The 72,089-nt window shown below is 36.6% G+C and overlaps 3 protein-coding genes and 1 non-coding gene across 5 annotated transcripts; 3 read left to right on the top strand and 1 right to left on the bottom strand.

Annotated features, from left to right (window-relative positions):
• Positions 1-17,866: 17,866 nt before the first annotated feature.
• LOC115722921 (uncharacterized) lies at positions 17,867-19,695 on the bottom strand. Its single transcript, XM_030652301.1, has 4 exons — positions 19,056-19,695; positions 18,356-18,938; positions 18,099-18,232; positions 17,867-18,021 (listed from the first exon to the last, which is right to left on the bottom strand). The coding sequence occupies exons 1-4, from the start codon at positions 19,693-19,695 to the stop codon at positions 17,867-17,869; spliced, it is 1,512 nt and encodes a 503-aa protein (XP_030508161.1).
• Positions 19,696-28,602: 8,907 nt separating this feature from the next.
• On the top strand, positions 28,603-29,126 carry LOC133032107 (uncharacterized). Its single transcript, XM_061105946.1, has 2 exons — positions 28,603-28,716; positions 28,793-29,126. Exons 1-2 carry the CDS (start codon positions 28,634-28,636, stop codon positions 29,124-29,126), a joined length of 417 nt encoding a protein of 138 aa, XP_060961929.1. The 5' UTR covers positions 28,603-28,633.
• Positions 29,127-30,399: 1,273 nt separating this feature from the next.
• LOC133031917 (uncharacterized) lies at positions 30,400-33,160 on the top strand. Of its 2 annotated transcripts, XM_061105692.1 has the most exons (7): positions 30,407-30,499; positions 30,583-31,519; positions 31,785-32,092; positions 32,173-32,361; positions 32,463-32,564; positions 32,644-32,818; positions 32,918-33,160. In XM_061105692.1, the coding sequence occupies exons 2-7, from the start codon at positions 30,977-30,979 to the stop codon at positions 33,014-33,016; spliced, it is 1,416 nt and encodes a 471-aa protein (XP_060961675.1). In that variant the 5' UTR covers positions 30,407-30,499; positions 30,583-30,976; the 3' UTR covers positions 33,017-33,160. The 2 variants fall into 2 exon arrangements, with proteins under 2 accessions (XP_060961674.1, XP_060961675.1); XM_061105691.1 differs by having other exon boundaries at positions 30,400-31,519.
• Positions 33,161-61,970: 28,810 nt separating this feature from the next.
• On the top strand, positions 61,971-62,077 carry LOC115703467 (small nucleolar RNA R71). The gene has a single exon (XR_004009229.1). It is a non-coding gene; the product is annotated as a small nucleolar RNA R71 (small nucleolar RNA).
• Positions 62,078-72,089: the final 10,012 nt, after the last annotated feature.

Raw genomic sequence — 72,089 nt, 5'->3', positions numbered from 1 at the left:
TCACTAAAGGGGTATTTTTGGGACATTCTAAATTCCCGGCCATTCCCGACATTCCCAATGTCTAAATCCCGCCCCCAAAATACTAACATACTAAGTTGTGATTTCTACTGAGCCAAACGCCGCGTTCTAAAATACCGGACACCGGAAATGCGAAACATAAAAGCTACTGATGACATAATTATGCATATCTGAATTCCATAAATAACAATGATAAATTATTTAAATAGCTATAAATAATTCCATGATTAAACATAAACAACTGCTAATTTCCAAATTAACTAAGCGGGCTTTACAAGTAGTTTCCTATAAATAGAAAGTGATGGCTCAGTCACATAACATGCTTTCACAAGTTTTCAATAACCTTTTCTGACAGAAATTTCTCTCTTCAGAAAAACTGAGCCTTCCCCACTTTCTATACCTGGCCGTAATCATCCCTCTCTTTTCCCTTCATTAATTTCGTGACCCTAGTGAAAGAGTGAGTGCCCACACACAACAAGCAGTAACTCAATCATAGATTGGAAGACTGTGAAGGATCAAACTTGAAGAAGAAGGACATTCGGGCTCAGATCTTGATTATACTCTGCTACAGAAAGGATACAAGGGTTAGAGATCTGATTGGAAGGAGACATTAATTCCGCTGCATCAATGTAAGGTTTTCTTAACTTTATATGTGTTTAATTTATCGTTTTAGAAAGTTCATATTTAGGGTGTTTAAACAACATACTTGTCAGTAGATCTAAGATCCTGGTAAAATAATTTCCAACACATTCTATGGTTGGACGAAAGATTCAAGGGAGAGTGTCTTTCACTTGAAGAAGGTCAGCTAGAACAGAGACGAGGATGGTCCTCGTGCAAGAGTTGGAGCGAGTCCTGGTCAATTCAATGTTTGCTCTCCCAAAACTCACTTGGGATCATCTACAAAAGACAACACACAACATGAGTGTTTGGTCGGAATATCGAACGTGAAAACTAGCAAATATGCCGACCAGGAGTACTCAACAGATTAAAGAATAAGAATGTGCAACAAAAAGTCAAAACTCAGGAAGTTTGAAATTTTCCAAATTACGGCAAAAAATTTCATGAAGCTTAGAATAAGCAAGATGAAATATAGGCATTATGCAGTTCAGAAAGCAAATATTAGGGACTGTGAAATCGCATGAACTCATGACAAAGGAAATCGCAGAGTTTCTAAACTTAGGGTTTCCTACATATCTTCTACAACAAAGTCGAAGGTGCATTCAAAAAGTAAACATGCAAAGTAAACATAAAAGAAATCGAGAACTTACTCAAGAATCAGATGTCTAGAGTCAGGTAACGTCAAACCAAACGAGCAGTTTCGATGAAGGCACTTCAGCAAACTTGAAGCCAAAAACCTCTCTTTTTGCTTTCAACTTAATTAGCAAAGAAGGATGGTGAAAATAAATTTGTGTACAAATGCTCGTTGGTATTTATAGGCAAGCAATGGAAAGGTGTAATCATTTCAAAAGAACCTCAGACTCCTCAATTCCCCCTTAAAAGCTAATATGGGAAATAAAAAATAATCCAGTTCAGCCGTCAACCGTGGTGAGAGAAAATCGGATTTCAAAATATTACTTGTCAGAGCATTTATTAGCAGAAAACCGAAGGGAAGCCCAGTCAGCCTCACATCGAGTCGCCAACAGATGCGCTTGACACGTGTCAACCATCCAAATACAAAAGCAGCTCGGATGAAGTCTACACGCCACTTTAGAAGTCCCGTACAGACTTGGGGGGGAAAATGTTATCCTAATTTTTGCACTCTGACGTGGCATCACATGATGGTGACACGTGGAATCGACTTCGAGTATCTGCTCGGAGAATACAGTCCAAACAGGAGGCTTCATTGCATGCTTGAAGCAAAGCGATCAGCAATCCGCGCAGAGCGACCAACACTTAGCGAATTCAGCTTTCACATCGTGAGTCATCAAAGGAATCCCTATAACTTGGGGATCAGATTGAAGAGATATGGCAAGCTGTCCAAATCCCACGATCAGTGTATTCTGTATTTATCATGCAATCTTTCTACTTATATCCAATGTCACGAGAGGGGAAATACTTCCTCTCCAAGTTCATAGCCCTATAAATAGTGATGCATGCTCACTGGGCAAAGGGTCGAGAGATTTTACTTATCTAAGAATTCATATTCAGAGATACTGTTGTAAGAGTTATAAGAAAAGGAATCTTTCTCCTTGTTCTTGAATTAATACAAATAACGAGGATTAGGCTATTACCGAACTGCTCGGGGTTGAACCTCTATAAAATTCCTATGTCTTTATATTATTTTACTATATATCAATCGTTATAAACTACTTGTCGCTTACTAAATAAGACTCACTATCGTTGGCTAAAAGCGAGGTCAACACAAAAGATTAAAGAATAAGAATGTTCAATGAAAAGTCAAAACTCAGAAAGTTTGAAATTTTCCCGAATTAGGGCAAAAACTTTCATGAAGCTTAGAATAAGCAAGATGAAAGAAAGGCATTATGCAGTTCAGAAAGCAAACATTATGGACTGTGAAATCGCACGAACCCATGACAAAGGAGAATCGTAGAGTTTCTAAACTTAGGGTTTCCTACATATCTTCTACAACAAAGTCGAAGGTTCATTCAAAAAGTAAACATGCAAAGTAAACATAAGGGAAATTGAGAACTTACTCAAGAATCAGATGTCTGGATTGAGGTAACCTCAAACCAAACGAGCAGTTTCGATGAAGGCACTTCAGCAAACTTGAAGCCAAAAACCTCTCTTTTCGCTCTGAACTTACTTAGTAAAGAAGGATGGTGAAAAAGAGTTTGTGTACAAATGCTCACTAGTATTTATAGGCAAGCAACGAAAAGGGGTAATCATTTCAAAAGAACCTCAGACGCCTCGGTTCCCACTTAAAATCGAATATGGGAAATCAAAAATAATTGAGTGCAGCCGTCAACCGTGGTGAGAGAAAATCGAATTTCGAAATATTAATTATCAGAGCATTTATTAGCTGAAAACTGAAGGGACGCCCAGTCAGCCTCACATCGAGTCTTGAACAGACGCACTTGAAATGTGTCACCCATCCAAATGCAGAAGCAGCTCAGATGAAGTCTACACGTGTAACACACTAACTAGCCGAGGCATGTTACGTGATTTTTAAACGTACTGTGCACCTCGTTACTAATCAATGAGGTTTATGGAAATCGTGATTAATTAAAAATTTTGCTTATTTAATTAAATACTTATACCATTTCATACAAAATACTTTGGGATCCCATTTACAAAATGCTTTACAAAAAGTGTACTGTTCATTACAAAATATTTGTTGCCCGACGACTTACTACAGAAGCCCTGATGTCTCGAGGATCATACTCTCCAGGCCTAATCGCCCCGACATGTACAATCTTCATCGGCTTGTCCTCACGGTTCCTCAGCTTTGGCCTTGCCCTTACCTACACATAAACATAGCACCGTGAGTCGACAGACTCAGTAAGAAAAGCGTAAATCATAAACATACATAAATCCCAGGTTATGATCAGACGGCCATACCCCTAACCACAACCCTAATCCCCGTGTCCCACACGGTACTGAGTCTCGAACGTTCGTACGATGGTACTTTTGACAGAGTAACAACCTATACTCGGTACACTAGTCATACTCCAGCTGCTAGTCATACTCTAGCCTTACCGATGTGTTACAGTATCAGCCTATACTCGGTACGCTAGTCATACTCTAGCTGCTAGTCATACTCTAGCCTTACCGATGTGATACAGCCAAACAGTACAGTACCATCGACCATAATATCAGCCGATACTCGGTACGCTAGTCTTACTCTAGCCGTACCGATGTGATACTATCGGATGATACGAAGCCAACATACATATCTAATGTAATCTAACAGGCTTCCTAACATGCACGCTAAACATGTAAATACATATGCATACTGTTATACTAATCTTACCTCGATTCCGAATTCAGGTGTGCCGGTCAACCTAAGTGGAACGAACTGCTCGGTGAATTACAGGCTCCTAAACCACAAAAATCACAACACTGATAAATGACACGCTAAATCACTTCCCGGGGACTTAAACTAGAAACTAAAAGTTTCCCTATCGATAAAAAGCATGGCAATACCCTAAACAACACAAAAATGGGAAGAACTAGGGTTCCCAATTTTTCCCTAACCGGTAGACCGGTTCTACAACCGGAATTTCAGTTCTCGGAGGAACCCAGAGCACCAACCGGAATTCTGGTTCCTACAGGCTATACTGAACCGAAATTCTGGTTCAGTGCAGGAAACTTTAAAAATTCATTTCTCAATTAAATTAACCCCAAACTTCATGCAACCTTCGAGACCTGTTCTAAATACCCCAAAGAACATTCTCAAAGCATCAAAACAACCCTACACCCTCAGAATCAAAAACCACCATTGATGAGTCAAGCTTGAGTTCAAAACTCAAAGCTTGCTCATCCAACTAATTAGGTAACAAAACCTGCTCAATTCACCATATATAACCATATTATAACACCAAAAAACAAACTCAAGCACAACTAACAATCACAGCAACCAATTCCTCAATTTACCATAGAAATCATAGTTTTTGAGTTAAAAAGATCCAAACTTGGTTAACCCATCTAACATGCATCACACCTATTCTAATCCACTCAATTAAACACATTTGTACTACAGAAAATAACACATAATTACAGCAGCAACAACAACCAAAAACAAAGCATGCAAACTATCATCTTTTTCTTAAAACTCAAGAAAACATCAAGAAGGTTACTAGAACTTATACCTTAGCTTGAATTACACATAGAATGGCTGAAAATACTTGAATTGCTAAGAAAAACTCCCAACCCTAGCAGCCCAAGCAAAGCCGAGAGAGAGAGAGAGAGAGAGAGAGAGAGAGAGAGCTTGAGAGGAAGAACTTCTTTAATTTCCAATTTTCTAACTTTTTGAATAAATGATAAAATATGAAAAAACCTTTCCTTTATTTTAGCTATGATAAATCAAATAAATCAAATAATTCCAACACACTAAATCCAATAAAGGACAAAAGCTTATTGGGCAAAATGGATATTATGCCCCTCCAACACTAAAAGGATTAAAAGGCACTTAAGGGTATTTTTGGGAAAACTCTTAAATTCCCGACTAATCCCGACATTCCCAATGTCTAAATAACTGACCCGCTATACTAAAATTCTAAATTGTGATTCTACTGAGCCATACACCGCGTTCAATGTTGCCGGGCACCGAAAATGCAAAATTATGAAATTTCACTATATGACATATAATGCATTCAAAATTCAAATAGAACAACATAAATAATTATTTAAATATCTATAACTAATTTTCATAATCAAATCTTAATTATTTGCTAATTTCCAAATTAAACTAAGCGGTCTTTACAACTATCCCCCCCTGAAAAAGGATTTCGTCCCCGAAATCTAACCTGAACAACTCTGGATATTGAGCTCTCATGTCTGATTCTATCTCCCAGGTGGCTTCCTCCACCTTGCTGTTTCTCCAGAGAACCTTGACCAACGGTATGGTCTTATTTCGAAGGACTTTATCCTTTCTATCCAGGATCTGAACTGGCTATTCCTCATATGTCATGTCTGGCTGCAGCTCAAGGTCCTCATAACTAAGTATACGAGTAGGGTCTGAAACGTATCTTCTCAACATAGAGACATGGAATACATTGTGAACTGCTGAAAGTGCTGGAGGCAACGCTAACCGATATGCCACTTGACCAACCTTCTCGAGAATCTTGAAAGGTCCTGTAAGCCTAGGGCATAACTTGCCTCTTTTCCCGAAACGTTTGATCCCCTTCATTGGAGATACTCGTAAAAACAAATGGTCCCCTACTTGGAACTCAACATCTCTGCGTTTCAGATCTGCATAACTCTTTTGTGTACTCTGAGAGGCAAGCATTCTAGCTTTAATTTTCTCAATTGCCTCGTTGATCCGCTGCACTGACTCTGGACCAAGGTATTTCTTTTCTCCTGTCTCATCCCAATGAATGGGAGACCTACACTTCCTACCGTATAACAACTCATAGGGAGCCATCCCTATCGTACTCTGATTAATGTTGTTGTATGAAAATTCTATCAACGATAAATATTTACTTTAAGAGACCTCAAAATCCATAACACAGGCTCGTAAAATGTCCTCTAATATCTGAATCGTCCTTTCGGACTGCCCATCTGTCTAAGGATGGAATGCTATACTGAATTTCAGTTTTGTACCCATTGCTCGTTGCAAACTCTGCCAAAACTTGGAGGTGAACTTTGGATCTCTATCCGAAACTATAGACTTTGGTACCCCGTGAAGTCTTACTATCTCTCTAACATACAATTCTGCCAACTGGTCCACTGAGTAGGTTGTTCTAACAGGCAGAAAATGAGCAGACTTCGTGAATCAATCCACCACAACCCAGATGGAGTCGAATAAACCTGTTGTTCTAGGTAACCCAGCCACAAAGTCCATCGTGATATCCTCTCACTTCCATTCAGGTAGGGTTAAAGGCTGCAACAACCCTGCTGGTCTCTGATGTTCAGCCTTAATCTGTTGACAGGTTAGGCATCTCGATACGAATTCTACCAAATTCTTCTTCATACTGCTCCACCAGAAGTAAGGTTTAAGATCCTGATACATCTTGGTGGTGCCGGGATGCAAGGAATATGGGGTAGTATAAGCCTCTTCAAAGATTTCATTCCTGAGTTCCACACTATCCGGAACACAAACCCTAGCTTTATACAATAGGATCCCGTTGTTTGACACTGAAAAATCCCTGGCTTGACCAGCTGAAACCTCTTCTCTGATTTTTACTAACTCTGGATCAGTCATCTGAGCGACTTTAATTCTTTCCAGCAGATCAGATTGCAGCGTCAAGTTGTGAAGCTTGCCTACCACAAACTCTATGCTAGATCTGACCATGTCCTCTGCTAATTGAGGTGAGATCTCAATCATGCTAGCCATCTGCGTGGGACCTTTGCTGCTCAAGGCATCGGCCACTACATTGGCCTTCTCGGGGTGATAAAGAATCTCACAATCATAATCCTTCACTAATTCCAACCATCGCCTCTGTCTCATATTAAAATCTTTCTGAGTAAACAAGTATTTAAGACTTTTGTGGTCGGTATAAATTTCACACCTTACTCCATAAAGGTAATGCCGCCAGATCTTCAACGCAAAAACTACCGCGGCCAATTCTAGGTCATGAGTCGGGTATCGTTGTTCATAATCCTTTAACTGTCAGGAGGCATAAGCGATAACCCGATCGGCTTGCATCAGTACACAACCCAGACCCTGTCTGGATGCATCGCAATAAACCACAAACTTTTCCTTGTCAAAAGGCAAAGCTAGCACTGGGGCTATAATCAACCTCTGCTTCAGCTCCTGAAAGCTAGCCTCACATTTGTCTGACCATACAAACCGCTGATTCTTTTTAGTAAGCTCGGTTAAGGGTGTTGAGATCTTAGAAAAGATCATCGATTCTAGGTAATTGATATTTATTCTTCACTGTTAGCTTGTTTAACTCTCGATAGTCAATGCACATTCTCATAGACCCATCCTTCTAATTGACGAATAATACCAGAGCTCCTCAGGGTGACACACTAGGCCGAATAAACCCTATGTCAAGTAACCCTTGAAGCTGAATCTTCAATTCCTTGAGCTCAGCTGGAGCCATTCTATATAAGGAGCCTTAGAAACCAGTTCCACTCCGGGTCCTAAATCTATCACAAAGTCAATCTCCAACTGAGGTGGTAAACACGAAAGTTCTCCGGGAAAAACATTTCAAAATTCCCAAACCACCTTGATGTCCTCTGGCCGAATGGTGTCTGACCGACTGGTGTCCACCACCATGGCCAAAAAACCCTAGACAACCACAAAACAATAATTCCCTAGCTGACATGGCCAAAATCACCGGGATCCGAGATCCCTGAACTGAACCGACAAAAACAAATGGTTCTTCTCTTTCCGGTTGGAAGATTACCATCTTCCTCTTGCAGTCAATACTGGCTGAGTATTTAGATAGGAAATCCATTCCCAGAATAATATCAAAATCTGCTAAGCTCATCTCTATTAGGTCAGCACTTAACTCCCTATCCTCTATTCTGATTGGCATAGACCTAATCCACCTTTTGGAGATAACTAACTCTCCGCCAGGTAATAGGGTTCGAAACCCTGATTCATAACTATCATGCGGTCTATTGAATTTACTAAAAGATTATGGCTGGCGCATAAGAATGTGTGGCCCCAGAATCAAACAATACGAAGTAAAAAGAATTGTTAACTGAGAACTGACCCGTCACCACTGAAGGGCTGGCTTCTGCATCAGCCTGAGTAATGGCAAACACCCTAGCTAGAGTGGGTCTCGCCGGAGCCCTTGGTGCTTCTGCTCTAAGTTGAGGGAAATCCCTCTTGTAGTATGCTGGCATGCCACACTGGATAGGTATATCGGGCCTCAGAACTACCCTGACGACTGCCTCAACTCTGGTTCCCTCGGAACCTTTTATTTTGACCCGAGCCACCGGTTGCAGTGGATGCTTTCCTTTTCTGGTCCATGGCCGAACCACTACCTCCCCTGTTAAAGCCTGATGCAGGAGGAGTAGGAGCCCCGCCACCCACTGGAGTCCTAGCTCACTCCGTCATACACCCAACTGTGCCCTCAGCTCGCAGTGCTTTTTCCACCATTTCCGTATAGGTGGTCTTGTCGTCGGTAGTAATCATCAAGTCATGTTTAATCTTCACATTTAAACCATCCAGATACTTTTCCTTTTTACTAAAATCGGTTGGCACAATTCTCGAGGCCAACCTCACCAACCGATCAAACTGCGTTGTATACTCAGTAACGCTCATGTTCTCTTTCTGGGTCAGGTGAGTAAATTGCTTCCTCTTGGCACTTCTCACGGCCTCATTATAGTACTTCGCATTGAAAAGTTCCTGGAACTTTTCCCAGGTCATTGTGGTGACATCGTGTATCATGGACACCATGTCCCACCACACCAATGCGTCCTCCTGAAACTGAAAAGTGGCCCACACCACTCTGTCATTCCTGGTGACACCCATAAAATTCAATATCTTGGTGATCACAGTTAGCCACTACTCGACTTTCATGACGTCCGGACCTCCCAAAAAAACCGAAGGTTCCTTGTTGCGGAACCTTTCATACAGAGGTTCCATTCTATTCACCGCTAACACTTGTTCGGCCTGGACAACAGGGGCAGGTGCCACTGGAACTTCTGGAACAGGCACTGCAGGAGCACCCTGCTGTCTTAATCGCTGAATTTCACTGTCTTGTTCCTCAATTCAGGCTTGCATTTCTGCAAACCTATTTTCCCAATTCTGGGCTTCCAAAGTAGCTTAGGCAGCCTGGGCAGCATGTGGCGGGTTAACATCACCCTGACCACGAGCCTTGCCCCTGGGACCTCTACCTCGGCCCCAAGCATTTGGGGGAAATTGAGCTCCCTGACCTTCATTTGACCCGACCGAGTTGCCCTGACTCCTGGTATTTCGCCTGGCGTCCATCTAGTCTGAACAGCTTGCGAAACCAAGAGTTGGCATATCAGGTCATGATCAACGAGAGCTTACTAATGCCGCTTAATATGAAAATTAAAAACATGCGCCTATTCTACTATCAGGCTACTAACATGCTTCCTAACAGGATTTTCTTAATTCAAAATAATTAAAATAAGCTACTAAAGCAATAAAAGCTTACTGAACCGTAGAACGAGCTAACTGCTGATGGCGATTGTACATGTCGCGACGATCTTCGGAAGACAACCTGGCAGCTCTGATACCAAATTGTAACACAGTATCTAGCCTAGGCGTGTTATGTGATTTTTAAATGTACTGTGCAGCTCGTTGCTAATAAACGAGATCTATGGAAATCGTGATTAATTAAAATTTTTGCTTATTTAATTAAATACTTATACCATTTCATACAAAATACTTTGGGATCCCATTTACAAAATGCTTTACAAAAATTTTACTGTTCATTACAAAATATTTGTCGCCCAGAGACTAACTACAGAAGCCCTGATCTCCCGAGGATCATACTCTCCAGGACTAATCGCCCCGACATGTACAATCTTTTGTTGGAATTAATTTTACCAGGATCTTAGATCTACTCACAAGTATGTTGATATAACAACCTAAATATGAACTTCTAAAACGATAAATAAAAACACATAAAAGTTAACAAACCTTACAGTGATGGCAGCGGAATTATATGTCTCCTTCCACTCAGATCTCTAACCCTTGATTCCTGTCTGTCGCAGAGTATAATCAAGATCTGAGCCCGAATGTCCTTCAGATGGATGTGATCCTTCACAGTCTTCCAATCTATGATTGAGGTAGTACTGTTTGCTGTGTGTGGGCACTTCTCTCTAACAAGGATTTCGAAATTTCTCTCTCTTTTCTCTCTTGATTTTGTGTGATACTGATGCATTCCAAGATAAGAGAGGGGGCGACAATATATAGGGAAAAGGGAGAGCTCAACTTTCCAAATAAACAGTTTCCTCTTTTACTGTGTAATTGATTAACTGCCTTATTTAGTGTGATCCACCACCTTCCTATTATTGCTAGGTTTAGGTTAGCAATTACTTGGCAATTAAAAAATTGAAAATAATAATTGGGAAACACACTATAGTGGTCGGCCATAGGTGTGACTTGGGCCTCACTAGGGTTTTGCAGTTTCTTCAATTTTATTTTTATTTTTTCAAAAATGCCATTTTCCCAATTCTAACCATTTAAATGCCAAAACTAATTATTTAATAACTAAAATAGATTATTAAATAATATTGTTATTTAAAATAATTATTAATTAGACATACAAAGTCTCTTAATTAATAATTAAACCTAGAAACCCTTTTCTTTACAATTTCACCCTTACTTAGTGAGAATTCTTAAATTAGACATAGTCTAACTTTTAGAATTATAATTGATTAATCATAAATCAATTATAGATTCTTACAAACAGTATGGTCTCAACTAGAATGGGGACCATGGATCTATATTGCTGAGATTCTAATAAGTTGAACTGAATTTACCAAGTAAATCCCTAACTTATTAATTCCTTGTTGAAACCACTCATAGAACTTAGAATTACACTCTCAGACTTATATAGAGCATACTATATGTTTCACGATATACATATGCTATCTCATTTAACCATTGTTATAATCTTAACGTGATTAAAGATCTTCTATATAGATGATTTATATCGAGATGGGGTAAATTTACCGTTTCCACCCCTCAATGTATTTTGCCCCTTAAAACACTTAGTTACATGTAAATGATGTTTTAGTGATCTAATATATAGCCACTGAAACAAGAGCTCATCCATTTACTTCTATTTAACTAAGCTCGAAGGGAATCATCACTTGACTTCTATACACCAGTAGAAGCTATAGATTCCATGTTTATGTTCAGCACTCCCACTCAGTTATGCTATCATGTTCCTAAAATATATGTATCAACCTGACCTAAAAGTAGGCTTAACTAATAAATCAAAGAACATGAATAGCACTCCTGAGATTGAGCCTAAGCATATCAGGATTTAGATTCTTTTAATCTAAGATCAACTTCTGATATTGACTTGGAAAGATACAACGGTAAGTTTATAATATCTTTGACCAAGTTCAATATCGGTCCAGTCCAATGTATACTCCATGCATTCGAAACTAGTATACTTTACCAATGTCCTAGAAAGAACATAACACTTACTCCAAGTGTAAGTATACTTCATCGTTGATTATCACATCAGTGTAAATCCGAAACACTGATGAACAGGGACTAAGTCTTTTGAATCATATAATCTCAATCACATTCCACTGTATTGACATTACTGTAATTGTGAATGAATATATGTTATGGATTTAACTGATTTTGTGCATATATTAAATATGTATATTAAACCATAAACATGTAAAATACATGTAAACATAAATCACTTCAAAATTCTAAATTGATAACTAATCAGATTGTAATGGGTTTTATTTAGGGCACAAAACCAAACATCTTCATCGGCTCGTCCTCACGGTTCCTCAGCTATGGCCTTGCCCTTACCTACACATAAACATAGCACCGTGAGTCGACAAACTGAGTAAGAAAAGCATAAATCATAAACATACATAAATCCCGGGTTATGATCAAACGCCCATACCCCTGACCACAACCCTAATCCCCGTGTTTCACACGGTACTGAGTCTCGAACGTTCGTACGACGGTACTTTTGACAGAGTAACAACCTATACTCGGTACACTGGTCATACTCCAGTTGCTAGTCATACTCTAGCCTTACCGATGTGTTACAGTATCAGCCTATACTCGGTACGCTAGTCATAACCTAGCCTTACCAATGTGATACAGCCAAACAGTACAGTACCATCGACCATAATATCAGCCTATACTCGATACGCTAGTCTTACTCTAGCCGTACTGATGTGATACTGTCGGATGATACGAAGCCAACATAGATATCTAAAGTAATCTAACAGGCTTCCTAACATGCACGCTAAACATGTAAATACATATGCATACTGTTATACTAATCTTACCTCGATTTCGAATTCAGGTGTGTTGGTCAACCTGAGTGGAACGAACTCCTCGGTGAATTACAGGCTCCTAAACCACAATAATCACAACACTGATAAGTGACACGCTAAATCACTTCCCAATACTTAAACTAGAAACTAAAAGTTTCCCTATTGATAAAAAGCATGGCAATACCCTAAACAACACAAAAATGGGAAGAACTAAGGTTCCCAATTTTTCCCCAACCGGTAGACCGGTTCTACAACTGAAATTCCGGTTCTTGGAGGAACCCAGAACACCAACCGGAATTCCGGTTCCTACAGGCCATACTGAACAAGAATTCCGGTTCAGTGCAGGAAACTTTAAAAATTCTTTTCTCAATCAAATCAACTCCAAACTTCATGCAACCTTCCAGGCCTGTTCTAAATACCCCAAAGAACATTCTCAAAGCATCAAAACAACCCTACACCCTCAGAATCAAAAACCACCATTGATGAGTCAAGCTTGAGTTCAAAACTCAAAGCTTGCTCATCCAACTAATTAGCTAACAAAACCTGCTCAATTCACCATATATAACCATATTATAACACTAGAAAACAAACTTGGTTAACCCATCTATCATGCATCACACCTATTTCAATCCACTCAATTAAACACATTTGAACTACAGAACACAACACATAATTACAGCAGCAACAACAACCAAAAACTAAGCATGCAAACTATCATCTTTTTCTTAAAACTCAAGAAAACATCAAGAAGGTTACTAGAACTTATACCTTAGCTTGAATTACACTTAGAATGGCTGAAAATACTTGAATTGCTAAGAAAAACTCCCAGCCCTAGCAACTCAAGCAAAGCCGAGAGAGAGAGAGAGACACAGCTTGAGAGGAAGAACTTCTTTAATTTCCAATTTTCTATCTTTTTAAATAAATGATAAAACATGCATAAACCTTTCCTTTATTTCAGCTATGATAAATCAAATAAATCAAATAATTCCAACACACTAAGTCCACTAAACGACAAAAGCTTATGGGGCAAAATGGCTATTCTGCCTCTCCAACACTAAAAGGATTAAAAGGCACTTAAGGGTATTTTTGGGAAAGCTCTAAATTCCCGACTACTCCCGACATTCCCAATGTCTAAATAACTGCCCCGCTATACTAAAATTCTAAATTGTGATTCTACTGAGCCATACACCGCGTTCCATGTTGCCGGGCACCGAAAATGCAAAATTATGAAATTTCACTATATGACATAAAATGTATTCAGAATTCAAATAGAACAACATAAATAATTATTTAAATATCTATAACTAATTTTCGAAATCAAATCTTAATTATTTGCTAATTTTGAAATTAAACTAAGCGTTCTTTACAACACGCAACTTCGAAAGTCCCGTACAGACTTGGGGACAAATGTTATCCCAATTTTGGCACTCTGACGTGGCATCACATGATGGTGACACGTGGAATCAACTTCGAGTATCTGCTCAGAGAATACAGTCTGAACAGGACGCCTCATATGCATGCCTAGAGCCAAGCGATCAGCAATCCGCGCAGAGCGACCAACACTTAGCGAATTCAGCTTTCTCATTGTGAGTCATCAAAGAAATCACTATAACTTGGGGATCAGATTGCAGAGATATGGCAAGCTGTCCAAGTCCCACAATCAGTGTATTTTGTATTTATCATGCAGTCTTTCTACTTATATCCATTGTAACGAGAAGGGAAATACTTCCTCTCCAAGCTCATAGCCCTATAAATAGTGATGCATGCTCACTCGGCAGAGGGTCGAGAGATTTTACTTAAAGAGATATTATCTAGGAATTCATATTCAGAGATATTATTGTAAGAGCCATAAGGAAAGGAACCTTTCTCCTTGTTCTTGAGTTAATACAAATAACGAGGATTAAACTATTATTGAACTGCTCAGGGCTGAACCTCTATAAAATTCATCTGTTTTTATATTGCTTTACTATATATCAATCGTTATAAACTACTTGTTGCTTGCTAAATAAGACTCACTGTCGTTGGCTAAAAGCGAGGTCAACATACATAAAATAAATCAAATAGTGCGTTAAACTATTCACTTTTATATATAAGTACTTAAGTTGCAATTTTTTCTTTATAAATTAAATATACCAAATAAAATCCATTAATTAATAATAAGAAAATAGAAAGAATTTTATCTAATTAACTTCTTAATTTTTAACCAAAACACATTTTTACTTCAAGAATGTTGAAGTCTAATCTTTTCGAGTTTCATCGATTTATTAATTTTTGTAGGAAATATACTCATTTAGTACCCTGTGTTTTCTCGAAAAATATATTTGGTACCCTATGTTTTCAATAATACTTATTTGGATAATTACTAAAAAAAAAGGTAAAAATTTATATATATATTTATATACTTAAACGTTAAAAATTTATTAAAAAAAATAAGAATATTAAAGATAAAATCAATAGATGTATTTTAAATAATTTTATCATAATGAAAAATTGAAAAGTGAGAGAATCAAAGAGAGAATAATTAGCAGTATTTGGAGTGATTTTAGAGTTGTAGGGAATATACTCATTTAGTACACTGTGTTTTCTCAAAAAATATATGTTGTATGATTAATTATTATTTTTTTGTGATCTAATTGAAAAATAGCAACATATATATAATTGACTATGCTAATATTTTATTTATTTTTGTAATTACGTAAATGTTAAATTTTAATTTTATTATGTAACATATATATTATTTAAAATTAAATATTTAAAAAATGACTTCTTCTACATTAAACAACTTTCACTAATGAATAAATCATAAATAATTTGAAGTTATCGATAACGGTTAAGTCGTCGATTATAAAAAAAAAAATTATATTTCTCCAAATTATCGAAAAATATTTTGATGAGTGAGAAAAAAATTGAGAATTTTGATGTTGACAATACTTTGTAATATATCAAGAAATATATTATAAAATGTAGAGAAAAGAAATACCAATAGAAAATCGATGTTTTGATGTTGCTCAAATTGATGTTACTGCTACTGCTCATTATCCGTCAATAATTAAAAGGTGGTTAAGCTCTTTAACACACACAAAAAAAAAAAAGTTGTAATATATCAAGAAATATATTATAAAATATAGAGAAAATAAATACCAATAGAAAATTGATATTTTGATGTTGTTCATTGATGTCACTGTTGTTGCTTATTATCTGTCAATAATTAATAGTTGGTTAAACTCTTTAACACACAAAAAAGAAAAAAGAAAGAAAAAATTAGAGAAAGATGGATAATTTGGCATTAAAAACAAAACTAAGGAAAAAAATGCATTGAAAGAAAAGAAATTTGTTTTAAGTTTAGAGTTATATAAAGAAAATAAAAAGAAAAATAAGAAAATACAGTAAAAAGAAAAGGGAAAAAAAAAAGATATGTTTTAGTTTTTTATTTTTAATGTATTTTTTGTTAGTTTTTTTTAACTAAAAATTTAAATTAAAAATTCCACGTAGGGGTTTTTTTAAAAAAAAAAAATAATTAAAAAAAAAAATAATATAGGGTAAAATATAAATTAGTTACTTAATTTTTTTTTTCTCTCAATAATTAATAGTTGGTTAAATTCTTTAACGCACACAAAAGAAAAAGAAAATAAATAAAATTAGAGAAAAATGGAGAATTGGCATTAAAAACAAAACTAAAGAAAAAAATAGATTGAAAGAAAGAAAAAACAAAGAGATATGAAATTAGTTTTAAGTTTAGGATTATATAAGGAAAAAAAATACGAAAATACATTAAAAAGAAAAGAAAAAAAAAAGATGTGTTTTATTTTTTTACTTTTAATGTATTTTTTGTTAGTTTTTTTTTAACTAAAAATTTAAATAAAAAATTCAACGTAGGGGTTTTTTTTTTAAAAAAAAAAATAATATAGGGTAAAATATAAATTAGTTACTTATTTTTTTTGGAGCTTTTTATTATTATTTTAGATGATTAATATTTACAAATCTATTAAAAAATTAAAAAGTGAGAGAATTTAGGAAAAAATAGATAGATGTTTTTGGATTAATTCTAAACACCATGTCACTGTTTTATACTTCTCCTTTATATATATATATATATATTGATCCTATTAATTAACATAATATTCTTTATTAATCTTATAATAAGTAAACAGGTCTCGCTTCACGTGCGGCAGTTAAATTATTATATGATTATTAATTGAATAATAAAATCGGTATCAAATAATTTTAAATTTTTTTTATGCATATCTTTTCAAAGAAAAATATATATTATTAAAAAATGATAAATCTATATCGAAAACTCTAAATGATTAAAAAAATTATCATACAATTTCTTATATAAATATTAAATCACGCAATTTTTTTAAATGTAAATATAAAATCACGTAATTTTTTTAAATGTACAATATTATAGTGAAGAAAATAAAAAACTCAACAATTCTTACACAAAATAGAGATCTAAAATATAAAGAAGACAATAAATCTATAGAAAACTCATCATATAATTTTAAAACAACTATCATCATCATATCTCATTTATAGTCACCACTGTATTTAAAGTTGATGTCATCACCGTATTTCACTTGTAATCATTATTAGTACCTAGATTTATTCTGTACATAAAATAAATTAAATAATGATCGATAAGTACTTATTTTTATTATGTGATGGGAGATGAGCTGATAGACATAATCATTAGAATTTTGATTTTTATGGTATATTAGTTAATAGTTTTTTTTGATAAATTATATTAGTTAATATTAACTATATCTTTCTGTGAAAAAAATTGTATGTACATTAATTTATTTAACATATATATTTATTTATTAGTTTTTATATAGAAATGTATAGTTATTTTTTTTTTAATTTTTAATTAATTAGTGATCTCTAATTAAATAAAGCAGAATAAAAAAATAGAAAAATAAGAGAATTAAGTAGAACAGAAAAATTAGAAAAATGAGAAAACTAAAGAGAGATTAGATATTTAGATTTTTTTTTTAATTCTAAACTGCATGTCACCGTCTTATACCTCTCCTTTATATATATATATTTATATTGATCCTATTAATTAACAGAATATTCTTTATTAATCTTATAATATTATTATATATATATATTTGGATGAATGAGAATGTTCATTGCACAAAACTCAATTTTACAACCTATAAGCACCAAACAAACTTTGTATTTACAAATTTTGAAACCAAGCTAGATCTTTTTGCTTTACTTTTTTGGTAAAACATACAAAGTTCTATTCTTAACTTCCCATTTCACTTGCTTAACTAAATCAGCTGCGTGGTGACTAGTTGCATTCCACAATAAGTCATTTCTTGCTCTCCAAATTGCATAAGCCAAGGCAGCCACAGCTGCCATCTTTACACCCTTGCAGAATTTGGAGATTTTGGACTTTCGGATACACTTCAGCAGCCCAAGCAAAGAATCGGCCTACACCCTCCAATTCAGCCAAACCTTCAACATCTTCAAGCAAACAAGAGAAAAGTCACACTTAAAAAATAAGTGTTTGACATTTTCAGGTGACCTGCTGCAGAGTATACAGTCGGGTGAGTCAATGATATTGAAATTATAAAGTCTTTCTTGAGTTTTCAACCGGTTTTGCACAGCCAACCACATCAAGAAGCTATGTTTACGAGAATTAAGTCTATTCCAGACCTCATTGCCCCAGACAAACCTGTCAAACACAGGAGCAAACCAGCAGTAACCAGCTGATATTTGATATTTTACAGCAGTAAATTGTTGCGGCTACTGCACTTGCTTGATTTTGTTCTTTATTTCCACCATTTTCCTCTAATACCAGCTGCTGGTTGTGGGAACATTATACTCCCACCAATCTTGTTGTTTGATGTACACACAATGCACCCACTTAACCCATAGATTGTGTTTTTTATTGGCTACAGCCCAAACATGCTTAGCCATGGCTACTATGTTCCATGAGGCAATATTCATTATGCCGAGACCTCCTTCTTTCTTAGGAGTGTAGATTTTCTCCCAAGAGATGCTTCCAGCCCCTGCCATCATGTCTTTCCCTGTCCACAAGAAACTTCTACATATGGCTTCTATCTCTTTTATTACTTTCTTTGGAAGTATCATCATTTGGCTCCAGTAAATATGAATTGAAATAAGGACTGAGTTTACAAGAACTAATCTGCTTGCAAAAGATAAGTTTCGGGTTCCCCATACCTTTATTCGGGCAGCCCTTTTCTGAGCTAGACAACTGCAATCGGCTGCATTGATCTTTCTTGCACATATGGGAACTCCAAGATATTTGAACGGGTCATTTTGTCTAGTACAACCAGACATATCCAATATTCTTTGGATCTCTCCATCTGTCATGCCCGAGCAATACATAGTTGATTTCTCCTTATTAACATTCAAGCCTGAAGTAAGAGAGAAGAGCAAAAGGCCATGCATTAAGAAATACACACTCTTGAAGTCACCCTTGCAAAATAAGAGGATATCATCCGCGAAGCTAAGGTGATTAAGCCTTAATTAACCACATCTTTCATGGAAGTTAAACTCCTCTTTCTTCCCCACCTTGATCAGGATTCTACTTAGGTACTCCATACCTAACACAAAAAGTAAGGGAGACATCAGGTCCCCTTGCCTCAAACTCCTTTTAGCTCCAAAAAAACCATGAAGAGATCCATTGAACATCAATGAGTATCTAGGAGTCTTCACACATGTCATAATCAAGCTTATAAAATTTGATGGGAACTTCAACTCTATCAACATTTCCTCAAGGAAATCCCAATCCAATCTAGAGCAAATCAACTTAGTGGCCACCTTATAAAGCACATTACAACAAGATATGGGCCTAAAATCACTCACCTTATTAGGGCATTTGATTTTAGGAATTAAAGTAATGACTATGGAGTTGATCTCCTTGAGAAGGTTACCTGAGTGCAGAAAAGAGGATACTGCTTCACAAATGTCTTTCCTAATAAGCTCCCAGTTGTCTTGAAAGAAATAACTCCCAAACCCATCAAGCCCAGGGCTTTTGATTCCAAGGATGCTGAAAACTGCATTCTTAACTTCAGAATCAAAAAACTCTTGTAAGAGAAACTCAGCTTGTGACTCTGATAAAACCGGCCCCTCTGCTATCACTGAATGTTTCACTTTCAATCTCCCCGGCATCTTAGTTCCCAAAAGGCATTGGTAATAAACCAAGAAATCTTGTGTCACCTGTTCAGGCTCCTCAACTTTCTCTCCATTACTCGCTTCAATAGACAAGATTCTGTTGGTAACTCTTCTATTTTTGATACTGGCATGAAAAACTGTTGTATTGGAGTCTCCATTCTTAATCCATTCCACCTTGGATTTCTGCTGTAAGAAAGAAATGTAAGCTTTCTACACATTAGTATAATTCTCTCTAAAAGCTTCCTCAGCTTGCTGAAGATCAATATTCAAAGGGTCCCCTTGAAGAGCCTTCTGAGACTCTTCCAAATTTATCTTGGCCTTCTTCTCAGCAACTTGAATGTCATGAAAACCCTGCTTATTGATCTCTTGTAAGACCAGTTTAAGAGCTTTCAGCTTCGCCACCATTTTATACATTTTAGTGCCCCTGATATTCCTTTTCCACACCGATTCCACCTGTTGCTGATAAAGACGCTGACTTGACCACATCCTGAAGTACTTAAACGGTTTCCTACCGCTAAGGATGGAAGGATAAACCGTAAGCAGTGCAGGAGTATGATCAAATAACCCCTCATTAAGAAAGAGTGCCTCAGCATTAGGAAAAGATTCCATCCAACTTTGGTTTGCCATTACTCTATCAATTTTAGAATATATCCGATCCTCACCTTTTTGTTTGTTGTTCCAAGTGAAAAAACTACCACCAAATTTGACATCTTCAAGGTTACAAACAACAATACAATCCTTAAAGGAAGAAGGATTGTACTTTACCCGAGCCCCTATCCTTTCATCTCTCTCAATGATGTCATTAAAATCCCCAAGAACTACCCATGGTACATCAGTTTTGTGGAGCGTCAATTCTTACCAAAGTTTAAATCTTCCCTCCTCATTATTGAAACCATAGACAAAAGTGACAAAGCATTGATGCCTCTTATCTGTGGAGACAACAAAAAGATGCATAGCTTGGCTAGAACAAGAGATAATATTTACTTCAAAGCTCAACGGATTCCAAGCAACTATTATTCTTCCCCCTTTATGCCAAGCTATGTTAGAAGTGAAACACCAATTACTAAACATTCTCAAGTGTAAGGCTCCAAGCTTTGGAGCCTTAACTCTCGTCTCAAGGAGACCAACAAGCCCAATATTATTCCTAACAATAAATTGCCGTACCTCGTTTTGCTTGTTTGGACTGTTGATTCCTCGGACGTTCCAACTAAGTATTCTATCCATTAAGAAGAGGAGGCTCTCTCCCCCTCCTTTGCTTGACCCCTCTTGATCCATCTTTTGTTGCCCTTCCATTCCTGCAGTATCATCATTCAGCTCAAGAGCTTTAAAAGTGTTAGACAAATGCGTATCAGGCAAAAACTCTTTATTTTTTGGTTTCCAACCTTTTATCACTGGTTGGAAATCACCAATATTCTTCTGCAATTCTACTCCCATGTCCTTTGTCTTACTCTTATCTTTCACTACCCCTTCTTGCTTCTTCCCCTCTTTCCTTCTGCAGTCGTCCGATGTATGCCCCATCCCTTGGCAATGCTTGCAAACGATGGGTTTCCATTCATATTTGACTGCCACCGAAACCTCATTACCATGCTCATTGTCAAAATAAATCAAATCAGGGAAATCCTGCTGCATTGAAACCTCTATTAGCACTCTAGGAAATGTAAGCTTATCCCTTTCTTTTGTAATTGCATCTTCCATAATTGGTTTTCCTAGCTGCCCCACTATCTTAAACAAAGATTTTCCCCCCAATATTTCAATTCTAGATCTTCTAGCGAAATCCAAATAGGCACTGTCCTAATATCTTCCTTTTTTTCGATTGAGATTTGGATCCCAAGCCTTCATAATGACAGGCCTTTTATTAAAGAAAATGTATCCCCCAACCAATATCTCATCTCTTTCAGCAATACTTGTAAATCGAATTATGAAAATGCCATGTGAAATCATACCTACTTTGTCCACCTTGCCTTTCCAAATTCGCCTAGCAAATCCATCCAGTACCTAGAGAGGTGGATTGGCACCAAGTACGTAACATACAATAGTTGAGCTCCAGTAGGAAATTTCATCTTCAATGTCATCCATTGTAATCTGGACTTTGTCCTTTTTCTTTGAATTGACAAAAGAAGAGTCTAAACTCCTCTTCACCGAGTCAGGTTTGAGAATCGGTGGTGTAATCGTAACACCCTTCGAGATTGAACTTTGGCATTCTTGGTTAGCCGCAAGAAAGAATCCAAAGTCTGCAACAATCTCATCTTGCCTCTGCAACAATCGCAAAGAAGAATCAGGGGATAGTGGTTGAAACAGCTCCTGGCTCATATCCTTCAATTGCTCGTCATCCTCTTCATCATCTGAGAATTCCAGGGGAGCGACCCCCAGAATTTCATCCATTGTCTTCGTCTTCTTCACTTCAGCCGATGAATTCGAACCCTTTCTCTTAGTTTTCTTGCCTGAAACCTTCATTTTCCCCACATTCTTAGCCCTAGTTTTCGCCATGGCACCAGCTCGCACGGGAGTCGAACAGAGTGAAGAGAGAGGGAAAAATCTTTGTAACGCCCGTATTTGAAATTATTATATATATTTAAAAATAAAAATTATGTAGATATTTCATATAATTTTAAATTTTAAATACTTAAAATATTCAACATATTTTTAATCATTTTTTAAATTTATTAGTTTAACTTTGAATTAAAATAAAAAAGAATTATGTAAATATTTTATATAAAAAAATTTAAATTTAAAATATTATAAATATTTTTAATTATATTTTAAACTTTATTATTATTTATTTTATATCTTGAATTAAAATAGTTGTAATAAAGAATTGATTACTTTCCATTTTAGTTATTGTAAATCGATTCACACATCATATTTTTCGTAAAGTTTGGGAATAAAAAATAATTATATCAAATTTACGAATCCAGTCTATGTATAGACACACTCAAATTTAATTATGTGAGTTTTGATTAAGAATATAGTTAATTACAATAAATGCATTATCAGATCAGATATGTTACCTAATTAAGAAAAGTTTAAAAAATTAAAAAATACGTTTACATATAATCATATCCAGATGACACACCAATGTGGCAATAGTTAAATTTTTTTTTCTTAAAGATCAAAATCTCAAACCTTATTTAAAATTTAAAAAAAAAAATGTATTACGTAATTAAAAAAAATTAAACATACATGTATTGTACTTAAATCACTTAATTGAAGCTAATTAAAAAAAAAAAAACTAATTATACGTGAATTAAACGTAATATGAATTTAATATATTATATATAGAGTATAATTTTTTAAAAATAATTGGGGATATAGTAATTGCTTGTACGTATTTTCCACACGACGGAAGAAAAAGCTATAGAGATGGACTTGGTTAGACTTTTAAATTTATTAAAGTACGTACTTATATGTATAAAGTTTATTTTTTATGGGCTTCTTTGGTATTTGATCATCATCATCAAAACTCTACAAGTGTTATATATATCCGAGTATGCATCCATTCGAAGTAAAATAATTATGAGCAAATGACAAATTTTACGATCGAGTACAAAGTGGATAGTACTAATTATTAGTAGTAAATTTTATGACACTAATGGATTATTATTTTCTGTGGATCAAGTAGGCCAACTACTAATTAACATCCTTTTCTATTTGTTGCATGTTCATATATATATATATATATATATAAAAGATTAATTAAAAACATGGGGCTCTAGTTATATCTCAAAGATTTGCTTGTACTAAAAAAATAATTATTTTTAGTGTTAATATTTTAATCATATAAATTTTTTGTAACTAAATATAATTTTTAATCACAACAAAAAAAATTACTTGTGACTAAAATATACTATTTAGCTATAAGTTGTAACTAATTAAGTTTTAGTCACAAGATGTATTATAAAAATATATTTAATCACAACAAATTGTAATTTTTGTGAATAAAAATACATTTAATCACAACATATTATAATTTTTGTGACTAATACTTTTAGCCACAGACATTTTAGTCACAATATAGAAATAACAATTTACAATTCGTCATAATTTTTTTATTTTTAGTCACAAATTTTGTTTTAACTAAAAGTAAAATTTTTTGTAGTGATGTTTTATATGTGTATAAGCCTATGAGTGCTTACTTAAATAAGTACTACTCGACTATTTATAATCCTAATTAATTTGGAATAGTTGTGATACAATATTTATAATAATTTAGATTTTCAATAATAAATAATAATTAAAAGAAAATCTTAAATACGTGGCAATGAATATAGAGTACTTCTCCTAACTTAATCTTTTTGAGCCATTGATCGTGTGTTGAATTTCTAGGATCCTGCATTTCTTGCTTTGTGTTAAAATAAAATAAAAAAATTAAACCTCATGCTCAATGAAGTTATATGTTTGGTTGAGAATAATAAAATTGGTCAAAGAAAATATGAAATTGTTGATTTTTTTGCCTTTTATTTTTCCTCACTACTACAATGTTAGCCTTTAGAGGCAGTTTTTTCAACCCCATTTATAAAAAGGGAAGCTAAAGGGTGTGAAAATACCCGCTATGTTCGAAATTGACATTTAGAGGCGGTTTTTTGATAAAAACCGTAGGTATAAAATTGCATTATACCATTTAGAGGCGGTTGGAAATTATTATTTTTTTTTTTTTCTGAATTACCCTATGCCGTCGGTTCCCTCATAGGAACCGACGGCATAGGGTACACGTAAATCTGACACGTGTACCCTATGCCGTCGGTTCCTATGAAGGAACCGACGGCATAGGGTCGATCAGACTATAACCCTTTGCTCGACCTTCCTTCTTCCTCCCCACTTCACTCAGCAACCCAGAAAAACCAGAGACCCATTTCTCAGCCAAAACCCTCGCCTCCACCACCTTCTCCCCACCCTATCTCCCTCATTTCTCAACCATTTCAGCCCATTTTTTTTTTAAAATCCTCCATTTTCGATACTTAATAACATACACCTAAAAAGTTCTGATTTTTTAGCCTCTAAAAGTGTCATCCGAACCCAAATAGTAAACTTTGGGTGTGAAATCCGGCCACCCATTTTTGTTGAGAAATTGTTCAATCTCAACCTCGTTTAAGGTATAAATATTGCTTCTATTCTTATTGTATTATGTATATTGTTTTATTTTATGTTTTTGTAAATTATTATTTGAGTTTTTTTATTTTATTAGTAATATTATTGTGTTTTATGTGTATAGTGTCGGGATTTTTTACGGTGGTCGTCGGATTGCGGTTATTAGGTAATAATTTATACCACAATGTATTTGTATATTTTATTGAATATTTGTATATAATGTGTGTATATATTGTGTGTGTATATAGTGTGTGTATATTTTTTATGAAAATAAATTTTGTAATTGTATTTTATATATTTTTTGCAATGTATATTTATTGTGAATAAAATGACATTGGAGGGATTTTATTAGATTCAAAAAAATTAGTTTAGAAATAAAAATTTTAAAATGGAATTAGTGTGTGATATAATTTTATTTTTTGAGATAATAGTGTGAGATATAATTGATTATATATATGTATGTATAATTTAGTAACTAAGTAACTTGTTACAATTTTTTATAACTAGTTATAAGTTATGAAATAATTAATTTTGTAATTTCGTTGTATTTCTTTATATTATAGGGGTTCGGCATAATTTTGTGTGTAGCGTATTTGGGCTTGCAATTATAGGTATATACTTTTACTAACTTTTTCTTAATATATAATTAATTATCAATGCATGTTAGTTGAGTTTGAATATCTTAAATATTCATCCGTAGTGAAGTAGGTTCTGCGAATACATGTACTGCGGTCGGATGGGTGGATTAATTTTGTATTGTTTATCTGTTTTGTTTGTTATTTTAGGCACTTGTAAAAATTTTGGGAACGTCCAATTACAGCCGTTATGCTGCCCAAATTTCGGTAGAATTAGGATAAATCTTACTAAAACCATTCATAATATAGTTAATTATAACATAGTAATAAGAAGTTAGGTCACATAAAAAATAATAATATTCACATTTATGAAAACTTTTTAATTTTACCAACATTATAATCAACTAAACAACCTAATAACATGAACTAATGTAAAACGAAAATTTGAGTAATTTTTAGATTAATATGAATAAATTGTGTGAGAGACTTAGTTAGTTACATTGTGTAATTAGTAACTAGATATAATTAGTTACTAAATAAATTAACAAAATAAACATATAAAATCCTTCTTTTTTTATTTTTTTTCTTTCATTTGAGAGGTTCAATGTGGATTTTTATTTTTCAAAGAAAATAAAGAGCAAAAGTTAATTAAAAGGGGAAAATATTAGTTAATACCTTTATTGCTTTACCAAAAATTTTTCCCCTCAATTTTATTTATTAGAAATATTTAACATTTTAATAACATTCTAATCAACAAAACAACCTAATAATATGAACTAATCTAAAACGAGAATTTAAGTAATTTATAAATTAATATGAATAAATTGTGAGAAACTTAGTTAGTTACATTGTGTAATTAGTAACTAGCTATAAGTAGTTACTAAATACTGAATTTTTTTGGATAGGATTTTTGTTATGGATAAATCATGGATGCGTGAGGAGAGAGACACCTTTGCGATTTCAAGTAGGGTTCGATGCATTTTTAGAGTTTGCCTTAAAGAATTCTACAAATCACGATCGTATTCATTGTCCGTGTGTAGATTGTTGTAATGTATCTAAAGGGAATATTACAATGATTAAGGACCATGTGTATTTACGAGGTTTCAATAGAAGTTATACTAATTGGTATTACCATGGCGAACATTTACCTAATGATCCATATCCATTAGGAAAGCAAGGGTAGATGATATCGAGGGTAATGAGTTCGATGATTATCCATTGGACTTGCTTAACGAAGCACAGGAGGAATTTCTTAATGATCCTGAGAAATTCGATAATTTTCTTAGTGATGCTGATAAACCTCGTTCGATGGTTGTAAAAAACTAAGATTACCAACAATGGTAAAGTTTTACAACATAAAAGCAGAAAATGGAGTGAGCGATAAATGTTTTACTCAATTTTTAGCTGCTTTTAAAGATATCTTACCATTTGCCAACTGCTTTCCGGAATCTACTTATGAAGTGAAAAAAACGTTAAATTCTATAGGATTGAAGTATGAAAAAATTCATGCATGTCCGAACGATTGCATTTTATATCGTAAGGAATATGCAGACATGAATTATTGCCCGACTTGCGGTTTATCCCGCCATAAAGTAAACAAGAGTAAGGAGAATAGGAAACTTATCCCCCAAAAAGTGATGTGGTACATGCCTTTGATTCCGCGACTGAAACGATTGTATCGTAGTGCGGTAACATTCGAAAATTTGATTTGGCATGAGACCAAGAGAGTGAAAGATGGAAAACTTAGACATCCCGCATTCCCAAGCTTGGAAAAAAGTGAACTACATAAACCCCGAATTCAAATGCGAACCAAGACACATTCGTCTCGGTCTGTCTGCGGATGGAGTAAATCCACATAGATCTCTAAGTAGTCGTCATAGTTCATGGCCTGTCTTCCTAGTTATGTACAATCTTCCTCCCTGGTTAGTGATGAAGAGGAAATTTAACATGCTTTCTTTAATGATATCAGGCCCGCAACAACCCGGACATAATATCGATGTGTATTTGGAACCATTGATTGACGATTTAATAGAATTGTATGAGAATGGTGTTCGTGTCTATGATGGTTTTAAAAAGAATTTTTTAATGCGAAAGCCGTGTTGTTGTGGGTGTCAGTGATTTCCCTGCTTATAGTAATTTATCAGGCTTAAGCACAAAAGGTTACGAAGGTTGTCCGATTTGTTGCACTAACACATCGGCTCGTCGCTTGGCAAATGGACACAAGATGTGTTATATGGGTCACAGACGGTACTTGCTTGCAAATCATCCTGATAGACGGAAGAAGAAAGCATTCGATGGTACTGAAGAGGGTGATATGGCTCCTTTGCCACGTACGGGGAACAAATTCTCCAACAAGTTGAACTTGTAGATTTTAAGTATGGAAAGACGCAAAAAAATAAAAAAACTAATGGTTGTTTTCAAAGAAAGTCAATCTTCTTTCGTCTTCCATATTGGAAAAGTCTACTAGTTCGACATTGTTTGGATGTCATGCATATTGAAAAAAATGTGTGTGAGAGTATTATTGGTACCTTACTTGATATTCCGGCAAAACTAAGGACGGTCTAAATAGTCGTTTAGATCTCGTTGAAATGGGTATACGACAATCTCTCGGCACCCGAGAAGAAAGGTGAACGTTTATATTTGCCTCCCGCTTGTTTCACTTTATCCAAAAAAGAGAAACAAACGGTTTGCAAATCACTTGCAAATATGAAAGTACCCGATGGTTACTCGTCTAACATCAAAAACTTGGTGAATGAGACTGAATTGAAACTAATGGGTCTGAAATCACATGATTGTCATGCGTTAATGCAACATCTACTTCCAATTGCCATTAGATCAGTCTTGCCAAAAAATGTTCGAGAGTGTTTGACACATGTTTGCATTTTCTTTAATAGGCTGTGCGGGAAGGAATTAGAATTGGATAAGTTAGATGCATTACATGAACATGTAGTCAAAACATTGTGCAACCGGAAAAGTTTTTTCCGCCATCTTTTTCGACATCATGATCCATTTAATGGTTCATCTAGTGAGAGAAGCAAGGCCGTGTGGGCCGGTGTGGGCGAGATGGATGTATCCATTTGAAAGAAATATGAAGGTACTTAAAAGTTATGTGCGTAACCACTATCGGCCGAAGCATGTATGGTTGAGTGCTACATATCCGAAGAGGTTTGTGGAATTTTGTTCGCAGTACATGGCCGGAGTTGAGGCAATAGGAATTAGCAAACCAAGAACCGACCCGAGATGATGTTGATAGAGGATTAAGGGGCAAAGGGACAATGGTGACAGTGTCCAAGCTTGAACTAGATCAAGCTCAATTAGTCGTGATGAACAATAACGCAGAGGTTCAACCATATATAACGTAAGTACCTTTTGTTTGATTAACATTACTTAAGTCACGATGAACAATAACTTGATTTATCTTACTTGTTTTACAGTGACCATATGGAGCTGTTACAATCAATGGTTCCAAGAAATCAAAAAAATAAACAAAAATGGGTTGCAGACCAACATCGTCAAACTTTCATTGGGTGGTTAAGGAATACCATTATAGCAAAGTTGAACGAACCGAATCATGGAGTATCTGATGTGTTGAGTCGTATTGCCCTTGGACCAACTTTTGCGGTTGCAAAGCATGAAGCGTACATTGTAAGGGGTAAACGTTTTCATACAAAGTCAAGAGATGATGCTCGAGAGGTTCAAAATAGTGGTATACGTATCGTCGCGAAACTATGCACTTTGCAAGTGCAAAAGATAGAAACCCTGTTTTAGGTACTATGACGTATTACGGGGTCATTGAAGAAATATGGGAGCTCAATTATTTTGCGTTCCGAATTCCACTTTTTAAGTGTTCTTGGGTTGACAACAACGTTGGAGTAAAAACTGACGAGCTTGGTTTTACTTTGGTTGATTTAAGTAAGAGAGGAAGCAAGAATGATCCATTCATCATGGCTAGCCAAGCAGCTCAAGTTTTTACATTTCGATCCGGCTAATGATAAATGGTCTATTGTTTTATCGACACCAGAGAGGAGGTTCTTAGAGACTGAAGAGGATGAGGAGAATGCTGACTTATGTTACGATGACTTCATTGTTGGACAACCAATTCATGAGCAACTCATGGGAATTGATCGTAACATTGAGGAAGACGACGCTGAATACATTAGAAACGATATCAATGAGGGAATATGGGTCAATTGTGATTCAGGCAAACATAAACAAAAAAGAAAAGAAAACGTGTCTAATTGGTAACTTGATATATAGCTTACTTTATATTGTGGTTGTGAATGGTCCTGAATACTTAACAATTTGTTTATGCTTTTAATATTTCATATACACTACTTGTTATATATGTAGCTAACTTTGAAGTTTGTTTGTTAATGGTGTAGACATGGCGAACTCAGAATCAGGATCTGATTCGGGAGCAGAAAATGAGTGTCCAACCACAATACCTACACGAGGGCCGACGCAAATGAATGAAATATCCAAACTAATGGATCAGGGCAAAAGAGTGGCCCTCGAAGTTAATGATAAAGGTCAATACTGTGGAAAAAGCTACGCGAAGCTCGTATCCACTGCGGGAGTCGGATGTCGGCGGACAATAGGGTTGGCTTATAAAAATTGGAAAGAAGTCAACCGTACTCGAAAAATAAAGTTTGGAAAGACATTCAGGTAAGCTATTATTTGTTAGAATTTTGATTTGTTTTTCTATTACTCCAAATGTTGACTCTAACCGTGTTTGTTTTCCTTCAAAATAGACGGGGTTCATTGTGCCGGACACCTTCAAACATGATTGTCTCATCCTAGCTGGGAAGTTAATGAAAGACTTCAAGAATAGGATGACAAAAGACATCATAATGCCCGCGTTGAAAGAGAATGATCTGGGACGACTGGCACAAGTCCCTGAAAAGCACCCGGAGATCGACGCTGGCGATTGGTGCAAATTTGTTGAAAGTAGACTAACTCACGAATTTACGGTACGCTAATTATATTAACACTAAGATAAACTCTTAAATACAAGTACATGTATCTAATGTATTTTTTTGGCATTGTAGGAATTGAGTAAGGTGCAACGTGAACGTTCCTCAAAAATTCAATCCAGACACCGAAGTGGTCGGAGTGGGATGGTGAACGTACGGGAAGCTGTGGTAAGTAATACTAAAAATTTAATGTGCTATAATGTGCTATACAATTTAATTGGTACTCATTTCATTGTTATAACGTTATGTAGAAAAAGGACCTCGAAGTTGCAGATCCTCCCCGCCACCGTGTTTGGATTAAATCTCGCACCAAGAGTAGAAAACTTGTCACTGATTACGACAAGGAAATTGCCGAGAAGATTGTAAGTATATATTAATTCATATACTAATTGCTTGAATATATAATTCAATTAGAGTTAGTGTATATAATTCATATACTAATTGCTTGAATATATGCGTGCATTAGGCTCAATTAGAGGAGAAGCTTAGTCAGGGACAAATTCAGGTCCAGGGCCAAAACGATATCCTCACGCAGGCGCTCGGGACACCAGAGCATCCTGGACGTGTCAGGGCTGCTGGGTATGCTATTACTTCAAATGTTATTTATTTAGTTACACAAATGAAATCGTTGCTAATTTGCATTTTATGATTTGTAGGTTCCTGACCAGGGCATCTCAACTGTTCGGCAGGAAGAAAAGGGAAGTGTCTGATGTTGTGGCTCGGCAAGCGAAGGAGATTGAACAATTAAAAGCCGATGTCCAATCCCTTAAGCAGCAGAGGAACGCTGCCGAACAAGAGGAAGAAGGAGAGGTGGCTGGTGAGGCGTATGTTCCACAACCATACGCTCCTCAGGATGAGGTACAACCAACAATTTATGCTGAGGAGTTCATTTCCCTCAACGACCAAGGTATCCTATACAATTTTGATGACCAAGCGGCCCTTACTCAGCAAGTACATCTCTGCTCTGACAACATCGACAATATTGTGGCCCGAGCGTATTTGTACGAGCATGTGGGTGTGATCAAAGTTCACTGCCAGGATTACGATGATTCACATGCTCGGATCATGGTTTCGGAAATCCTGCAAGAGGACGCTGAAATCCCAGTCCCACTTGAAGAGTTCAGATATGTTAGGGACGTGTACCAGATGTTCCTTCCTTGGCCTAAACACTTAATTTTAACAACCGAGGTAACTTCTCAACTGAAATTAATTATTAATGATTAGTGGAGTTTGAATATCTTCAATATTCATCCGTAGTGAAGTAGGTTACGCGAATATATGTCTTTGCGGTGGGATGGATGAACAAACTACTGTTATATATGTGTTATTTGTCGTTATACAGCCATGTTCAAAATTTTTGGGATCATTCAATTACAACCGTTATGCTGCCGAAATTTCGGTAGAAATTAGATAAAATTTGATATATATATATATTATGTTCTGTTTTGTTTAGGGTCCACTCGCTCAACCGCCCTCAAGACGTGATGCGTCAAAGGGGAAAGCTCCGATGCTTTCTCCACAAAGCCGTGGTGCACGGGAAGATGAGTTGTTCACGGAAGAGAAGATGGCGTTGATCCCTAATTCGCTGAAATGGATGATTCATGAATTCCTAAGGCTCAAAGATAAACGTGATATAATCACAATTCCTGTCCCCCGAGGATTCATTGCACCGCGTACCCAGATCACGTTATCTGGAGAGGATTTGCAGCAGGTTGCTACGTGTGACTACATCGGCAACCAGGGAATGCTGTTTGGAATGATGTATACTCTTCTTTAATCTAATTAACCTTATCTCAAATTATAGTTAAATTATTATAAGACACTAACACTTTTTTTGGCAGGCACATATGGGAGAGCATCAACGGTCTGAGAAAAATTTTCAAGTTTTACGACCCAGAGCTTCTCACAGTGCATGGGATCAGCGATGAAGAACAGAGTCAGTCTTTTGACGATGCGGCAAGACGATTGGCTAATTGGTTATCATTAATGAACAGCAACCACCAAATGTTCTTTATTCCTTGGAATATCGGGTAAACTTTATTAAATTCTTTAGTGCTAATTGTTCATTTCTATATTATGTCTTCAAATTATTTTTATACTATCTTACTTATATTCCAATATAATTTTCTAGGATGCATTGGACGCTAGTGGTGGTTGCGCCAAATAAAATTATCCATTTAAACCCTCTAAAAGGCCGCCCAATTCCCGAAGAAATAGAACAAATGATCGGAAGGTAATTATTTAATGACTTCTTATGTAACGAATTTAAATTAACTAACGAATTGAAATGCTAATATAATTTTTCCAAACAGGGCATTCATGTATATAGGGGACGCACATCAGTATCTTGGCCCGTGGCAAGGAATTGCACAAGCAAACTGTCCAAGACAACCTAAAAGCCAAGAATGCGGTTTTTATGTTTTGAAATATATGACTGACATCGTCGCACGTGCCAACCCCAACCGTTACATAGAAGATCAAAAAGCTGTAAGTTTTAATTATTGATCATAGTATATAAATTTTATAATAACAAATATATAATATACATATACATAAACTAATATAAATTTTTAATTTTTTTAACAGTTTGGGGGTAAGAAGCAATACGATCCAAAAACAGAAATTTTACCACTACAGCGAAAGTGGATCGAACAATTGATGGCGGTGATTCACGGTGACGATTGAGGTTCAAAGGTCGAAGAATTTTTCTTCATTATGTAATTTTTATAGATTAACTTGTAATTAGATTTATTAACTTATTAATATTTTTAACTAATTTTACATGTTTGTGTAATATTTAATTATTTTTATGAAATCAAATTATGTTTTTACCCAAATTTAATTACTATTTAATTTAAAATGTAATTAATATATAATTAAATTAAATAAATATGTAATTAAAATTAAATAAATATGTATATAAATTAATAAATATAAAATTAAAATAATATAATTAAATTAAAAAAAAATGAAAAAAACTGAAATCTGAGGAGTTTTGGCGTCGGTTCCTACGCCACATATGGCGTCGGTTATTGGCTAGGAACCGACGCCATATGTACCCCTATGGCGTCGGTTCCTAGCTAGGAACCGACGCCATAGGGGTACATATGGCGTCGGTTCAAATCAAACCCTTTAGCGTCGCCCTGATAGGCGTCGGTAGCGAATTTCGCGAAAACCGACGCCTAAAGGGCTTAAAAACCGCCTCTAAAGGGTGTTTTTGTAGTAGTGCCTTGAAAATGATTACATTTGATGAAATAAGAAATGAAAATCATGAGAATCTTATTTTCATTATTTAATACTTTATTACCAATTTTACGCAAGGTCGTCCTCAATCTCATCTAAAAATAAGAACTAAAAGTATATAATAATAGCAAGTTTACCCACAATACACAATTTGTTAAATAAAATCATAAAGTGTGGTGATCTTTAAGCTTCAAATAAGACAAGATTTGCATCTAGGTGTACATGGTTATATATACATCTTGTTTTTTCTTTTGTTGATTTCTTTTGGTTGTTTTGATTATGGTGTAAGCATTCGTTTAAATTAAGAACATTTTATATGTATTTTATTCTGGCTGGCTGCTGAATCTTGTATGGAAGGGAACATGCCCTTTTTATATAAAAATGTGGCAAACAATTGCTATCACATGCATCATTTAAAGGAATTAAACAGAATTAAATCATTTGTAAACCCAAGGTTAATTAGACAAAGTTGTTTACATAAAGGATGGAACCTGTAATTAGTACTCGAGACTGCCATTTGAAGTCTTCTTGTGAGATATTTCATGATTAAGACAAAGAGAAGAGGTGTTAACGGATCACCTTGTCTCAAGCCTTTTTTACTTTTGAAGGAACCTTGCACCCTCCCATTCATACATATGAAATAGTTAGTAGATCTTACACTTCCATTATCCTTTGAACAAATCGACTAGGTAGGTTGTAGGCAGAAAGCATGTCTTCTATCTTTTAGAAGAGCGATTTCTCACATAGCAAGGCAAAGCTTTTATAGGTGAACCGTAGAAGAGTGATTGTAACACCCTAACTAGCATAGGCGTGTTAGTGTAATTTTAAACGTACTGTACAGCTCGTTGCTAATCAACGAGGTTATAAAAATCGTGAATAATTAAATTTTGCTTATTTAATTAAAAACTTTAAGTATTACATATATAAAATCCCGGGATCCCGTTTAAAAAATATATTTATAAAAGTTTGCTATACACATGTACAAAAGTTTTGTCGCCTAGCAACTGTCAGCAAAAGCCTTGATGTCCCCTAAGATCGTACGCTCCAGGCCTAACCGCCCCGACATGTACAATCTTCACCTGCTCGTGGTCACGGCTCCTCAGCTTTAGCCTTGCCCTTACCTACACATATAAATAGCACTGTGAGTCGACAGACTCAGTAAGAAAAGCATAACATATAAAATACAAATAACTCGGGTTATAACCTTGCGCCCATACACCCGATCATAACCCTAATCCCCGTGTCCCACACGGTACTGAGTATAGAACGCTCATAAGACAATACTATCCACCATAATGTCACCCTATACTCAATATGCTAGTCATACTCTAGCCATATTGATGTGACAACATCGATTAGTATTTCAGCCAACATACATTTATCAGTAATCTGTACAACTCTATGTATACTATCAATGTAATCTAACAGGCATTAAGAACATGTACGCTAAACATGTAATAACATATGCATGACATTATACTAATCTTACCTCAATTCTGAATTTAGGTGTGCCGGTCAACCTGAGTGGAACAACTGCTCGGCGAATTATAGGCTCCTAAATCACATAGATAACAACACGAATAAGTGACTCGCTAAATCACAACCGCGACTTAGGTTTTAAACCAAAAACCTATCTACAACAACTTAATATGGAAATACCCTAAACTAGCAGGGAATCAACCAACCAGAAACCTGAAACTAGGACGAATCGACGAGGTGAAATTTTTGGGGAACCCTATTGCAAAGCCGGTTACCCGATTTTAAAGGTACTTGTAAAACTGGTTAGCCAATTTTCTGTAGGAAACCCAAAAAATTTCAAAGCTCAACCAAATCGATTCCAAACCAACTCAAACCTTCCAGACCTGCATATTTTACCCCAATAAACCATTTCCAAGCAACAAAACAGTTACCCAAGCTCAAACTCCAAAATCACCATTAAAGCTCCAAGTTTGAGTTCTAAAACTTAAAGCTTGGTTAAACTTACTAACAGCCCTTAATTCATGCTCAAAACAACATTTCTAAACATATTTTAACCTCAGAAAATAACATCAAATAACTACAGCAACAACAACAACAACTATCTCAAATTCATACAAAAATCTCTAACTTAAAATTCAAGAAACAAAAAGGCAAAGTGTTGGGAACTTACCTAGAGCTTGAAATCACTTAGAACTTCCTGAATTCTACTTGAAATGCTGAAGAAAATATCAACCCTAGCTGCTCTAGGAATTTTGGAGAGAGAGAGAGAGTTGAAGGAGAGAAAGTTGTGAAAATTTTGCCTTTTTTTTCTTATTTTTGTAAAATGAATAAAATAAATGATTTTATTTGAAATAAAATCAGCTAAGGATAATTATAAAAATCTGAATATAAGCTTAAATTAAAAACCATATAAGACAAAACATAAATGGGAAAAATGACCATTTTGCCCTCCCCACACTAAAACAACATAAAAGGGCACTTAGGGGTATTTTGGGAAATCCTAAAATCCTGACTATTCTCCACATTTCCAATGTCTAACTATATTGTCCCGCTATACTAAAAATACTAAGATGTGATTCTAATAGCCATACACCGCGTTCCAATATTGCCGAACACAAAACATGCAAAATTATGAAATTTCTATTAAAGACACATAAAATGCATTCGGAATTCATATAAATAATCATAAATAAATAATTTTTATTATTAAGCCCTAATTATCTGCTAATTCCCAAACTAAAGCTAAGCGGTCTTTACAGTAATAGCTTTATCCCCACGTCTTTATCGGAGGACAAAGTTCCAGCAAGGGTAGATTGACAAGACTCGTGGTTTACCGGTGAGATAAGTAGCATGGTCCAAGAGTTGAAGGCACCAATTGCTATAAAGATACGAGGAAGCGAGTCCACTATATCTGCTCAAGGGAGCTTCATTCATCCATGGGCTGCTCTAGATGTAGAGGTTAAAGAAATGGGGGAAGAATTTCAATTGCCCACCTGCAGAGATGAAGGACACGATGAGGAAGATGACGCAAACTCCATAGAAAATGCTCCTTTTGATTAGCCATTTTCCTGCAAGGACTTAGTCTCATGGGTTAGAAAGTCTGGTTTGACAAGGTTCCAAATATTAAAATTAGTTATTACTTGTTGTACAAAAACAATATCGTCCTCATCTTCCTTTTGCCAATCCTATGAATTATTCTGAATCAAGTCACGATGCTCTCGATTCCCATTATTCAATGTGGACTCGCAATTCTCTTCATGATATGATGTTTCTCCTTTCTAGATTACTCCTAATAGTTATAGGATTGTCCTTGGATTCTATGCGATGTATATAGAATATACGCAAGGGGAACCTACGATCGAGGATTTTTGCTACTCTACGACATAAAGAACATTGTTCATGACAATGATTTTTACTTCTTTAGTAAATGGGCCAATTCTGAAGTCAATGGAGTAGAAGGCACGGTTTCCAATATGGGAGATTGGAAGTCGAAATGGTTTTATGCGTTCACACTCCCTGGAGTTAGAATAGACTTTAATCGCTATCCTCGTGCAATGCATACTTTTATACTTAGTGGCTTTTTTTATTCATTTTATTTTATGAACACTAACATTCATTTACACTCGTAGGTAGACCAGCTTGTTCTAAGTTAACTCAAGATCGTGTGGAAATTATAGAGCTTCTGAGCAGTCTTCCAGCCAGAGATCAAGATTAGCATCTTCTTTGTACTTCTGCTAAACTGTGAGAATAAAAATTGATTTGAGCCTACACTAGACTTCAACGATAGCAAGTTTACAAAGAGCCTTCTGAGAAGTAGAATATTAAGATTGAAAAACATCTTTTCAAACAGACCTAAAGAAAATCGCAGGTATGATGCTTTTTATTTTAGCTAATAATATTCTGCAAATTCATACGATAACTTATAGTTAGTGCATATATTTTGTTCTTTTGTAGACATGACTTTTCTGAAGAGTGCTCCGGTCCTTAATTGCAAGTCGAAGACTAACAAAGAGCTCGTGAGTCCTTCTTCTGTGAATCCTCCCCAGAAGAGGAAAAATGATTCTGTCAATCCTTCGGTCATTGACTTATCTAAGAGACATTAGAAAGTTTCACAATAGAAGGGGAAGAAACAAATGATGGAGCCGGTGACTAAGGCTCGCGACCTGATTACTTTGCAAGAACTACGTAAGTGATGACTTTATACCACCTGTCGAAGACATTTGTTCCCGTTCCTCTAAATTCATGATCTAGGGGATGACTATATATTCTTGGGCTATTACTACGAATAAACAGGCTCTCAAAGAACTTAAGATTTTGAAGAAACAAAACTCTCCCCTTCAAGAAGGTCTAAAAAAATGCTAAGCTTGATCTAGCTAGTAAGGATAATGAAATCGAGGATCTCGGCAATGCCAAAAGTCAAGCAGGTGAGATGGTCAAAAAGTTGGAGGAACAAATCGTCACTTTATTTCGTCACTTGAACATTGAAAGAGAGGAGAAGTAGAAGGCTTAAGACCTGACTATCAGAGATTACATCTACACCACCCTAACCATACTGCTTGAGTTTTATTTCACCATTTTTGGTCCAGAAGGGATCAAGATGGCTTACAATTTTCGCACCATGTCTCCAAATGAGACTTAAGTCCTGGCCAACAATCATTTTCCTGAAGATGGCCCTGCAGCAGCTAAAGTTGTTGATGCCATCGAGAAGGTCAGAGAGAACGTTAATGCCCCTTCTCCTTAGAATATTTTTTATAGCAGTAGATGGGTACTCGCATTTTATAATCAGTTTTGAGACTATTGTACTTTGCACCTTTTGCATTTTTTTGCAATATTTGAACAATATATCCTTTGGGGATAATTATCTAAAATATTTTCTAAGTATTTTATATTCGGTTGATGCTTTTCATGCTATTATAAATGCAACTTGCTGCATTTATAACTGAGCATTTTTCACAATTATTATTGTAGCCTTGTGTGATCTTTATTTATGCGATTTATTATTGCAGCTTGGTACAACTAATTATAGTTGCAATTTACGATGCGATTTATGAACATCTCAGAGTTCATAATTTAAATAGAATTTCTAAGTAAATAAATGAAATGTTGCCTCTACATTTAAAATTTATGCAATAATCATGAGCAATTAGTAGTACAATTTATTAATGATAATAATAATACATGTATCCCCCATACTTAGATAATTGAAAACTGAAATTGACAAAGTATGCACATGCGATCAGAGAGTCGGTATGTTGCATTCCTAATTTTTTTAGTGATGAGGTAGGGTCCCTCCCAGTTATCGCCAAAAACTCTTTGAGTCGAATTGCGGTATTAGGCATGACTTTGTGTCATACTAAATCTCCTACTTGTAGGCTTCTTTCTTTAACCTTTGAATTAAAGTAGCGCGTTGTATGCTATTGATAGGCTGCATTTTTTACCTGATCTTGGTTGCGCCATCCTTCCAATAAATCTGAATGGAGAAGTTGTCCTTGCTCATTGTCCTCAATGTTAAAAATATTGCGATGAAGGGAACCTGCTCCTACCTCAACTGGGAACATGGCTTCGCACCCATAAGAGAGCGAGAAAGGGATATCGCTAGTAGTTCATCACGGTGTAGTATTGTATGACCATTATTCCTCTGGCCAAATGCCTTTTTTCTCTTCAAGCCTCCCTTTGATGGTGTGCTTGGTGATTTTGTTGACTACATCGGTCTGCCAATTACTCTAGGGATATGCGACTGCAGAAAAGGCTTTTGTATCCAAAAGTCATCTAATAATGACCAGATCTCCTTACAATCTACCTGCTTACCATTGTCTAAAATTATTTTTTATGGTATACCAAACCTGCATATGATAGCCCGATACACTAACTCGTGGAGTTTGAAGCTGTGATGGTAGCAAGTGCCTCAGCCTCTACCCATTTAGTAAAATAGTCCACGACGACTATTGCATACTTCACTCCTCTATCCTTTGGTAGTTCACCAATTAAATCTATGCCATAGACTACCAATAGCCATGAGCTGGTGATGGAACTCATATTGTTTGGCGGACTATTAACATATGTAGTAGTGCACTGACATTTATCGCAGCTTTTTACAAAACTACTTGCGTCTACATGCAGAGTTTGCAAATAATACACTTGTTGCATGAACTTTAGGGCTAAAGAGTTTCCACCAGTATTGTTACCGCATACACCCCCATACATCTTTGGGAGGATATAGTTACATTCATTAACATCGATGCACTTCGAAAGTTGTTGATTAAAACTTCTGTGGTATAATTTGTCATCATAGATAACGCATCAAGCAACTTTATATCGTTATCTTTTGGCCTCAAGCTTATTTTTAGGAAGTTTGTCAGTTTTTAGATAACTGATGATTGGAGTGATCCATGTGGTTTGTTCAACAACATCTATCTACATAACTTCTTCTCGATTGATGGTGGGTTGGTCGAGTATGTCTACAAGAATTACATCGAGTAATTCTACTTCTCTAGTTGAGGACTTTTGGGCCAAAACATCTACATGGGAGTTATAAGCACGAGGTATTATACTAACAATAATTTTCTTAAATTTAGATAGTAACTCACAAGTATAAGTGAGGTATTTGGCTATTCGCCTTCCTCGAGCCAAGTATTCTCGATTAACCTGACAAACCATGATCTATGAGTCACTAAAAGCTTCTAAGTATTTGACTTTCATTTCAAGTGCAAGTTTTAATTTTGCAATTAAAGCTTCATACTCGACTTCATTACTAGAGGCATTGAACCTGAATCTTAAGGATGCATGAACTTTGAACTTATTAGTACTGATAAGCATTATTCCTCGACCTGACCCTTTATTGTTTGAGGCCCCATTGCATACAAGGTCCAACCATCACCTTCTAGTACATCTGGATCAACTCGCTCTTTAGTTATGGCAGCTACCTGTTCATGTGGAAATTTAAGGTTAATGTCAGCAAGGGCTTGGGCTTGAATTACTGATCCTAGTTTGTACCGTATATCGAATTGACTTAGTTTGATTGACCACTAAAGAAGGTATCTAGATGTATTGGACTTGGGCAATACTTGTCGCAGGGGATAATTAGTTAGTACCTCAATTTTGTGGGCCTGAAAACAAGGTCACAACTTTCGTGAAGCTATGACTAAGGCGAATGCCAAACGTTCCACCTGCGAGTTATGTGATTTTGCATCTAGTAAGTACTTACTTACATAATATATGGGGTGTTACCTGCCCTGGTCTTTGCAAATAAGCACTGAACTAATTACATTATTAGACACTGTGAGGTAGATTGATTGTATTTCTCTAGGCAGCGGCTTGGAAAGTATTGGGGGTTGCCCCAAGTGCTTTTTTAGAGCTTGAAAAGCTTCTTCACATATGTCACTCCATTGAAATTTTTCATTACCTTTTAGAATCTGAAAGAATTCTCTAAATTTGTCAAAGGAACGCAAAACAAAATGATTTAAGGCAGGGACCTTGCCAGTGAGGCTCTGCACTTCTTTGGGATTAGTAGGAGATCACATCTCTACTAAGGCTTTGATTTTTCTGGGGTTAGCTTCAATTCCTTGCTAGTTCACCATGAAGCTGTGAAATTTTCCTGTTCCTACGCTAAAGACGCATTTTAGCGGGTTGAGCCACATCTTGTATTAGCGCAAGAATTTGAACATCGAGCTTAGACGGGTGATATGGTCAGTCACATGTTGATATTTTTGGAGCATATTGTCAACATTTACTTCCATTGTTTTTCCTAGCAATTCTGCAAACATTATATTAACTAATCTTTGATATGTTGCACTTGCATTTATGAGCCCAAAAGTCATTACTTTATAACGATACAAACCTTAATATGTAATGAAGGAGGTATGCTCCTTGTCTGGGCTGTACATTGAGATTTGATTATACCCCATCTACATATTCATGAAGCTGAGAAGCTAATGACATGTGGTTACATCGACAAGCTGGTCAATGCTAGGTGAGGGAAAGTTGTCTTTTGGACAATCTTTATTTAAATCTATAAAATCAATGCAAGTGCACCATGAACCATTAGGCTTTGAAACTAAGATAGGATTGGCTAACCAGTTTAGGTAGAACGACTCTTTTACGAAGCTGCATGCAAGCAAACAATCTACTTCTTGTTTAAGTGCTTATTACCTCGCGAGTTCCATTTTGTAGTGCTTCTATCGTACTCCTCGCACATCTGGATCTATGTTCAAGAGATTACACATGACCTCAGGTATAATTCCAATCATATCTAAATGCTTCCACGCGAAGACATCTAGATTTTATTTGAGAAAGGTCACCAACCTTTCTTGCTGTTGTAAAGTTAGTTTAGAAACAATTTTTAGAACTTTGGAATTATAAAGAGAATTGATTGGTATCTCAATTGTTTCTTCAGTAGCTTGTGCAGTGTTTGTATAATCGAGGTCCCTAGGGTCCAGATCGTGCTTTTCCTCATGTGGTATTTCTTCTATGGCTAATTAAGATTCTTACCCCCTAAACTTTGACATGTACCAAATCATGCCCCCTAAACTTTTAAAGTCGTTAAAAATGCCCCCTGAACTATTTAGATTGTTAGATTTAAGGACTTTTTTCTAATTTTAGTAAGAAAGACTAACATTGATAAAAGTTCAGGGGCCATAATTTAGTACATGTCAAAGTTCGAGTGGTATGATTTCATAGATATGAAAGTCTAGGGAGCATGGTTTAGTACATAAACAATCACTGAAATAGTAAAATTAAATGAAATTAGACAAAAGTCCTTAAATCAAACGATCTCAATAGTTTAGGGGGCATTTTTTACAACCTTAAAAGTTTATGGGGCATGATTTAGTACATGTCAAAGTTCAGGGAGCAAAAATTCTAATTAGCCTTCTTCAATTATGAAATATTCATGTCGAGGTAGTGGTGCCTCGAGCATGTTTATCACATTCATTGACTTTTTCTCTACGATCTTCACCGTAGTACTGTAACACTCTCTTGAGTCTGGTTGGACTCTTTTATTTGATCCTACACCTACGGGTGAAGGAAATTTCATCGTGAGATGGTAGATTTATGTTGGTATCTTTATCTCCTTCTAGATGGGGCGACCTATGACTGCGTTACATGAAGACTGTAGGTCGATTATTATGAAATCTATCATAGACTTAGCGGTAACAGGTGTTGTACCAAGAGTTATCGGTAGTTTGATCATTCCTTTCTGTTTGATTGTATCTTCGGTAAATCCGTAGATACTCGAAGTCACCAATTTCAAATCCTTTTCATGTTGTAACCCAATTTGTTTGAAAGTATGTAAATTTAAGAGGTTAACAGAACTACTATTATCAACGAGTATGTAGTGGACATTGTCGCCTTCAATGTTTAAGACTAAAACTAAAGCATTAGCATTGGGATGATGTACCCATCTTGCGTCACTTTCCATGAAGTGATGTTGTTGCACTCTTTCTTGAAAAGCTTTGTTGGCCTTTCACTCAAATTGTTCACATTTGTGAGTAGTTTCTCCTTAGCTTTTTTTGTGTACTACCCTTTGCTTTCTTTGAATCCCCACCAATGTGCGGTCCATCGATGATGGTTAGAATATTTTGAGGAGCTCTAGAGCCACTCACATCTTTAGTTTCTCTGCCCTATCTATCTGGGTAGTGGCTTCTCCATTCTTCTAATATTGGCCAAAATGTCCTTGTCGAATTAGTTCTTCAATTTCATCTTGTAAAAACCAACATTCGAGCGTTGTATGACTAATATCATTATGATACTTACAATATTTTTTTTGGGTACCTCTTATTGAAATTTCCTCTAATTGGGGGTAGCTTCCTAAAAATGCCTTTTTTTTCTCTTTTATAGCATAGATGTGACCACGTGAGAGACAAAGCTCCATATAGTTGACAAATTGCGGACCTCCTTTATGCTTTAGGAAGGTTTCTTTCCTAGTTAGGGACTTAGTAAGGTTTAGGCTTTGTTGCCTTTTGGGACTGCATATTTTTGGGATGCGCCGAGGATTGCATCCCTTAGAACTTCTAGATTGGGACTTCGAGACCGTGTTCTTGGTACTGGAGACTTCTGTTTTTCTTTACTTTTCTCTAGTTCTGCTAGCGATTTCTCAATCCTCTTGTGAGGTTTTGCTATGGCAAAGAACTCAACTAGGGTTCCTGGTCGTCGTGCCTGCAATTCTTTCCAAAAGTGAGTTATCAACAACACACCTGTAATAAGCATATAAACAAGCAAAGGCTCTGGGGCCTTCTCCATTTTGGTTACTTCGGTGTTAAAATGCTTAAAGTAATTTTGTAGTGACTCACCTACATCCTGCTTAATATTTTCAAGGGTTGTGTATGGCAGTTTGTATGTCATGGTTGCATGAAAATTGATTAGAAATATATCCACGAATGTCTCCCACGTTGAAATGAATGCTTTAGGTAATTGGCTAAACCAATCATGTGCGTTGTCTTCCAAAGTTGCAGCGAGTATATGACACTTAGCAAGTTGGGGTACCTGATCAACTTCCATAATTGTATTAAACTTATCAAGATAATTGACAGGATTAGTGGTACCTTTATGTTGGGTTTTGTGCCCTAAATAAAACCCTTTACAATCTGATTAGTTATCAATATAAGAAATTTGAAGTGATTTACGTTTGCATGAATTTTACATGCTTATGGTTTAATATGTTTATTATATTTATACACAAAATCAGTTAAGTCCAGATCATATGTTTATTCACAATTACAGTATTGTCAACACAGTGGAATGTGATTGTGATTATATAAATCAAAAGACTAAGTCCCTGTTTCATCAGTGTTTTGGATTTACACTAATGTGATAATCAGCGATGATGTGTACTTACACTTGGAGTAAGTGTTATGTTCTTTCCAGGACATTGGTAAAGTATACTAGTTTCGAATGTATGGAGTATACATTGGACTGGACCGATATTGAACTTAGTTAAGATATTATAAACTTACCGTTATATCTTTCCAAGTCAATGTCAGTAGTTGATCTTAAGATTAAAAGAATCTAAATCCTGATATGCTTAGGCTCAACTCAGGAGTGCTATTCATGTTCTTTGATTTATTAGTTAAGCCTACTTTTGGGTCAGGGTGATACGTATATTTTGGGAACATGATAGTATGATTGAGTGGGAGTGTTGAACATAAATATGGAATCTATAGCTTATACTGGTGTATAGAAGTCAAGTGATGATTCCCTTCGAGCTTAGCTAAATAGAAGTAAATGGATGAGCTCTTGTTTAAGTGACTAATTCTTAGATCACTAAACATCATTTACAGGTAGCTAAGTGTTTTAAGGGGAAAAATACGTTGAGGGGTGTAAACGGTAAAATTATCCCATCTCGATGTAAATCATCTATATAGAGGATCTTTGATCACAATAAGATTATAACAATGGTTAAATGAGAGCATATCTATATTGTGGAACATATAATTGTTGGGTTTTATGCCCTAAATAAAACTCATTTCAATATAATTAGATTTACTTATTAATATAGATCAGAAATAACATTTAATGTTCGATGGTTCACATGATTTATTTCATGATTATATGTACATAATGTATAAATTCATCCGAAACCCTTTTCACATACTTGATCCTGTTTATTGTGCCGTCAACACATTGGAAAGTAAACATGACTATGTGAATAAAGTTTCCTAGATTTATCAGACCTAGGATTTTACTGATATGATAATCTACAACAGAGTTTACTTGCATTTGGAGAAGTGCTATGCTCTTTCCAGAGCATTGGTTAAAGTAAAGCTCAGGTTGGATGCATGGAGTATGCATCGGAAGGGACCGATATTGAACTATAACTTAGATTTATTAAACTTACCATAATATCTATTCAAGTCAATATCGCCTAGTTGATCCTAGATCAAATGATCTTAATCCTGTTATGATTAGGCTCAATCTCAGGAGGCTATTCGTGTTCTTTGATTTGTTAGTTAAGCCTACTTTTAGGTCAGGGTGATACGTACATTTTGGGAACACGGTAGTGCAATTGAGTGGGAGCGCTATCATAAACATGGAATCTATAGCTTCTATCTGGTGAATAGTAAGTAAAGGATGATCTCCTTCGAGCTTGACCAAACGAAAATAAATGGTGGAGATCTCATTTCACATAAGCTGAAATATCATTTATACGGGGTTCAGTGTTTTATGGATTAAATACATTGTAGGGTGTAACGGTAATCTAATCCTTTTACAGTGTAGATCATTCATATAGAGGATCATTGATCAAATTAGGATTATAACAATGGATAACTAATGATGTGTCTATATGGTGGAACATATAGAGCATTCTATATACTGAGAGTACAATTTTGATTTCTATGCGTGGATTCAACGACGAATTAATAAGTTAGTGAATTTTAGTAATAAATTCTTGATCTACTTATTGGAAGCTCGGTTATATAGACCCATGGTCCCCGCACTAGTTGAGATAATATTGCTTGTAAGACTCATGTAATTGGTTTTGATTAATCAATTATAATTCTCAAATTAGACTATGTCTATTTGTGAAATTTTCACTAAGTAAGGGTGAAATTGTAAAGAAAGAGTTTTTAGGGGCATATTTGTTAATTATGATACTTTGGATGGTTCAATTAATAAATATGATAAATGACAATATTATTTAATAATTATTTATAGTTATTAGATAGTTAGAATTGGCATTTAAATGATTGAATTAGAAACTTGGCATTTTTGAGAAAATCAGATGCAGAAAAGATAAAACTGCAAAATTGCAAAAAGTGAGGCCCAAATCCACTATGCATGGCCGGCCACTTTTGTAGGGAATTTAAACTGATATTTTCATTATTTTAATGCCAAATAATTCAAACCTAACCCTAGTGGAATGCTATAAATAGATAGTGAAGGCTTCAGGAAAATTACACTTCTGATTCAGAAAAAACTGAGCCTCTCTCTCTCCCTATCTTTAGCCGCCACTTCTTCTCTCTCTTCTTCCTTGAATTTCGAAATTCTTATTGTGAGAGTAGTGCCCACACACAGCAAGTGATACCTCAATCATAGTGAGGAAGATCGTGAAGAAAGACTTTCAGCAAGAAGGAGTTTCAACACCAAGGAATCAGAGAAAGAGATCTAGGTTCAGATATTGATAAGGCTCTGCTACAGAAAGGATTCAAGGGCTAGATATCTGAACGGAAGGAGTCATATTATTCCGCTGCACCCAATGTAAGGTTTACTAAACTTTATATGTGTTTATTTCATCGTTTTAGAAAGTTCATATTTAGGGTGTTAATCAACATAATTGTGAGTAGATCTAAGATCCTGGTAAAATAATATCCAACAACTTGCCTCAGAGCCATGGTAATTGATTTGCTTGCAAGAAATTTGACTTTAAAACGATTGTTTGATGTTTTGGATGGTATCATGTTGTATTGAGTGTTATTTGATGATTGATTGATGTTTGTAAATTTTCGTAAAAAATAAATAGAGATTTTGAAGGGTATATTTATTAATTAGGAAACTTTAATTAGTTTTATTATTAATAAAATAAATGACAATATATTATTTGATAATTAATTTTAATTATTAAATAATTAGATTTGACATTTATGTGGTTGAACAAAGGAATTGGCAGTTTTTGACAAAACAGGAAACTATCAATGTAGGAAAAGGAAAGTTGGAAAAGTGGCAAGCCTTGTTTCCACAATGCCTAGGCCGGCCACTTAAGCTTCCATTTTCTCATTGATTTTTCAATTTTAAATGTCAATTAATTCAATCATAGCCCTGGGTGGTCTTCTATAAATAGAAGACAAAGGCTTCAGTTTTGAACACACATTATTCTGACAGAATTTTCTCACTCAAAACTCTCTCTGAGCCGCCACCCTCTCTCTCTCTCTCTCTATTCCTTCATTGTTTCGAAATCTATAAGTGTTAGAGTAGTGCCCACACACATCAAGTAATACCTCAATCATAGTGAGGAAGGCTGTGTAGAATTCAGAAACAATAAAGAAGGACTATCGGGCTCAGATCTTGATTATACTCTGCGACAGAAAGGAATGAAGGGTTAGAGATCTGAGTGGGAGGAGACATATATTCCGCTGCACCCAATGTAAGATTTCTGATACTTTTATGTGTTTAATTTTCCATCGTTTTAGAAGTTCATATTTAGGTTGTTAAATCAATATACTTGTGAGTAGATCTAAGTTCCTGGTAAAATAACTTCCAACAACTGGCACCAGAGCCATGGTAATTGATTTGCTTGCAAGAATTTGGACTTAAAAGATTTGTTTGTGTTTTGGATGGTATCATGTTGCTTTGTGTGTCATATTGATGTTTGATTGTTGTTTGTGAATTCTGGGAAAAATAGTTACTTTTCTGTCTCTGTAATTATTTTTATTGGATAGCTTGGAAAATTCTAAGCAATTTACTTTTTCACAGAACTCGATTTCGATTTAATTTGAATTAGTTATGAATTTTTGAAAATTGGAAAAATCGGGATGATGAACACCTCATCACGCGCGCGGAATGGCTGCAAGCAGCCTTCCTGCGCCGTGAATCCTCGGCATGCAATCCGTACAGTTTATCTAATTTTTCAATTTTTTCGATTTTTCATGCTATTTCATGGAATTAAATTCCGATTTTTTGTGTAGTTTTGTATATTGATTTTTGTGTTTCAAATTTCAAATCTAATTATCAGAAATAAATTAATTTGATTTTTCAAAATTAATTTTAGATATTAGTGTAATTTGATTTTTGAAAAAAGGGAAAAATCAAGTTTTGCTTACCTCTTTTCTTATTTCCTTTAAAATTTGATTATTTTATTTTTTTTAGGGTCAGATATTAATTTTTTTTTGGTAACTTGACCTTAATTAGAATAAGATCAAAATAATCATGATATTTAAAAAAAAAAAAAGGAAATAAGGTATTTTTGTTAATTTTTTAAATTTTCTTATTCTTACTTAAATTAAATTGTAAAACAAAAAAAGGGTATGTAAAGACCGCTTAGTTTAATTTGGAAATTAGCAGTTAATCACGTTTAATTATGAAATTATTTATAGTTATTTAAATAATTTATTATACTGTTATTATTGAATTCAGAGATGCATCTTTATGTCATGTAGTAGTTTGCATAATTTTGCATTCCGGTGCCCGGTATTTTGGAACTCGGTGTTTGGCTCAGTAGAAATCACAAGTTAGTATGTTAGTAGTTTGGGACGGTTTATTTGACATTGGGAATGTCGGGAATGGCCGGGAATTTAGAATTTCCCAAAAATACCCCTTTAGTGTTAGTTATGTGATTTTAGTGTGGAGGGGCAAAATGGTCTTTTTGCCCCAATGATATTTTGTCTTTTGGTGATTTTATTAATTGAAAATAAATGGTTATTTTATTTGTTTGTTGGCTGAAATGTGTTGATATATGCTATGTCAGCTAGAGAATTGTTGCATGGCCGTTGTTTAGGGTTTCTGGCCGTGGTGGTGGACACCACTCGCCCAGATACCACTCGGCCTGAGGACATCAAGGTGGTTCGGGAATTTTTGGATGTTTTTCCCGAAGAACTTCCAGGGTTACCACCTCAGCGGGAGATTTACTTTGTGATAGACTTGGCACCAGGGGTGGAACCAGTTTCCAAAGCCCCGTATAGAATGGCTCCAGCTGAACTTAAGGATTTAAAGATTCAGCTCCAAGGGTTGCTTGACATAGGGTTTATTCGGCCCAGTGTGTCACCCTCAGGAGCCCCGGTTTTATTCGTCAAGAAGAAAGATGGATCTATGAGGATGTGCATCGACTACAGGGAATTGAACAAACTGACGGTGAAGAATAAATATCCATTACCTAGGATCGATGATTTGTTCGATCAGCTTCAGGGGAAGACGGTCTTTTCTAAGATTGATCTCTGTTCGGGTTATCATCAGCTGAGAATCCGAGAGGAGGACATTCCGAAGACGGCTTTCCGCACTAGGTATGGACATTACGAATTTCTGGTTATGTCGTTCGGACTAACCAATGCTCCTGCAGCATTCATGGAGTTGATGAATAGAGTATTCAAGGATTTCCTCGATATCTGTCTGATTGTGTTTATCGACGACATCCTCGTGTACTCTCAATCAGAAGAGGAGCATGAGTTACATCTTCAGATGGTACTGCAACGACCTCGAGAACATAAGCTTTATCCTAAGTTCAAGAAATGTGAGTTCTGGCTATCTCAGGTGTCCTTCCTAGGGCACATTGTGAGCAAAGATGGGATCAAGGTGGATCCCGGGAAGATCAAATCCGTCAGGGATTGGCCGAGACCGAAGACAGTGACAGAGATCAGAAGCTTCTTGGGTTTAGCTGGGTACTACCGTAGGTTTGTGGAAGGGTTTTCAAAAATTTCAATGCCCCTAACCGAGCTTAGAAAGAAGAATCAGCGATTTATTTGGTCAGACAAGTGCGAAGCTAGTTTTCAGGAGCTAAAGCGGAGGTTGATTACCACTCCAGTGCTAGCTTTGCCTTCAGACAAGGAGAAGTTCGTAGTTTATTGTGACGCATCTAAACAGGGTTTGGGATGTGTATTGATGCAAGTCGATCGGGTCATCGCTTATGCCTCCCGACAGTTAAAGGATTATGAACAGCAATACCCGACTCATGACCTAGAGTTGGCCGCGGTGGTTTTCGCATTGAAGATTTGGCGGCATTACCTCTACAGGGAAAAGTGTGAGATCTATACCGACCATAAAAGTCTTAAGTATTTCTTTACTCAGAAGGATTTGAATATGAGACAAAGGCGTTGGTTGGAATTAGTGAAAGGTTACGACTGTGAGATCCTCTATCATCCCGGAAAAGCCAATGTAGTGGCCGATGCCCTGAGCAGAAAGGGTCCCGGGCAAGTAGCTAGTATGGTTCAGATCTCACCTCAGCTAGCAGAGGATATGGTTAGATCCAGCATTGAGTTTGTGGTAGGTCAGCTTCACAACTTAACACTGCAATCTGATCTGTTGGAAAGAATAAAAGTCGCTCAGATGACGGATCCAGAGTTAGTGAAGATCAGAGATGAGGTGTTGGCTGGTCAAGCCAAGGACTTTTCAGTGTCTGATAACGGGATGCTTTTGTATAAAGCTAGGGTTTGTGTTCCGAGTAGTGTGGAACTCAGGAACGAAATCTTTGAGGAGGCTCATTCTACCCCGTATTCTCTGCATCCCTGCACCACTAAGCTGTACCAAGATTTGAAACCGTACTTCTGGTGGAGCGGTATGAAGAAAAATTTGGTAGAATTCGTATCGAGATGCCTCACTTGTCAGCAGATTAAGGCTGAACATCAGAGACCAGCAGGGTTGTTGCAGCCTCTAACCCTACCAGAATGGAAGTGGGAGGATATCACGATGGATTTTGTGGTCGGGTTACCTAGGACCACGGGTTTGTATGATTCCATCTGGGTAGTGGTGGATCGATTTACGAAATCTGCTCATTTTCTGCCAGTTAGAACAACATTTACAGTGGATCAGTTGGCAGAGTTGTATGTCAGAGAGATAGTAAGACTTCACTGGGTACCGAAGTCTATAGTTTCGGACAGGGATGTGAAGTTCACCTCCAAATTTTGGCAAAGTTTGCAACGAGCAATGGGTACAAAGCTGAAATTCAGTACAACATTCCATCCTCAGACAGATGGTCAGTCCGAAAGGACAATTCAGATATTGGAGGACATGTTGCGAGCCTGTGTTATGGATTTCGAAGGCTCATGGAATAAGTATCTACCATTGATAGAATTTTCTTACAACAACAGTTATCAGAGTACGATAGGGATGGCTCCCTATCAACTGTTATACGGTAGGAAGTGTAGATCTCCCATTCACTGGGATGAGACAGGGGAGAGGAAATACTTAGGTCCAGAGTCAGTGCAGCGGACCAATGAGGCAATAGAGAAGATAAAAGCTAGAATGCTTGCCTCACAGAGTAGACAGAAGAGTTACGCAGATCCGAAACGTAGAGATATTGAGTTCCAAGTAGGGGACATGTGTTTTTACGGTTATCTTCGATGAAGGGGATCAAACGTTTCGGTAAAAGAGGCAAGTTATGCCCTAGATTTACAGGACCTTTCGAGATTCTCGAGAAGATAGGTCAAGTGGCATACCGATTAGCGTTGCCTCCAGCCTTATCAGCAGTTCACAACGTATTCCATGTCTCGATGATGAGAAAATACGTTTCAGATCCCTCTCATATACTCAGTTATGAGAGTCTAGAACTGCAGCCAGACATGACTTATGAAGAACAGCCAGTGCAGATCCTGGATAGAAAGGATAAAGTCCTTCGGAATAAGACCATAGCATTGGTCAAGGTTCTCTAGAGAAACAGCAAGGTGGAGGAAGCCACCTGGGAGCTAGAGTCAGATATGAGAGCTCAATATCCAGAGTTATTCAGGTTAGATTTCGGGGACGAAAAACTTTTAAGGGGGGATAGTTGTAAAGACCGCTTAGTTTAATTTGGAAATTAGCAGTTAATCACGTTTAATTATGAAATTATTTATAGCTATTTAAATAATTTATTATACTGTTATTATTGAATTCAGAGATGCATCTTTATGTCATGTAGTAGTTTGCATAATTTTGCATTCCGGTGCCTGGTATTTTGGAACTCGGTGTTTGGCTCAGTAGAAGTCACAACTTAGTATGTTAGTAGTTTGGGACGGTTTATTTGACATTGGGAATGTCGGGAATGGCTTGGAATTTAGAATTTCCCAAAAATACCCCTTTAGTGTTAGTTATGTGATTTTAGTGTGGAGGGGCAAAATGGTCTTTTTGCCCCAATGATATTTTGTCTTTTAGTTTTTTTATTAATTGAAAATAAAAGGTTATTTTATTTGTTTGTTGGCTGAAATGTGTTGATATATGCTATGTAGCTTTTATTTCATTTACAAAAAAATTCAACACTTAGAAAAAGTTAGAAAATTTCAAAACACTCTCTCTTTTCCTCTCTCTTTTTCGGCCCCCTTGAGCAGCAAGCTAGGTGGTGTTTTCTCTCCATTTTCAAGTGATTTTTCAGCAAGATTAAGTGATTCTAGTAGAGGTATTTCTTTGTTCAATTTCTTACTTTGTTTTCTTGGAATTTTTGATGAAAAAGATGAGTAAATGCATGATGATTTGGAGTTTGTTGCTGCTGTAGTTTTAGGTTGTTTTCTATGATTTTCTATGCTTGAATTGAATGGATTTAAGTAGGTTTCATGCATGCTAGTTGCTTGGTTTAAGTTTGTGAAATTTTGTACAAAAACTATGATTTTTGAAGAAATATGTGAATCTGTAATTTGCTTGCTGTAGTTAGTAGATTTCATTTTCAGAGGGTTATTTATGCTTGATTAAGTGGATTTAAGCTAGTTTGATTGCATGTTGTTTAGATTTGCTCAAGTTTGAGTTTAGAACTCAAAGCTTGAGCTTCAATGGTGTTTTGTGAATATGTGAGTTCTGGGTAGTCTTGTTGCCTTTGAATGGTTATTTGGGTCATATAGAGCAGGTCTGGAAGATCTTGTGTGATTTGGGTTGGAATTGATCGAGTTATGAATTTTTGAAAATTTTCTGCGAGGAACCGGAATTCTGGTTGTGCAACTGGAATTCTGGATGAGGTTCCAGGAATTCTCAAAACCGGAATTCCGGTTGCAGAACCGGTCTACCGGTTGGGGAATTTTCAGAAACCCTAGATTTTCTCGATTTTATGTTTTAAGGGGTAATGCCATGCTTTTTATCGATAGGGAAACTTTTAGTTCCTAGTTTAAGTCCCCGGGAAGTGATTTAGCGTATCACTTATAGTGTTGTGATTTTTATGGTTTAGGAGCCTGTAATCCGCCGTGCAGTTAAAGTTCCAGTCAGGTTGACCGGCACACCTGAATTCGGAATCCAGGTAAGATTAGTATAACAGTATGCATATGTAGATTACATGTTTAGCGTGCATGTAGGAAGCCTGTTAGATTACATTAGTTATGTATGTTGGCTTCGAACCATCCAACCCTGTCACGTCGGTACAGGCTGGACTATGACCAGCAGCTGGAGTATGACCGGTTCGACCGATCAGCCGACACTTAGGTTGGTGGTTCCGTACTATTGACGTATCCCGTCGGTACAGCCGGAGTATGACCAGCGGCGGAGTATGACCAGTTCGACCGATCAGGTGGATATAGTAACACGTCGGTACAGGCTGGAGTATGACCAGCAGCCGGAGTATGACCGGTTCGACCGATCAGGCTGTTACGTGTCAATAGTACTGTCCCTATGAACGTTCAGAACTCAGTACCGTGTTGGACACGGCAGTAGTGACTCAGTACCGTGTTGGACACGACAGTAGTGGGACTCAGTATCGTGTTGGACACGGCAGTTAGGGTTATGATCAGGGGTATGGGCGTCTGATCATGACCGGGATTTATGTATGAGTATTATTATGCTTTTCTTACTGAGTCTGTCGACTCACAGTTCTACGTTTATGTGTAAGTAAAGGCAAGGCTAAAGCTGATGGACCGTGAGCGAGCTTATGAAGGTTGTACATGTCGGGGCGGTTAGGCCTGGAGCGTACGATCCTCGGGACAGCAAGGCTGATTTTTGTAACTAGTCGCTAGGCGACAATTATTTTGTATGAACAGTAAACTTTTGTAAATGATTTTATAATCGGGATCCTGAGTCTTTTGTAATATTATTTTATAAGTTTAATTAAAAAAAGCAAAAATTTTAATTAATCACGTTTTCCATAAACCTCGTTGATTAGCAACGAGCTGCACAGCATGTTTAAAAATCACGTAATACGCCTATGTTAGTTAGGTTGTTACAGGGTATGTATTTACCATTTTCTATTTTATTATTTAATTTATTAAATAACATGAAATTTAAAAAGGAAAGTTAGCAATTTTATTTTGAAATGACATTTAGGTTACCCAATACCTAAAATTTCAAAATGGTAGGTTTAATTTTTAAATATTTTTTTTTCGAAATATATGTTTAAAAATTAAATAAATCCTACATCCAACTATCTAAATCTAACTTGTTGCAGGAGTATGTGTTTTAGATTGTTTGTAAGTTTTCTAAAACCTATTATTGCTTGATCTAAATTTCCATGGTTAACTTGTTGATAGATCCAATGATCTGACTTTAACCAATGGTTCAATTGATGATAGATCAAGTAAATAATTTGTAACAGGTAATTTTTACAATCTTCTTTCATCTGTGTATGACCTAGTAACATGATAGGATCCATCCAAATGTGTGTGCTTGTTTGAGCCTATATGTTTAATTTTTGTTATAGATACATATAGGTAGTTGTTGCTAAATAAAATATCATACCTTATAGATTTTATTTAGGCTCATTTAGTAGTGAGCCTATTCAATTAATAACAGTTGTTCATTTTAAGGTTATATTCCTCTCTTTTGGGCCTTGTGTGAGAGTTGGGAGCCTTTGAAGTGGGTACGACATACTGGACCCAGCCCCCCCTCACATGAACAACCCCAATTGTGAAGGCCCATTTGCCTGATTTGGATAACTGTGCTAGGTTAATTATATTAGTTTGACCTAATAAAATTGATTAGCAACATAATTAATTTCATTCTTCCTTGAAATTAATTTAAGAGAAACATAGTTTGAATAATTATATTCTAGAGAACTATATGTATTTTTCTTGTGTTTAATTAAATATGGAATTATAACCATGTAAATTCTTTCTGAATCTTAATTTTATAATTTCATTAAATATTCCTATTTAAGATGACATTTAGTTAAATCTATCAAATCAACTTAGATTTGAATATCTTTTGAATTTCCTATTATAAATTAAGTTGAGGAATTTTAGGAATTGGTTATTAAGATTCTTTAGATATTTTTTAAGTTGATATTTTATAAATATGGGAACTTATAATGGAATATCTTCTAAATTAAGTGGTTACTACTTAATTGGTAATATTTAATTAAGTCATTGATTGAAGAATATTTAAGTTGGATATTTAGATTTTTCTAAACAACTTAAATAAGATATTTTTCAAAATTATTCCATTTTTTGAAATTTAATTAAAGTTTTTACTTTAATTTGTAATATTTCATAATTGAGATATGGAATATAAATGATTAAACAAAATACATATTTTTTAAATAATGAGCTTTAATCAAGAGAAATTCGATCTCCATTGTTGGTTTTACATAGCTATTGTTTTAGTGAGTAATCCTCCCTAATGGAGGAACGGTCATTAGCAAGTTAGCGTCGTTTAATCTCGAAAGATAAGTATTCTTATAAGTTTTTTATATGGTTTATGTCCACCCTAATGGTGGCGACTGTATAAGATTTACAAGAGTATGAAACAATGGTAGAAGCTCAGAAGATAGAATTGCCTTGACTCTCGCCTAAACGGGACAACGCTGAAGTCCAATCTTGATCGAATAAAAGGTTGCTAGAATGTTTGACATTTTAGATGAATTGACAACTCTATTCAATGGATGATGCTTTGACTCTCGCCTAAACGGGACACCGTATCAGTTTGTTGGAAACCTTGGAAAATAAACTATGTTAGATTTAGTATTTTTATAACATATGTGATTATTTATTTTCTGAACTTGTGTATGAATTTATAGAACCAAAACCTTACTTCTGTTTATTGATATGTTGTAGTGCCAATATGAATAACCCTCATCCCGATCCACTCCTAGTTAGTATCTTTGCAAAAGAACTCAATAGTGTGAAAATGCATCCTGGTAGTTGCATTGACTCGCACCTATTATTGATGAATCTGAAATTCCAAAAGGCAAATCTACTAGGAATTGATTTATCAAAGGAACAATGGGTACGACTCATACTTAATAGTCTTCCTCAGGAGTATGATAGTTTTGTTCTATATTACTCATTGAACAATCCTCACTCCTCCGACGTGGACAAACTCGAGACTGAGTTGCGGGCCCATGAGCGGAATCTGATTGCAATGGGACCTCCTGGTATTGCAAACTTTAATCAGAGGAAGAAGATTAAGCATGAGGGCTCTAACAAAGCTGCTTCTTCAAGTACAATTATTAGACATCATGTTCTATGTGTGAATTGTAATCGAAAGGGACATAAAGAAGAACAATGTCTCAGGCTTCTAGACAATTCAAACGAAGGTGATGCTTTTGTCTTTGAATCATGTGTTTTAGAGAATGAAAAATCCTCCTGGATTGTTGATTCTGGATCTACTAACCATGTATGTTCTTCATTGCAGCTGCTTGAAACTTGGGAGAATCTTCACCCAGATGAGTTAAAGCTTAAAGTTGGAAATGGCGAGTTGGTATCAGTTAAAGCAAGAGGAACAACCCGAATCAAGTTTCATTCAAAGAAGTTTTTACTTTTAGAGAATGTTTTATATATTCCCAATTTTAGTAGAAACTTGATTAGTGTTTCGTGTTTACAAAAACAGTTTTATATATTGAATTTTTCGAGTTCAAATTGTTCAATTTCTCGTAATGGATTTCATATATGTGTTGCTAACATGGAACAAGGGCTTTATGTTTTAAGACCTGATACTCAAACCTCACTAAATACTGAACTTTTCAATGTAGCTAAACCTAGATCACTTAAGAGAAAAGAGATTGATAATGATGATCAAACTTATCTATGGCATTTACGTTTAGGAGAACTGCCAGTATGCGAGTCTTGCCTAGAAGGAAAAATGACCAAACGTTCTTTCTCTGCAAAGGGAGAGCGTGCCAAACAACCCCTAGGGTTAGTGCATTCAGATGTTTGCGGACCTCTGAATGTAAAAGCCAGAGGAGGTTATGAGTATTTCGTCACTTTCATTGACGATTTCTCTAGATACACTTTTCTTTACCTAATGCAAAAGAAATCTGAAACGTTTGAAAAGTTTGAGGAATTTCATGCTTTGGCTCAAAACTAATTAGGTAAAACATTAAAGATCTTGCGAACTGATAGGGGTGGAGAATATATCGATATGCAGTTCAAAGATCATTTAACTGAACTTGGAATTGAATCCCAATATACTGCCCCAAGCACTCCACAGAAAAATGGAGTTACAGAAAGAAGAAATCGCGCTCTCTTGGAAATGGCTAGGTCTATGTTGAGTTATTCAACTCTGTCTACGTCCTTCTGGGGATATGCTATTCAAATGGCAAACGACATTTTAAATGTTGTACCATCCAAAGCAGTCCCTAAGACACCCGTCGAACTATGGAATGGACGTACACTTAGTTTACGCCATTATAGGATTTGGGGGTGCCCTGCTCACGTCTTGAGAAAGAAAGAAGGCAAACTGGAATCGCGAACTGAGGTTTGCATGTTTGTCGAAAATTCTAAAGAGACTAGGGGTGGACTATTTTATAGTCACAAGGATAACAAAGTGTTTGTTTCTACAAATGCTACTTTCCTTGAAGATAACTATATGAAAGACAACAAACCGAAAAGTGAAATTGTATTAGAGGAAATGCTTACAGATACTGTTCCTTCAAATGTTTCATCCTCTTCTAGTCAAGAAGAGGAACATCCCACTCCCTCAGTTGTAGCAACTGAGAAAACTACTACCAAAGCTCCTGTTCAGAAGGTCACCGCTCCTCGTCGTAGTGGGAGGGTTTCTACAAAACCATCTCATTATGGCTTGGATGGTGAAATCAATATGGTCGTTGGTGACGGTATTGATGATGACCCACTAACCTATAAACAGGCAATGGCAAGTCCGCAACGAAAGCGATGGTCAGCCGGCATGGATTCAGAAATGGATTCCATGAAAAAGAACAAAGTCTGGGAATATGTAGATCCACCTGATGATTATCGTCGAATTGGATGTAAATGGGTCTACAAGAAGAAAAGAGGCGCTGGAGGCAAAGTTGAAACTTTCAAAGCTAGACTGGTCGCAAAGGGTTATACCCAAAGAGAAGGTGTGAACTATGAGGAAACTTTTAGTCTGATTGCAATGCTCAAATCCATCCGAATTCTTCTCTCGATTGCTGCCGCTTTAGATTATGAAATTTGGCAAATGGATGTCAAGACAGCTTTTCTTAATGGGCTTCTTGAAGAAACCATCTATATGGAGCAACCAGAAGGTTATGTTCTTCCTGGGCAGGAGAATAAAGTTTGCAAATTAAATAGGTCCATATATGGACTTAAGAAAGCTTCTCGCTCGTGGAATAAAAGGTTTGATGAGATCATTAAACCCTGCGGCTTTCATCAGAATGACGATGAACCTTGTGTTTACCAACTCAAGGAAGACCAAGTAGTAGTATTCCTGGTCCTTTATGTTGATGACAATTTGATCATTGGCAACAATGTCAAGAAAATGACTCTCATAAAGGAATGGCTTGACACTCAATTCGACATGAAAGACTTGGGTGAGGCAGCCTATGTTCTCGGTATTCAGATTATCAGAAACTGTAAGAACAGATCCATTGCTCTCTCTCAAACTAACAAATCAAAGAACACGAATAACACTCTTGAGATTGAGCCTAACCATATCAGGATTTTGATCATGTGATCTAGGATCAACTTAGTGATATTGAATTGAATAGATATTACGGTAAGTTTTATAAATCTATTTCAAAGTTCAATATCGGTCCATTCCAATGCATACTCCATGCATCCAACCTGAGCTTTACTTTAACCAATGTTCTGGAAAGAACATAGCATTTCTCCAAATGCAAGTAAACTCTGTTGTAGATTGTCATATCAGTAAAACCCAGTAATCTGATAAATCTAGGAATCCTTTATTCACATAGTCATGTTTACTTTCAACTGTGTTGACAACACAATAAACATGATCAAGTATGTGAAAGGGGTTTGGATGAATTTATAAATCGAACAGACAAACAATTGATTAAGTGAACCAAAACATACACAAATGAATGAAAAATACTTCTGTTACTTTATTGATATTGAATAATCTGGATTACATTGAAACAGAGTTTTATTTAGGGCATAAAACCCAACACATGCTACTGTGCCTGCACGACTGGACTAACCTGTTCGGCCTCTTGGCTGACCTAAGTCACATCAGCATCTCTTTGAGCGGGATTTTAAGCATGGGTTCCGGGCTACACGATTGGCGCGTCAAGCTGGTCGTCCAATCCTCTCCTCCTATTTAGATCATTTCTGAGATCATGAGTTTACCCCAATCTATCAAATATAGAAACACCTGGCTGCCTCAGTGACTGATTGGTTTGGCCGATTTGCTAACTGGGACCATTAACTTGGTTGGAATTATTGGGTATGACTTCTTCTGATGAATTACTAGACAAGGTCTGCCCGCCTACCACTTGGCCCACAGGTGTAACCTGTGACCGTGGATTGGGCAGCTGACCATTAATAGTCTGAGAGGTGTTCATCGCTGGATCTTCGTCGGTCTCGCCCAAGGGGATGATGGTTACAGGCTGTTGTCCGGTAGTCTGATAGGCTTTTTGTATCAACACAGTGGCCTGCCGACTACTATCGGTGATGACTACTTGCTGAGCCCTTAACGTTTCCATCTCCTTATCTCTCCATTGAACGAACATGCGCCTCTGCACTTCAAACGCGAGATTCAGCGCAGCACGGAGTTCCTCCTGATCATTATGCAGGGTGTTGGTATGACCCTGCATGACTCCAAGAGTAGCACGAAGGTTCTGGATTTCAGTGTCATCTCCAATGGTTGTTTGAACATTGGTACGGACGGAACGACTGTGTTATGAATGCTCTGGTTGGCTGCTGAACTAGTATTCCAAGTGTCTTACACACCAGGCGTGATTTCAACCACAGGAGTCGTCACACCGTGACCTATAGTTGATGGTTGTTCAGGATTTGTGGTTGGCAGAACCCTTGTGTTCCTTGGGTTCTGCAGTGCAGGATCCACTGTCTATGGATTCGTCAGGTCAACCAAGCTTCTGGGAGTCTGTACCACTATTGTATTTGCGATTAGATTTGAGATAAAGAATGATCCTTGAGTTCAGCTCTCAATGAAAGCACCAAAATGTTGACCTCGCTTTTAGCCAACGACAATGAATCTACTTTGTAAGCGACAAGTTGTATAATACGAGTATAATATAATAAAGCAAATAAAGACAGAAGAGTTTTATAGAGGTTCAGCCCCGAGCAATTCGGTAATAGCCTAATCCTCGTAGTTTGTATTGACTTAAGAATAAGGAGAATGATTCCTTTTCTTAGAGCTCTTAAAATAATATCGCTGAATATGGATTCTTAGACAAGTTTTTTGACCCTTTTGCCTAGTGAGTATGAATCACTATTTATAGGGCTATAAGCTTGGGAGGGAAGTAATTCCCTTCTATTTACAATTGATATAAGTGGAAAGATTACGTAGTAAATACAGAGTACACCAATCGTGGGATTCAGACAACTTGCCATATCCCCGTGATCTGATCCCAAAGTTATAGGGATTTCTTCGATGACTCACGATGTGAAAGTTGAATTTACTAAGTATTGGCGTGCTGCACGGATTGCTCACTGCCCAGCTAAGAGGACTTTGTCCGAGTGAATGTATGTTGTGTCTTATTCGACATATTTCTTGTGAACAAGTACATAGAGTTGATTCCACGTGTCACCATGGCGCAATGCCACGTCAGAGTGCAAAAATTGGTATAACACACAGATTTGTTATAGAGGTTTGGCACCATGTGGTAGCGGGTAATGACTCACTCCCCTTTCTTTTATATTAATACCGAGGGTTAATACTATCTAGATCACTATAGATGGGATCTGCTATAGCACCCTTAAGGATACAATGTACGAATCAAGAATGGCAAATCTTAAGTGATATTGCTTGTATGGGCATGTGAGAGAGGAAGCGAAGAAGAGATAAGTTATCAGATTTAGGATTAGAGCTTGGACGCAAGTATTAGGCTTAAGTGAGCTTAGCTTTTCTAGGTTAGATTTAAGGCCTTTATATAGGAAGCCTAAACCCTACACTACAACTTGAAACCCTAGATATTTGTATATTTTATTATTTAATTACAAATGACCAAAAGGCTCTTGAGCTTGGATGTTATTCAGCTATTCTGTTGGGGTTTTAGTGCCCAATTTGCAGCCTAAAGGATGTTTTCCAAATGTAGAAGTGCACAAGAAACCTTGCAAAACACCTCTTGGCAAGCCAAAACCTGATTGAGGACAGGCTGGCCAGCCATAGGGCCGGCCAGCTTTGTGGGGGAGTTGGTTTGTCACTTTATGCCCGTTTGAGCGTCAAGGTCTCTATTTTCTTAGGTGCTGACTTGGCCTTCTTATTGGTGAGTTGTACTGCCATGTGGCACTGATTTTGTCCATGTAAGCAGGCCACGTCAGGAGGAAGAAAATCAGGATAACACATTTTAAATGTTTTCTTATTCCCAGATGCTCTCTCATCAGACCACTGATGGTTGTTCATAGCCATGTCTTCAAGTAATTTATAATCTCCAGTTGCACTTTTGCTCATGAATGTTCCTTCATAAGCTGCATCAATAATGGTTCTAGTTGTGGGACATAAACCATTATAAAAGTTCTTAACTAACATCCATTTCTCAATGCCATGGTGTGGACATTTCCTCAACAATTCTTTAAATTACTCTTAAGCTTCATATAAAGATTCTCCATCATTCGAGAAAAAATTATTAATTTCTCTCTTAAGTTTAGCAGCTTTAGATTGAGGGAAAAATTTAGACAAGAATTTCTGAGCCAGATCTTCCCAGGTAATAATAGAATTTGGTTGCAAGGAACTAAACCAACTTTTTTCTCTTTCCCTCAAAGAAAATGGGAAAAAACTCAATTTGATCACATCATCACTCACCCCATTGTATTTAAGAGTACCAAAAACCTCCAAAAAAATTAGACAAATGATCGTGAGGATATTCAGTTGGCAACCCACTAAATTGGAGAGTGGACTACACCATTTGCAAGGTAGCTGGCTTGATCTCAAAGTTGTTAACCTCCAGTGCTAGTTGTGTGATACTATTTTGTTCCCCTAATAGAGTAGGGAGTACATAGTCTCTCAAGCTCCTCTCAGCATTATTTTGAGCCTGACCTCCTTACATAGCTCCAAGAATTAGATCATTCTTGTGATTCCCATCATTCTGCGCCATCTCCGCTAATTTCTTGGCCTTCCTCTTGTTCTTTCTATTTTTTTTACAAGACTTTTCAATCTCGAGATTCAAAGGAACAAGATTTTCTACTCCTCTTATGTTGCGCATATAACACAATTCACCTTAAATAGAAAAACTAAGAAACTAAACATGTTAGAAACAAGAAAAATTAAAGTCAAATTATAATAAAAATTAATTAGACTAATATTGATAATTTTCAATCCCCAGCAAAAGTGCCAAAAACTTGTTCAGTAAAATTAATACGCAAGTATACGCAATCGAATCAAGTCATGTAATGATGAAGTAAAGTATCGTTCCCACGATAATTGATTATCAATTACTAATTTATTAATTCTTTGTTTCTATTTGATTAGTAGTAATATTTGGAGAAAAGTATATAAAACAAAACAAAATTAAAATTAAATAAATAACAATGACAAATACAAGGATTGTTATGATCGCCAACTATCTTTTATTTTACTTCCTAATGCAATTACCCAATTTTTCTTCTTCCTATTCAATTGAAAAGTTGAATTAAGTAGTTTATAATCTAGTTAAGACTTACAAACTCAATCTATGTGAAAAGTCCATATATTGCTACAGTAAAGTTTAATCACAAATAAAACATTAAATAATAGAACTCATAAAATTATACAGATAATCTAGATCCTTTCGTCCTAAATCAATTTTCATACATAATAATCATAACATATTCAAATCTCACTTTTAAGAATTTTGATTTGAATACATAGCAAATATAGATAGCCAATAAATAATTACAAAATTAAAATAGATTGAATAGAATTTTTTTTCTGGATAGAACTGAATTAAGAGCAGAAGAGGAAATTAAACAATTACATTAATCCATAAAATAAATTCAAGTAGTTCACATAATAATCCTTAAAAGAAAATTAACTACTAGAAGTCATTCTAAAACAATCGAAATTCAATTAAAAATATAAAAAATAGAGATAAAGGACTTAGTCACTACTACAATTTGGGCTTTTAGTGACACTCTTTAGTGACACGCATAAAAGTGCTTGTCACTAAAGAGCTAGGAAAATTTTTTAGTGACACACACAATTAGACTCTAAACTTTCAATGTTAGCCTCATGTAATGTTTGTCACTAAAAACATAAAGTGTCAGTAAAGAGTAATATCCATAATTTTCCTACTTATTATTTTTATAAAAAATATTGACCAATAGAGTCACGCCAGGAGAGTCTGGGAAAGTATGTCCCCACATGCCTGGCGTGTCACTATATGTACTCAACCCTAATTAAAAAAATACATATATTATTAATTTTTTATTAGTAAGGACATTAACAAAAAAAAAAATAATTAAAAGGCACTTATGTAATTGCTGGCATGTCACTATGCGCTGGAAAACTTAAGGACATTTAAAAAATTAATTACTGAAAAGAGAAAAAAAAAAGCACTTATATTAAAAACAATTTTAGGGTTTTAAATTAATAGCCTTTTCATCTCTCTCTCCGCCTCCTCCCTCTTTGCCTCCTCTCTCTTTCTTTCATCTCTTTGCCTACTGCTCCTTCCTCTCCTTTTCCTTCTGCCCAGATCCAACCTTAACTACAGCAACCAGTTGTACAAAAACACAAATGAAGGGTATTGTTCATGGACGACGAAGCTTCAGAGCTTCAAAGTTCTCAGTCGACGAAGGTTTGTGTCGATGGAGCTTCGAGTTTGCATTCTTCGTCCCTGTGCAGATCTCTCTTTCTCTATTTCCTCAGGTCGACGAAGGTTTGTGTCGATGAAACTTTGAGTTTCAAGGCGGTTCGTTGAAGATGGGGCTTTGAAGCATCAAGTTTCAGGGCTACTCAAGGACGATGAAGCTTCAGAGCTTCAAGGTTCTTGGCTGTTAGAACTCGACCGAGATTTGGGGTTCATGGTGGTTCATTATCGATGGAGGATTGGGGTTCGTCGTGGTCATTGAAAGAAACTGATTGTGAATTTTTTTTTATTTGTTTTAAAATTGGTCTGTAATTTTTTAGGTTCAATTCATGGTGGTTCATTGTCAATGGGGGATTGGGGTTCGTCAGTCCTGATCAAAGAAATTGATTGTGATTTTTTTTGTAACTGATTGTAATTATTTTAGGTATTTTTTAGATTCAAATATGTTCATAACAGTAAGATTTTTTAGCTAATATTTATTTAAGTGTTCTAAAATTAGTTTTGTTTGAATAATCTATGTGTGGTAAGATCATGTATATGGTATAATTTATATATATATAGAAAGACTGTTTAATATTATATTTTTATTTTGATTAATTATTTTTGTAATATTTTGTATAACATTTTGCTATTTATTTATTAAAGAATATATTATTTAATATTATAGCTTGAAAAAGTAAATATAGTCAGAATAATTGTAAACAAATAGTAAAAATATATATAAAATATTAAATAAAAAAAAATATAGATATAGTGACACGCATTAAGGGCAGCTGTAGGTATGAGTCTAAAACCCTATAGTGACGCGCGTTGAGTGATTCTAAAAGGGTTTAGTGACTCATCCTGAAGTGTCACGAAATACCGCTTTTCCAGTCACCCACATTAGTGACACGAAGTGATGTGTCGCTAAAAGATTTTAGAGTCTCTCCATGTGCGTCACTAAACTCTATTTTTCTAGTAGTGAGAACACTGTTTCGAGTCTTCCAATAGTGTCTTCTGCTCCTAGCCTTCCTCCTATGCTCCAAATTGATCTATATTTTCGAATGATATCAAAACTAGCCATCAGCGTTCTTTAAATAATGAAAAAATCAAGTTTCCCAAAAACCATCAAAGCTACAGAAATGCTTGGAAAGTCGTGGCTTTCTAAACGAGTTTCCACTTTTAAATTTCTTTGCTGATTTTTTGGTTTCTTAGTTTCTATTTTCTTCCAGAGACTGAAGGAATGTTGCAACATTCCTTGCTATGTCGCGACAATAATGAGTACATACCCTTTTTTTCTTCATTTTTCAATTAGAAAGTGCTCATTTTTGACTTTAGAGCACAAATTTTTGAGCTAAAAATGCAATCTTTGACCCATTACGCTGTAAGAAATCAAAATTAACAAATTTTATCTCAAAAAGGCTTGAAGAATACCAAAATTATCAAAAATGTAGATCTCCCAACATTTCTCCTAAAAAACATAACAAAAAAAAACCAAGCATAAATCTGAATAATAAAATAATAAAAATACTAAAACACATACTAAAATGGACTCTAAAAATGCATAAAAATAAATCTAACATTTAAGACCATAGATATAAATAATTAACTTTCGAACTTGACTTTTTTTTTCTTAAACTTCTTTTAATATTTTATCTTAGCACTTTTGTTTAGTTACTAACTTTACTACAACTCTGTTATCCCAATTTTTACACTCTGACATGGCATCACATGATGGTGACACGTGGAATTACCTTTGAGTATCTGCTCGGAGGGCACAGTCCGAACAGGATGCCTCGTAGGCATGCGCGAAGCAGAGCGATCTGTAATCCGCACAGAGCAACCAATACTTAGCGAATTCAGCTTTCGCATTGTGAGTCATCAAAGAAATCCCTATAACTTGGGGATCAGATTACAGACATATGGCAAGCTGTCCAAATCCCACGATCAATATATTCTGCATTTATCATGCAATCTTTCTACTTATATCCACTGTAACGAGAAGGGAAACGCTTCCTCTTCAAGTTCACAATCCTTTAAATAGTGATGCATGTTCACTGGGCATAGGGTCGCAAACAGTTTAGTCGAGATTTTACCCTAGAGATATTATCTAAGAATTCATATTCAGAGATACTGTTGTAAGAGCTATAAGAAAAGGAACCTTTCTCCTTGTTCTTAAGTCAATACAAATAACGAGGATTAGGCTATTGTCGAACTGCTCGGGGCTAAACCTATATAAAATTCCTGTGTCTTTACATTGCTTAATTATATATCGATTGCTATAAATTACTAATCATTCACCAAATAAGACTCAATATCGTTGACTAAAAGCAATGTCAACATTTTGGTGCTTTCATTGAGAGCAGAATCAACGATCGCTCTTCATTCAAAATCTAACCACAAGTACGATGTGGTGCAAACTCGTAGAGGTCTAGCCGATCCAGAAAATTCACAGACGGTGCATCCTGCATTGTAGAACCCATGAAACACAAGGGTTCCGCCAGCTGTTAATCCTGGATAGCCGAAAAACGTGGGTCACGGTGTAACGACTCCTATAGATGAAATCGAGCCTAGTGTGCAAGAGACTGGGAATAATAGTTCAGCACCCAACCAGGGCAATCATAACACAATCTTTCTGCCTGGAACCAACACCCAGAGGACCATTGCAGAGGATACTGAGTTACGAAATCTCCGTGACGCTCTTGGACTCATGCAGGATCATAACAATACCGTACATCACGATAAAGAAGAACTCCGCGTTGCGGTAAATCTCGCGTTCGAAGAACAAAGGCGTATGTTTACCGAGTGGAGAGACAGAGAGATGGAGGCGTTAAGGGCTCATCATACAGAGATTGAAAATCGTACCCAGCAAGCTACCGTGCTGATACGAAAAGCCTACTAAACTATAGGTCAGCAACCTCCGAGTCTCATCCCCCTGGGTGAGACAGACGAAGATCCAGCGATGAATACTTCCCAGGTCAGCCGCCAAATCCCAGGTCATGAGTTCCACTCGTGAGCCTAGCGATAGGCGGGCAGACCTTATCTAGTAATTCATCAGGAGAGGTTATACCTGATGGTTCCAATCAGGTTAACGGTGCCATTCCACCTATCAACCAAGAAAATCAATGCTAAGACAGTCAGACACTTCTGTATTCGAGAGGTTAGGGGCGACTCATGACCTAAGGAATGATCTGAACAGAAGGAGAGGAGTAGACGATCAGAATGTCAAGAAGATCGTGCAGCCTGGAGCCCGTCCTCAAATTCCCGCTCAAAAGGATACTGATGTGATTCAAATTGACCAGAATGCTGAGCAGGTTAGCCCAGCCGTCCAGGTACAGCTCGACGAACTAAAAAATATTTTCCAAGGCATGGCTAGACAGAGAAACAATGATCTCGAGCTGGAACGAGCACGTGGAACTCCTTTCTCTCGCGAGATCAATCTCTTGGCGTTGCCCCACAAGTTTAAAATGTCAACATGGAAAATGTATACAGCGAGAGAAGATCCTCTTTCCCAGCTCAAGTATTTCGAAATGCAAATGGATTTACAAGGGATACGAAGAGATGTGTGTTGCAGAATTTTTCCTGCTACCCTGTTGGAGGCCGCCCAGCAATGGTATTTCAAGTTAGCCCCTGGAAAGTTTAGTTCATGGAAAGCCTTCTCCTCAGAATTCCATGCCCAATTCTCCTTCTCTCGCTAACTTCCATTGCATATGGGAGACCTAGTTGAAGTCAAGCAACGGCCAGGCGAACCCCTCTGAGCATACATCAGTAGATTCATGACGGAGGCGACCAAAGTGTCAGGAGTAACTGAAGATGGAAAGTTGTCCGCGATACTGGGGGTCATTGAAGTCCTCGGCAAACTCTGGAAGGATATAAGGAAGAATGGGTCGGTAGACTCAATGAGTGATTTTCTTGACCGTGTCGAAGGCTTGATCATGCTCGAAAAATCCATTCAACGAGCGAAAGGTGAGCAAAAGCCTGGCAAGTCGAAGGCTCCTTCTACTGGAATGTCTGTCCAACTTTCCCATTACCCAAACAATTCAAGCTCAAGTGGTAAACGTTCCAACAACAACCACAGGCAGGGGAACGAGAAGAAGGGAAAGTTCACCGACAAATCCGAACAAACTCCCAAGGAGAATCATGCCAAGTACACTGCATTCACTATCTTGACTGAAGACATAGAAAGTGTTAACATGGCAACTCAGTCGCTGGCCCCATATAAGAAGCCCGGGGCCATGAAGAAAGATGTCAGCAAGAGGGACATGACAAATTTTTATTGATTCCACGGAGACTACGGCCACGACACTAATGAATGCAACAACTTGAAACAGGAAATTGAATCCCTCATAAGGAAAAACAACCCACACCTGCAAAATTATGTCGACCGATCAGGGTCAAAGGAACGACAATAACTAGGATTTGCTACCTGCACCGGTAGATGGACATCTGCAAGTTATCGTTGGAGGTCCGCATATTACTAGAGATTCAGGCAAAGCCCGGGAAAGGTATGCCCCAACAGCTCAACACGAGCAAGAGGAAGCTATCCTGGCCGTGGAAGAAAGGAAGGCCAAAGTTCAACGACCAGGAGGGCCTACCATAACCTTCATCGATGAAGATGCTGTCAAAACTAAATTTTCACACAATGACCCGCTGGTCGTTAGCCAATAAAATAGTGGCCAGAACCATGATTGATAATGGAGCCTCTTCCAATATCTTGTTCAAAACTGCTTATGAAAAGATGGGACTCCAACTCAAGGATCTAACCCCATGTCTCCAGTCTGTCTATGGTTTCTCCGGTCAAGGAGTTGCACCTCTAGGACAAATTCGTCTACCATTCACTGTTGGACAAGCTCCGACGAGCATGACTATCAAGGCACAGTTCCTGATATTAGATGTTCCTTCAGCTTTTATTGTAATGCTAGGCTTGTCGGCCTTGTATGACCTAAAGGCTGTCACATCGATATTCCACTCACGCTTGATGTTTCCAACAAAGAATGGTGTAGGGTGTCTAAGAGGAAACGAACAGTCTGCTCGGGAATGTTATAACCTTGCAGTGGCCAAGGCTAAGAAGGAAGTATCCTCCAACCAGAGCACAAACAAGGGAAAAGCATTTCTAAGTAGGGAACTTCCCAAGGCGGGGATGAATATGTGGACAGAGCCGTGTTCCTGGAAGCAGCAAACTTAGCCCGGGAGTATGTGTAGGCCAACTTCAGGCTGGCCTGCACAAAGAAAATACTTTAATATTTGAGCCAAGTAAAGAAAATTAAAGGAAAGTTCAAGAAAGACTTGCCCTTGTGGATTCCTTCAAGACTTCGCCCATCAGCAGCTCCAGAGAAGAGTTATTATCAGCGTCCGCCAGTTGGTCACTAACCTCAGGAACCAACCGGTTCATATAGTGGGCAAGCATCTCTTTGCCTTTCTTCACCTCTGGAAGCACCGGCAAAGGTGGAGTAGGGGCTAGCATCTGCTCGGGTCTACTCTTAGTCAGCTCAGACCCAGTTCTTGGTTGTTCAGGCCTGTTCGAACTCCCTCCTCGAGACTCCTTGGACTTAGCAACTTTTAGAGTAGAGGGGTTTGCAACCGTTAGCTCCTCGAAAAGATCAATGACCTCCCCAGTAGGCATCTTCTCCTTAGAAGAGGACCCTTCACCGCCTTTAGACTTCTTGGCTGGAGGAGATGCGCTGGAACTTCTGCCAATTCTCTTCCTGAGAGCGTCAAGCATATTCTGAGACATGTCTACACGGAATAAAAACAGACATCAGAATCATAAAGCATAATAGTCAAGAAGCTCAAAAACAAAACGAAGTAGTATGCAAGGTGATTGCCCGAACAGGACTCGAAAGTCCATCATCACCTGACATGCCTCTTATTTCGGACATAATAGCTCTCCCTTTTCCGAGCACGGGAGAAGGCGGCCGAGCGGGTGAGATGGGCTCCCTAATGCGAATAGCATGTTCAATAGGCCTGGGCTGGGCCGAAAGTTTCTTCCTCCTTTTGAGCAGAGTCACCTGCTCTTCCTCAACCAGGACGTCTCCGTCAGCATCAACTGGCTCCCCAGCCTCATTGTATTCCACTTAGTTAGGGGGTTCAACCTCCGCTTCTTCCTCCACCTCAGAGGAACTGCTAGGACGTACGTCGTCCTGCTCCTCAATCTCTTGGACCCTAGCGTCCCCTTCATGATCCCCCTCCTCCTGGACGGCTGGATCCTGTTTGGCGCTGGGCAAAGTGGCGTGCCGAGCTACTTGAGGATCAGATGCGTCAACCAAACGCGTTGTTTTCTTGGTACGAGCCATCATTCTATGGCTGGGTATAAGATTTGGGGGAGAATGTCCTTCGCTAGAAGAAGGTGGGCTAGAACAAAGACGAGGATGATCCTCGTGCAAAAGTTGAAGCAAGTCATGGTCGATTCGATGTTTGCTCTCCCAAAACTCACCTGGGTTCATCTACAAAAGACAACACAGAAGATGAGTGTTTGGTCGGAATATCGAACGATAAACAAGCAAATATGTCGACCAGGAGTACTCAACAAATTAAAGAATTAGAATGTTCTAAGAAAAGTCAAAACTCAGGAAGTTTGAAAGTTTCTCGACTTAGGGAAAAAAATTTCATGAATCTTAGAATAAGCAAGATGAAAGACAGGCATTACGCAGTTCAAAAAGGAAGCATTATGGACTGTAAAATCGCGTGAAACCATGACAAAGAAGAATCACAGAGTTTTCGAACCTAGGGTTTCCTATGTATTTTCTACAGTATAGTCGAAGGTGCATTCGAAATGTAAACATAGAAAAATAAGCATAAAGGATATCGAAAACTTACTCAAGAGTCATATATCGAAAACTTACCAACGAGCAGTTTCAATGAAGGAACTTCAGCAAACTTGAAGCCCAAAACATCTCTTTTCGCTCTGAACTCACTTAGCAAAGAAAGATGGCTAAAATGAGTTTATGTGCCAAGGCTTGTTGATATTTATATGCAAGTCACGAAAAGAGGTAATCATTTCAAAAGAACCTCAGACGCCTCGGTTCCCCCTTAAAAGCAAATATGGGAAATCAAAAATAATCAAGTGCAGCCGTCAACCGTGGTAAGAGAAAATCTGATTTCAAAATATTAATTGTCAAAGCATTTATTAGCCAAAAACTGAAGGGACGCCCAATCAGCTTCAAATCGACTCTCGGACAAACGCGCCCGACACGTGTCCCAATCCAAAGGCAAAAGCAGCTCGAACGAAGTCTACACGCAACTTCGGAAGTCCCGTACAGACTTGGGGGGCAAATGTTATCCAAATTTTTGCACTCTGACGTGGCATCACATGATGGTGACACGTGGAATTAACTTTGAGTATCTGCTCAGAGGGCACAGTCTGAACAGGATGCCTCGTAGCCATGCCCGAAGCAGAGCGATCAGTAATCCGCACAAAGCAACCAACACTTAGCGAATTTATCTTTCGCATTGAGTCATTAAAGAAATCCCTATAACTTGGGGATTAAGATTACAGAGATATGGCAATCTGTCCATATCCCACGATCAGTGTATTCTGCATTTATCATGCAATCTTTCCGCTTATATCCATTGTAACAAGAAGGGAAACACTTCCTCTTCAAGTTCACAACCCTTTAAATAGTGATGCATGTTCACTGGGTAGAGGGCCGCAAACAGTTAAGTCGAGATTTTACCCTAGAGATATTATCTAAGAATTCATATTCAGAGATACTGTTGTAAGAGCTATAAGAAAAGGAACCTTTCTCCTTGTTCTTAAGTCAATACAAATAACAAGGATTAGGCTATTACCGAACTGCTCGGGGCTGAACCTCTATAAAATTCTTGTGTCTTTACATTGCTTTACTGTATATCGATTGCTATAAATTACTAATCGCTTACTAAATAAGACTCAGTGTC

The sequence above is a fragment of the Cannabis sativa genome, chromosome X (genome assembly GCF_029168945.1).
Source record: "Cannabis sativa cultivar Pink pepper isolate KNU-18-1 chromosome X, ASM2916894v1, whole genome shotgun sequence".
Taxonomy (NCBI): Eukaryota; Viridiplantae; Streptophyta; class Magnoliopsida; order Rosales; family Cannabaceae; genus Cannabis; species Cannabis sativa.
This window is presented reverse-complemented; position numbering and strand designations above follow the sequence as displayed.

Excerpts from the sequence above, each read along its gene's own strand:
- LOC133031917 (XM_061105691.1), top strand. The coding sequence starts at position 30,977 with ATGATTTGTAGGTTCCTGACCAGGGCATCTCAACTGTTCGGCAGGAAG. Across the intron at positions 32,565-32,643 it reads ATAGAACAAATGATCGGAAG|GGCATTCATGTATATAGGGG; the intron begins GTAATTATTTAA and ends TTTTCCAAACAG. Across the intron at positions 32,819-32,917 it reads ACATAGAAGATCAAAAAGCT|TTTGGGGGTAAGAAGCAATA; the intron begins GTAAGTTTTAAT and ends TTTTTTTAACAG.
- LOC115722921 (XM_030652301.1), bottom strand. The coding sequence starts at position 19,695 with ATGCCGGGGAGATTGAAAGTGAAACATTCAGTGATAGCAGAGGGGCCG. Across the intron at positions 18,233-18,355 it reads GTTCCCACAACCAGCAGCTG|GTTTGTCTGGGGCAATGAGG; the intron begins GTATTAGAGGAA and ends TGTGTTTGACAG. Across the intron at positions 18,022-18,098 it reads TATCATTGACTCACCCGACT|ATGTTGAAGGTTTGGCTGAA; the intron begins GTATACTCTGCA and ends GTTTGCTTGAAG.
- LOC133032107 (XM_061105946.1), top strand. The coding sequence starts at position 28,634 with ATGGTGACAGTGTCCAAGCTTGAACTAGATCAAGCTCAATTAGTCGTG. Across the intron at positions 28,717-28,792 it reads GAGGTTCAACCATATATAAC|TGACCATATGGAGCTGTTAC; the intron begins GTAAGTACCTTT and ends CTTGTTTTACAG.